At 32.4% G+C, this 54,310-nt stretch overlaps 9 protein-coding genes and 1 long non-coding RNA gene across 13 annotated transcripts; 5 read left to right on the forward strand and 5 right to left on the reverse strand.

The window, feature by feature from the left end:
- Nucleotides 1–1,374: 1,374 nt before the first annotated feature.
- Nucleotides 1,375–5,104, reverse strand: LOC118063150 (RNA demethylase ALKBH9B). Its single transcript, XM_073410537.1, has 7 exons — nucleotides 4,832–5,104; nucleotides 4,082–4,681; nucleotides 3,068–3,153; nucleotides 2,640–2,950; nucleotides 2,429–2,500; nucleotides 2,055–2,335; nucleotides 1,375–2,003 (listed from the first exon to the last, which is right to left on the reverse strand). The coding sequence occupies exons 1-7, from the start codon at nucleotides 4,998–5,000 to the stop codon at nucleotides 1,987–1,989; spliced, it is 1,536 nt and encodes a 511-aa protein (XP_073266638.1). The 5' UTR covers nucleotides 5,001–5,104; the 3' UTR covers nucleotides 1,375–1,986.
- A 1,891-nt stretch (nucleotides 5,105–6,995) lies between these two features.
- Nucleotides 6,996–7,539, reverse strand: LOC118063358 (uncharacterized). Its single transcript, XR_012170263.1, has 2 exons — nucleotides 7,421–7,539; nucleotides 6,996–7,205 (listed from the first exon to the last, which is right to left on the reverse strand). It is a non-coding gene; the product is annotated as an uncharacterized lncRNA (long non-coding RNA).
- Nucleotides 7,540–11,346: 3,807 nt separating this feature from the next.
- On the forward strand, nucleotides 11,347–13,491 carry LOC118063149 (AAA-ATPase At3g50940). Its single transcript, XM_035077088.2, has 3 exons — nucleotides 11,347–12,321; nucleotides 12,539–12,889; nucleotides 13,071–13,491. The coding sequence occupies exons 1-3, from the start codon at nucleotides 11,401–11,403 to the stop codon at nucleotides 13,143–13,145; spliced, it is 1,347 nt and encodes a 448-aa protein (XP_034932979.1). The 5' UTR covers nucleotides 11,347–11,400; the 3' UTR covers nucleotides 13,146–13,491.
- Nucleotides 13,492–15,977: 2,486 nt separating this feature from the next.
- LOC118063148 (histone H4) lies at nucleotides 15,978–16,522 on the forward strand. Its single transcript, XM_035077087.2, has one exon. The coding sequence runs from the start codon at nucleotides 16,068–16,070 to the stop codon at nucleotides 16,377–16,379; it is 312 nt and encodes a 103-aa protein (XP_034932978.1). The 5' UTR covers nucleotides 15,978–16,067; the 3' UTR covers nucleotides 16,380–16,522.
- Nucleotides 16,523–20,275: 3,753 nt separating this feature from the next.
- LOC118063141 (uncharacterized) lies at nucleotides 20,276–23,064 on the forward strand. Of its 2 annotated transcripts, XM_035077077.2 has the most exons (4): nucleotides 20,276–20,435; nucleotides 20,626–20,679; nucleotides 21,022–21,879; nucleotides 22,600–23,064. In XM_035077077.2, the coding sequence occupies exons 3-4, from the start codon at nucleotides 21,029–21,031 to the stop codon at nucleotides 22,772–22,774; spliced, it is 1,026 nt and encodes a 341-aa protein (XP_034932968.1). In that variant the 5' UTR covers nucleotides 20,276–20,435; nucleotides 20,626–20,679; nucleotides 21,022–21,028; the 3' UTR covers nucleotides 22,775–23,064. The 2 variants fall into 2 exon arrangements, with proteins under 2 accessions (XP_034932968.1, XP_034932969.1); XM_035077078.2 differs by lacking the exon at nucleotides 20,626–20,679 and having other exon boundaries at nucleotides 20,277–20,435.
- A 2,055-nt stretch (nucleotides 23,065–25,119) lies between these two features.
- On the forward strand, nucleotides 25,120–29,865 carry LOC118063142 (transcription initiation factor TFIID subunit 14b). 3 transcript variants are annotated; one of them, XM_035077082.2, is made up of 6 exons: nucleotides 25,120–25,323; nucleotides 25,763–25,851; nucleotides 25,942–26,163; nucleotides 26,253–26,440; nucleotides 26,517–26,638; nucleotides 29,439–29,865. In XM_035077082.2, exons 1-6 carry the CDS (start codon nucleotides 25,204–25,206, stop codon nucleotides 29,457–29,459), a joined length of 762 nt encoding a protein of 253 aa, XP_034932973.1. In that variant the 5' UTR covers nucleotides 25,120–25,203; the 3' UTR covers nucleotides 29,460–29,865. The 3 variants fall into 3 exon arrangements, with proteins under 3 accessions (XP_034932973.1, XP_034932971.1, XP_034932972.1); XM_035077080.2 differs by lacking the exon at nucleotides 29,439–29,865 and adding an exon at nucleotides 27,068–27,402; XM_035077081.2 differs by lacking the exon at nucleotides 29,439–29,865 and adding an exon at nucleotides 27,003–27,140.
- A 348-nt stretch (nucleotides 29,866–30,213) lies between these two features.
- On the forward strand, nucleotides 30,214–31,572 carry LOC118063146 (protein SMALL AUXIN UP-REGULATED RNA 12). The gene has a single exon (XM_035077085.2). It carries the CDS (start codon nucleotides 30,985–30,987, stop codon nucleotides 31,300–31,302), a length of 318 nt encoding a protein of 105 aa, XP_034932976.1. The 5' UTR covers nucleotides 30,214–30,984; the 3' UTR covers nucleotides 31,303–31,572.
- Nucleotides 31,573–36,324: 4,752 nt separating this feature from the next.
- On the reverse strand, nucleotides 36,325–38,985 carry LOC118063145 (peptide methionine sulfoxide reductase A5). Its single transcript, XM_035077084.1, has 4 exons — nucleotides 38,584–38,985; nucleotides 37,896–38,008; nucleotides 37,662–37,806; nucleotides 36,325–36,983 (listed from the first exon to the last, which is right to left on the reverse strand). The coding sequence occupies exons 1-4, from the start codon at nucleotides 38,884–38,886 to the stop codon at nucleotides 36,786–36,788; spliced, it is 759 nt and encodes a 252-aa protein (XP_034932975.1). The 5' UTR covers nucleotides 38,887–38,985; the 3' UTR covers nucleotides 36,325–36,785.
- A 1,445-nt stretch (nucleotides 38,986–40,430) lies between these two features.
- Nucleotides 40,431–43,318, reverse strand: LOC118063143 (large ribosomal subunit protein uL2z). Its single transcript, XM_035077083.2, has 3 exons — nucleotides 43,170–43,318; nucleotides 41,554–42,021; nucleotides 40,431–40,936 (listed from the first exon to the last, which is right to left on the reverse strand). Exons 2-3 carry the CDS (start codon nucleotides 41,991–41,993, stop codon nucleotides 40,594–40,596), a joined length of 783 nt encoding a protein of 260 aa, XP_034932974.1. The 5' UTR covers nucleotides 41,994–42,021; nucleotides 43,170–43,318; the 3' UTR covers nucleotides 40,431–40,593.
- A 6,088-nt stretch (nucleotides 43,319–49,406) lies between these two features.
- LOC118063140 (aminotransferase ALD1, chloroplastic) lies at nucleotides 49,407–50,765 on the reverse strand. The gene has a single exon (XM_035077076.2). It carries the CDS (start codon nucleotides 50,727–50,729, stop codon nucleotides 49,407–49,409), a length of 1,323 nt encoding a protein of 440 aa, XP_034932967.2. The 5' UTR covers nucleotides 50,730–50,765.
- Between the last annotated feature and the right edge of the window lie 3,545 nt (nucleotides 50,766–54,310).

A 54,310-nucleotide genomic window follows, 5' to 3' on the forward strand; every position in this document is an offset into this window, starting at 1 on the left:
AAAAATATTATTTTAATATATTTATAATTAAAAAATTCTTTTAAAAAATACATCATAATATTAAACACAAAAGAAATTCCATTGTTATAATCTTGGATCTACTGAAAAAAAAAAAAAAAAAAAAAAAACAGTGCCATTTGACACTCGTACCACCATCTCCCGCTTCGACCTAATTGTTTCCAGGGCAATTATAATAGTAAATTAATGTTTTTTTGAACTGGTCTTGAAGAGTAATTAACAATGTCCATAGGCGCCGCGTTAGCGTGTTCGTGCAAGTGAGCCACCACGTCATCTTTGAACAGCACGTGTAGTTGCTCACTAAGGTGAAAAATGGGCTTTGTTTTCCGGTCCATCACGACAGATATTATTTTTTTTTGTTTTTCTTCTTCTTTTTTTTCCTCTTTTTCATGGTTTTATGTTTAGCCTTTCTTCGTTACCCTTTATCATTTAATTTAATTAAAGATTAAACTCTATAGTTTTCTTTAGATTTTTATAGGATTTTTTTACTAATTTAAAAAATAACTTGAGTTATTTAGAATTTTTTTATTTTTTATTTTTTGCTAATTTCTTTAATCATATTATTAAATTAACATAATTTAATAAATTCAGTCGGGTTAATAACCCGAGTCTTAGATTTATTTAAAAAAAAAACATTGTCATCACTTAAACATCTTTTTTTTTGCGTTAAAACCAATTTGGTTTGGACGCAACATAGCACGAGCTGCCGATCCAGGTTTGCTTGAGTAATTTTTTATTATTTTCTTTTTATTTGATTTTTTTTCATTTTAGGCCTTTAATATCTGGTTAATTAGAATCAACTTTTTTGATTTTGTTTTGATTTGGATTCCATGAGATTATCACATGCTTATGTTTTGGATCACATATTAAACATAGCAGGCTTAGATCAATTTATTCTATCGTAGCCTCAATGTTTTCAAGTAAAAATATATGAAGTATGTCACCACCTTAGTATTTTAAAAATATTTTGTGCATAATACATGATACTCTTGACTTTATAATATCTTTATGCTTTTTTTTAAGGTTATAAAAAAAAACCCGATCCGTGACGTAGCATTACTCGGGTAAAAAACTAGTGCTGATTTTTGTAGGTTTTCATGGATATTGTGAAAGAAAAGGATGGATAATAATGGCATTTAATAAGATTTCACTATCAATACAATTAAAATTAGGAGTTATTACGTCATAATAACTTCTTAGACGCTTCAAGGTTGAGATTAAGACATTTGAAATAGTAAGGGTTGAAATAGAATGATTATCTAGCCAAAGAAATTCATATAGCTTAGACCCGGACTTGACTAACAAGTTAAACCCAGCATGTAACCCGACGGGGTATAAAAAAAATTCAACTCAGAATTCACCAAAGCTAATATTAATAAACTTGCAAATCAATAATATGTTGACACCAATCAGGTCAAGGGAAAACAATTATAATACAATTCTCAAGACTTCCAGTGTAGAAAATGAAAACAATATAATGCCATCTCGCGCTAAGACGCGGTGGGGTATTTCTGTAACCAATCACCTCAACAAAGCAGCAATCCATCACAATTCACAAACAAGCAGCATCAAGCTAGCTGATCCAATTGATCAAAAAACGAGCCATGCTTCGAGATACGGAGAATCCGATCAGGGATGGAACCAAAACCAGACCTTCAAAGGATTCCGGCTACACAATTGTTATAGTAATGTCTAAAACCTTAGGATTCACACTACCAGACAACAGACTCAATATTGCTCTCTATTCCACCGTAAGCACCCATGTAAATATTTGCTTTGATCAGAATCAAATGAAGAATGCATTAGGTATTGCTACGTATACATAAATATATTCAGCTGAACTCTCTGACACTGAAATAAACCTCAACCTCCATATCCGCTTTCCACAGAATACTCAAACATGCCAGCAATTAAATCTCAGATGTCCAAATCTGAAGGGTACAATTCAGGCAACAGAAGGGTTGGACCTCATCCATCAGCTCTACCTATATTTTCCTTGATCCTCTGCTGATATGCAGCTCATCCATCAGCTCTACCGATATTTTCCTTGATCCTCCGCTGATGTGCAGCCGGTCGTCGACTCTGACTTGAGTAATAAGGTTCTGATTGGGAACCATTCTCTGCAAATCTCCTTCCTTCCATCTTACCCTCTTTATCAAATGGCCGCCTTTTCATGTAGGGCTCAGATTTAGGAGAATTTAACCTCCTTGTTTCATCTGGTTCGGATGGCAATGGCTGAATTCCCTGCAAACCAGGATCTGGAATAAAACCTATAGGTCGTTTTGCTTCATCCATTTTTCTAAATGTGATTGATACCCTATAACAAATACAAGGTGGGAAAGGGATCAAATTAAATAAACACCATACAATAAGAACAGCTCAAGAAGATTCAAAAAGATTCAATCGCTACCTCCTTTTATGAACTGGAGGCACACAATGCTTAGCAACGTCTGCTACATTTCCATTCAAGACAAGAGCAGATCTGAAAACAAAAATGAGTAAGATTTTGGTTCCATGACAACAAAGGTGGAGTATAAACAAATATCAGGACAATAATTACATGATCATGCACAAGATATAAAAGCAAGAAATTGATGTCAAGGATTGCACGTTAGACATACCCCACAGGAAGAGGGATTGCGATTGGACCATCAACGTCACCCGCACCCACCATCTTTAAGTGTGACCCAAATAGTATATTGCACTCGCTAAGAAAAGAGACAGTACAGAAAGGTCGAACAAAATCATGGTTATCAATGTGAGGAGGTATACAGTCCCCTTCTTCATAAATGTTAACAATACAACTGTCCGGCACACAATTCGGCGGGATAACATGCCATCTGACCAGTCTTCTGATGATCACTTTAAAAAGGACAGGTATAGGATCTACCATTCCATCCTGGATGATGCCTGGCGGATTTCCATTTTTATCCTGCCACCATGGTGTTAATATTTCAAGTTTTAATGTCTGTGCAGTTTTGATATTCAAATTTTTGAATTGCCATAATTCAGAACGTTGATGATATGTAGCAAAGGGATCAGAACTTACTGTTGCGTAATTGTAACAACAACCAAACTGGAGAGTCACACGCCCTTTGCCCCTCACCCACTTCGGTGGAGCTGAATACGTTTGTTCTGCAAGAAAATTTCAGAAATTCCCTCCCAATTATGACAATGATATATCAAATAATTGAACATTTTCCAGGAAAAGTTTTACCTAGTTCAACTCACAAATGATGCAAAGAGAAAATCTTGGACATAAATTCATACCTCTACCGATGAAATCATGAAAGCACATCTAACAGATCAATACACTGCATGTGAAAAACAGCTAAGGCACTATTCAAAGCTAATGAGTCTACTATGGATGTGCTCAGATCCATAGAATTAGAAGAGGAATATAAAATTCCAAAAAATGACCAATCAACACTCAAGGTGAGTTTTGACATCAGTCTGCAAATCACCATGAGTACTGAGTTGAAAGTGCAAAACCATGTGAACAACAATGTTCGACCAATTTATATCATGCACGGGAAGATAATATAGAATGGTCAAATAGATAATACCGAATAGGTTGACATCTACTTTCATAACTTCAATGTTTTATTCTTTAAGGAACAGGACAGTCAATTGTTTTAGGGACCAACAAGTGTCAAATTAATGACGAAAGCTTAGATTTATTGGCATATGAAGCTACAAAGCACAAAAGGAAGATGCTTTAAACAGTCAAAATCTCTCAGTCAATTGTCACCATGGAAAATGTAGAATTTAATGATTGGTGCTAGTGTGCTATATAGTGTTCTTTGACAGTGATGAAAAACATGAACACCACTAGTTTGAACTGTACTTTTACTAGCACAAATTGACATGTATGGCATAAATATGAGTGTGCATACATCCTAGGAACCGCAGCTATTTTAGCACATAAAACCAGTGGCCAGAGCAATTAAGCAAAAAATGTAACATAGCACATAGAAAAGAATTTCTGATTGGCTTAAGCGGAAAACTTATTAGCAGATCAAATAGAATAGCCTGAGAAAGATAAAAGCTTTATGAAACCAACCTTTCAACTCTCCCCTTTTCCCTTTCTCTTTAAGAGCATACACATGATCAACAATCCTCTTCTGCTCCGCGGTACTGAAAATGTCCATGTGAAGTTCGAGACCCTGGAGAATATTAGTAAGCTTCCCATTAACCTTCTCAAAACACATAAACTCCTTCTTCCTCTTCACATTCATAAACCGATTGTATTCGCTTTGCTCACACGCCAACGTAGTAGGCTTCCCAACAACCTTTGTTATCCTCAAATCACCCGCTGAATCATTCACATTAACTTCCCGTTTATTCAACTCCTGCTGTTCCAGCTCCTTCTCTTCTTTTGCAAGTTCATCATCCTGTGTCATATCCGCCCAAGACATCCCCAAGTGCTTCTCACTATGAAATCCACTAGTGGAAGCCTCCAACATGGGTGGTGTTTCAGAACACCCAGGTGTTCCATCTTTCCAACTAACTATCGAATTCGTGTCATCCTCCTCTTTCAAACTTCCCACGGAATTATTTTCACAATTACCATCAGAACAACAATTCCCGTTGGACAGTTCCACTTTATCATTCAATTTCGGAAAATCCCCACTCTTATCTTCGCCTTTGAGCTCTACAATAACTACCAAACATACCACAACAAAAGACTCCAAATCAGTTAAAAATTCAAACAACAACAAACCTTAGTATATTTATTATTTTAAAAAAACTAGTGTTAAGATAATAAACAAAAACAAAAAGGTTAATTCGGGAAGAAAAAAGTTATTGTAACCTGAGAGAGAGCGAATGCGATCGGAGAGAGTTTTTGCGCAGTCACGGCAGAGATCCCGAGAGAGGAAAGGGAGCCAGGTGGAAAGAAATTCCGAAGCGATTTTAAGTTCAGACGGTTGATATTGAACAAGGAAGGGGTCATCGTTATCGGGATTATTGAGTTCAGTCATGCCTGACTGAGTTGGTGACTCGGAGAGTAAAAAATATGGAGAGGGAGAGAGACAGACAGAGAGAGAGAGATGACTTGAAACACAAGGATTGTGGGGGAGGTGGTAATAAAAGGTTGGTCGGTCGGGTGAGTGCTGGGTAGGAATGTTAAATTGGGAGTTTATAAGGGGTAGTTTTGGGATGAGATATATAGTTTCGATTCGGTGAAAGCATGTTCTTAAGTGTAGTTATGGTTACTTTTCAAAGTATTTTCAACTCAGAAAATATATCAATAATTTTTTTTATTTTTTAAAAATTATTTTTATGATAACACATTAAAATAATTTAAAAATATTAAAAATATATTGATTTAAAGAATTTTTTTATAATTTTTTTCAAAAATACTTTTAAAATATAGTGTCTAACAAGCTTAAATGAAGAATATTCATATGCTCATATATCAAAAAAATTAAATAAAACCATCTTGGTTTAATGATAAGAACTTGAGATTAAAAGAGTTATTTTTCTTGTGATTTCATGTTCGAGTCCTATAATTATTAAATATTAATAGTCACTGAAAATTTAATTAGTCATTAATTTTAGGTTCAGTAAGTATTAGTCAAGATATGTGTAAATTGATCTGAATAGTTTACGTGAATAAAAATAAATATTAAAATTAAAAAGTAACGTAACACATTATGAAGCAGTCATTGGATGGATGCTCTTTACTTAGATCGGATGGATTATATTTGTCACTCTTTTTGTCTTAGTTACATTAAGCTTATTTTTAATTTTATCCGATCAGAAAACTGGGTTTTAAATATTTTTTAAAAAATAATCTCGAATCACTGTTATTTTCATTTTTTTTTTTAAAACCCGGGTTTTTCCGCTATCTCTACATTAATTTGTCTGCTTGCAAACACAGATAGGATCAATGGTTTCCCCCATCTAATCTGCCTGTTTTAAAAGGATAATATTTGTGGTCAATTATTTTTTTGACTATGTTATTCCACTAGTATTTTTAATTGACTGAGATAATTAAAAAATAAAATCAATCTTACTTTTAAATTTTTTCTTACCACGTCAAAAGGGCCATTTCGGTCGTCAGATACTTTTATACACTAACTTTGTTTGATAGTGTAATTATAATTATTTTTTAAATAATTTTTTATGTTAAAATATATATTAATAATTTTTTTTTTAATTTTTAAAAATTATTTTTGATATCAACATATCAAAATAATTTAAAAATACTAAAAATATATTAATTTGAAGTTAATAAAAAAATTTAAATTTTTTTAAAAATATTTTTTAAAATAAAAAAAAACAGAAAAACAAGGGAAACGGCATCAAATAATAGGGTGCAAAAAGAGACTCGGATGCCTTGCACCAAACACCCACCAACAGTAGATAAAAGGGATAAACTTTGAAGAACTTTGCTAGCTAGCTGTAAAGGCACAAGCATCTGCTCGAAAGAAGTGGGAAGATAAGAGCCTTTCGGAAAAGATTATTGAACTTTACTTTGGAGAGAAGGTCATAATGCTGTTTTGGCTCACCGAGTTTACTTATGCTTCCATTTTCATTATGATTGGAGGTTGGATTCTTTTCCGGTTTGTAGGGCCTTCTCCTAATCTTTACCTGTAGGACACCACTCCTCTGTTCCTTCATGTCAAAGGGTTCATAGCCAAGATAGCATTTCATTAATGAAAAGAGACTGCTTTTTTTGCTCGGGTTTATGGAGATTTTGCTGCTATGAATCGAATATGTAATCAGTTGTTACATCATCAAAGCATAAATCTAGTCCGTCCAGTTTCAGCGAGGTTGCTTATGCTTCGTTTCGAAGCTTTAAGCAATGTCTCCGTCATCTTGAATACGTCAAGGTGACACTCTGTTGCTGAGTTATATCCCTTAATTCCCTCGATGAATCCCAAATGAGCAAACAGAAGGCAGGAGCAATCACTGACAAGTTACTTCTAAATAATTGCAGTCGACAGGGAAAGAATCCATAAGAACCAGTGTTCATACCAACAAATGAAACTTTATTACTCCAGTTGAGAAAAGAAAACAAGCTTTGAATATGGAATGGAACTCTCTCTCTCACACACACAAAACTGAAACAGAACCTCAAAGGAAGGGCGTTGCAAGCTAAATTACTTCTAAATCCTCTGGAAATTCACAGCTATAAGACATTGACTGGCTGAGGAACCATGTCTCTTTGCGTCTTACACCTGCAAAAAGCTTTCCGTATTCAGCCAAACACAACGATAGAGATATTAGGAATGATAAATTAAAACCAAAGTTTTAAGGTTTTGTTCAAAAACAGGATTGTTTCATGAAAACAGTGATGAAACCAGAATAAAGAAAGAGGACAACATCCATGCATTACACACAACTATGAATTGAGCAAGTTCTGTAGAGCTAAGAAAATACTTTAGTTGCTCACCTGTTGCACCATGATCGAGATGCGTAGTTATGATTGTTGCAATTTGTGCACATCCAATCTCCATTTCGCCATGGCTTGGCTCTGCTATGCAAAGCAGAAAGTATTACAATATAATTGAGGAATTCGTTTCTCAATCTCATGGTACAACATGGTGTATGCTATATGTCCATGTACAGAAACTTGGGAGTTATTATATTTATCCACACTCTGTTAGGTTAGAGAGAGTGCTAGATTTAGTCTTCATGCTCAACTTCCAATATTCCAAGTGATTCATCATTTTGCAGCACATTTCCTTCAAGCTCTTACCTTTACAACCGAATTGACTCAACAGAGTAATTTATTAGTTTTCTATTTAATTTCATTTATACAGATCCAGGGTGACTCTTACAGAATCAAGACCATGAAGGTGATATATAGATAGGTTCTAAATTCAGTATTTCATGTAATCACACACTCAAGAATAAACTTACACTTCAGCGCTTAGAATCAAAAGAGTTCTTCATTGCACCAAAGGATGGCCCTTAATTTCCCAGTTTATATATTTTCTCATTATTCTGTGTAGAAGGATCAACCCAGTCAACATTTACCCTTTTCCAAGCAGTGCAGGCATGGTTAATTGATGTGGAATTTGCACTGGTGCTTGCCAGTTTGGACCTAATTCTGTACTAAAACTGGGATAGGGAGCATAAACTCCCAAACATGTCTGCTTTACTTCCAATCATAATAGACGAACAACAAGCAGTACAGAGTTTCCCATTGCTCTTTGCTACAAAATAATAATAATAATAATTGAAGTATACCCGGTGGCGAAGAAGCAATGCACTTTTTGCACTGCAAATGCATCACGTAAGATGGTATGATCCAAAATGGAAGTGAATATCTAAGAATACACATGATCATACCTGTGCACGGGAAGAGTAATTATGGAAGCCAAGATTGCATAGCCGGTCACCATTTTGCCATCCTTTTGGAATTGGAGCAAGAGGAGGTTGATTTGGAGGGTTTGCAGAAGAAAGTCCAGAAATATGGTTTCCACCTAAAGGCCAAGAAGAATTCTGCTGAACTCCATGATCATCAACACCCCCAGCAGACCAGCTTGAATTCCAGCGTAGCGGTTGCTGAAGAGCACCATTGCCTGCTCATCCAATATTCAACCTTTGGTCGATGTATCACAAATATGTTAAATGATAAAATCAGAAAATAAATAAACAAGAAAAAGGATTTTAATCTTAATTAACTTTTTAAACTCATGATCCAAGTTATTAAATTAAAAGCATTATACATAAAAAAAAACACGAAGCCCAATCCATAAAAATCAAATGTTGAAGAATGAAATTTTAAAAAAATCAATTACATAAAATGATCCAAACCAAAAATTAATAATTAAAGAATAAGAATAAAAACCAAAATAAACGTAAATATAAGGGCAACTTTAAATTTTTAATTGGAGGGTGAAATTGAAAAGAAAAATAATTCTAATAAAAGGACAAAAAATATCAAAAGAATGAAGACCTTATTGGAAAAAAATAATATTTGATGAATTTAGATCAAATGGTGAAATTAAAAATCAATAAAATATTTTTAAAAAAAAGCAGGAAAAATACAGAAATCAAAAGAATTACAATTAGAATTGAATCGGCAAAAATAATACAAGACAAATTAAAATTGAAAAATAGAATTAAAAACAAATAAGACTTTCATAAAAAGAGCAAAAAAAAATAATAATAAGGACTGAAGTTGAAACATCAATAACAAAGAGAACTAAACTATAATTTATAAAGAGAAAAAATAAATCTCACTAGCAATAAATTGTCCACCACTACCGACATACACTGCATCAATAGGAAGAAGACATTGAGGTAATTTCAACAACACAACAAAATGATATTTTTTATAATAAGAGGTGTTGCACTTGCAGACTGAAGCTTGTGGATACTTCTTCACATACACCAACAACTTTTTTTTATTAAAATAACATTTTATCTATGTAAAAAGATCAAATTTCCATCCATGAAAAGAGTAATAACAAAAAAATATAGTGAAAAGACCAAAAGGCTCTTGGATGCATATTTTATTTTATATTTTAAGGGTACATTTATAATTTTACTGTGTTTTAAAATAAAAAAAATATATCATGTTAGTTTCAAAAATTTTGAATTTGAGGATAATTGGATAATTTTATTATGTTTTAAAAAATATAAAAATGTACATTTATTCATAGTCAATTTTTTAATGACTAATTAGTCATGTAAGAAAAATAAAATACCCTTAATATCAAGGGTTATTGGTTTTTTTAAAGGATAAAATAATAATTATATTATTTAAATAAATAGTAAAATATGTATCTATGCATAATAAATCGGCCTTCCTTTTTTTTTTTTTCCGGTTTACTTGGTTAGAACGGGGTCTAATACATGCATAATTTTGGGTTTCCTCAAGGAGAAATGAGATTTGCGATACAAGATGGAATTTTTTTTTTTAAAAAAAAGGAATTGTTTTTTTAAAAAAAGGAATTTTTGGATTAACTTTTTTATACCGACAACAGTAGTCAAATCGCAACGTGTCAGACATATACAAACTTATAGATTTATATGAGATTTGTGATACAAGATGAAATTTTTTTTTAAAAAAAGGAATTTTTGGATTAACTTTTTTACACTGACAACAAATTATTTCTCAGTTAAATAGTAAATGTGTCATACACATACAAAACTTATAGATTTATATTTTCCACGCGGCCCACCTATAAATTTTTGCGTATGTTTAAAATTGTAATTGAGGTTTTTTTTGTAAATATTTTTTATTAGGAAAAGTATTAAGAAATTTTTTTTATTTTTTTAAAAATATTTTTAATATCAGCGTATGAAAATAATATAAAAAATACTAAAAAATATTAATTTAAAGCAAAGAAAAAAATAAAAATATCTAAATTTTTAAAAAATATTTTTTAAAATACAAAAATAAATAGACATAACAATAAATAAGAAGAAACATACTTTTATTTTAGCACAATAAAAAAAAATATAAATTCAAAGTCTCTTCATAATTGTAATGTAATGGCAACAGAGTCCAGAATTTCATGCTAAGTGACACATGAATAAGTCAAGATAAAAACAGTTCACATATATAAATATATTATTTTAAATTTCATTGTTAATAAATAATTTCTTAATTATATTTTAGCTCTAGAAAAAAATAATTTTTAAAAAAACTCATTAATTTTTGGGATTTTCTGAAACTTTGGGAGTATAGTATCATAATATCTTATGGGTTAACTTAGTGATTTATTAATCTAAAATTTAGCTCGGATTAATTATTATTTTTCCCACTAAAATGTTATTGAAAAAACCTAAAATGATATTTTTATTTTTTTAAAATCATAATTGAGTTGACGCGATGATTTATAAGTCAATCCATACCTGAGCTTCGAACCTTCGAGTGTTATAACTAGGAGAGTTGGCGTGGCGCCCCGTCAATATATGCTTCCACACAATTTCTAGCACTTTGCCTCTACACTGACTCTGTTAGACTAATTCTTACAAGCAACCAGTTAGTAAGTGTTTACTGGTTCTTATTTTGGATAAGCCTCCCCTAGATCGATTAATTTATGCACTCCTTTCCTGATTTCCAGTTTAATAAGGAAAGGAATGTAGGAATTAATCAAATTTCTAGTAAATTGAAGCATCTTTTCAAACGTAATTTGTACTATCAGTTGCCACTTGATCCACCTTGCAATTCCAAGTAACCTTCTTTGCACCAGCAGCAACCGTATAATCCTTATCCACGGCGCAGAAGTTCATGGAAAACTGGTTTCTTTTTCTAGACTTAGTCTTTGCATTTACATCAACGTCTTAAACACTTTCTTTCCTGATATAAATAGGAATGCACCATCAAAGATCTTAACAACAGATACCAAAAGACACAGAAGAAGAAGAAGAAGGGCTTGGCAAGCAGTAAAAAGAAGATCAAGAAAAGAGCAAATGGGGTCAAGTCTATCCCTGATAGCTTCTGTTGCAATTCTACGTAGCTCCATCAATGACTTCGTTCCGCAAGAAATACGCAGTTGTTTGCAGGAATTAGCAAGTCGTTTTTCCTCAGAGCTCACCATGGTTATTAGCGACTCGCATGAAGGATCAAAAAACCATCTCTTTCATGCCTTGATGATGTATCTTGGCAGCAATGCTTTCTCTACATCATCTGTGCCACAACGGATCACGGTTGGCAAGAACGAAAACATCAAGGCACTGGCGTATGGCCTCGACAGGAATTGCAAGATTGTCGACGCCTTCCATGGTGTGGACATGAAGTGGTCTTACTGCAGTGAGTTCAATCCAGCACTCCAGTATGAGTTGAAATGGTATGAACTTCGTTTTCACAAGCGACACGCGAGTATGGTCAGGAACAAGTATCTGCCTTACATTGTTGAAATGGCTAAGAAAATTAAGGATCAAAACAGGGTAGTTAAGTTCTACACTACTCGCGGGGGACGCGATGGATGGAGCTGTAAGGGGATCAACTTGGATCACCCTATGACTTTCAATACGCTAGCAATGGATGGAAACCTCAAACAGAAAGTTATAGAGGATCTTGATAGATTCATCAAAGGAAAGAACTATTACAGGAAGATTGGTAAGGTATGGAAACGGGGCTATTTATTGTATGGCCCTCCAGGAACCGGGAAATCAAGCTTGATAGCAGCGATGGCCAACCATCTTAATTTTGACATCTACAGCTTGAACTTGTCTGCTGTCAGTTCTGATTCTTCCCTGGAGTTTTTGTTGCTTCACATGTCCAATCGTTCAATTCTCGTGGTTGAAGATATCGACTGCTCGATTGAGCTACAGAATCGTCAAGCCGGGGATCATCCATCGGATCATGATAAAACTCCTAGAAAGCCTCAGGTAGGATTCTTTTATATTTCCTTTTCCGATTCAACATAAAAAGTATTTTCTCAACCACTCAAGTCCAAGATATTGTTATTTATTTAGTCAAATCACGTATCAAATCTCTGGAGAGCAGTACTGTTAGACTTGTATATATTTAATTTCGCCTTGTTAAGGTTAGATACCCGAAGACATGGTACATCAGAACTGATCAAGCTATGTTTGATCTTGTCAGGAAAAGGTCGTGACACTCTCTGGACTTCTCAACGCCATTGATGGCCTATTGTCCTGCTGTGGAGACGAAAGGGTTATAGTTTTCACTACTAACTACAAAGATCGAATCGATCCTGCCTTACTAAGAGCAGGCCGAATGGACATGCACATTAATCTTTCATATTGCACATTCTCCACCTTCAAGCAGCTTGCAGCCAATTACTTGGACATATGGAACCACGATCTTTTTCCTCGCATTGAAAAGCTTATTTCAGAAGTTCAGGTTAGCCCAGCTGAAGTTGCTGGTGAACTAATGAAGATTAGAAATCCTAAAACCAGTCTCGAGGGCCTCAGCAGGTTTTTGGAAAGCAAAGTAAGTCCCTGACCTCATCAGTTTATGTTTATTACCGTAAAACAAGTTGCATTGTGTAGCAATATAATTAAATTTCTGACAAAATCTAGCAGAATCCTGAAAAGGGTACAGAGATTTTGCTCCTCTTATGCAACTTGGATCATTCATCACTATTTCTTGCTTCCTGTATTGTATTTATCAGAGAGAAGCAGCAAAATCCTCAGCTCCTTCTACTTCGGTACCTGAAGGTGTTGAGGATGAACCGGGTGGTGTGTAACCGGCCGTGGTCACCATCAATCACGGCCATGAAGGTGCAGCCCAGCTACGAAGCATACGGCGTCGTTGGGGAAAGAATAAACTGGCTAGAAGATTGCAAGAAGTGTAATCAATAAAATTGGTTAATGGGATATAGCCCAGGAGATATATTCTGTTGTGTGTAAGGAATAAATTTCAACAAGTCAAATATTAGGACAATTTGGTTGACTTGAAGGTCATGTGAACATTTTCAATAATCTAGAATTCTTTCTGGTAGGAGTTCCGGACTACCTCGAATCTGTCTCCGAATCGTTCTTATTGTAATTTTCCAATTCATAATTATAATTATTGAGTGATTTACTCTTCCATTTTTGCTTGAGACAGAATACCGACTCCCTGTATGCCAATAGATTTTACCATGCTTGCGCAGTGCATTCATTTGTTTTTCCAAGTATCATGGAATGTGTTATTTTCATAGTATCGGCTATTAATTTTAATTTGGCATTCCAACATTTTGCAATTGAAAAGCTCTACCAGAGTGCATAAACATGAATGTTCTGGTGAAGCTTTCTTTTTTTAAGGATAATTAACCAAACCTTTGTAAAACTGTGATCTGATCGAAACTCGGTTTCAACTACATTATATCACGTCACTATATAGATTTAGAATATGGTTGCGAATATTTTTTAAAAAACTTTTCGTGCTGAAATGCATTAAAATAATATTTTTTTTATTTTTTAAAAATTATTTTTGACATCAGCACATCAAAAAAATTTAAAAAACACTTAAAACATATTAATTTGAAATAAATAAAAAAAATTATTTTTTTTCAAAAATAATTTTGAAACACATAAACAAATAGACCGGTATACACCACAGCTTACTATAAAGTAATTTTATATGCAAAATATAAACCTAAATTGTATTGTTTATAGCTTTGTTTTTGTGATTAAACTTGCTTTTTAAAATATTTTTAAAATTGTTTTTAATTAAAAAACATCAAATTATTTTTTTTATATAATTTTTGATAATCCTTAAGTCATGATGTTAAATTATATATATATATATATATATATATATATATAATTAAAAAATATTATTGCAAAATTACTTTACAACCTCATCACCAAACATATAGTTATCCAATCGTTGATTAAAAGGTTGCTATTTCATACACATGAGTACATTAAGCAACTTAGATGACTTTTATGTAAGTGATCCTGTGAAGTTCGCAATCTCTTCCATGTCTCCAATAAATCATAGTTTTAGAATCTAGTCAGTTAGGATCATCAATTATGTAGTCAAGTTAAAAAAAATAAAAATTTAAGTTTACTTGATAAATTCCAGTAAAAAATCTGATTACAACTTATTAATTATTTTTTTAAAATAAAAACAACATAATTTTATTTTATAAAAAAATCAAAAATAATTTGAAATGATTTAATAACTTGATCAAATATTTTGACCTCAACTTTGAATTAGGTGATCCGATCGAGTTTAAAAATTATACAATAAATTATACCAATTACTCAAATCTGGGAAATTAAACAAGTTTCGAGGAATATTCAATATTGTAAATTCTAGATATATATTGGCTAAATTAACGTTCGGGCTTTATTTTTTTTTAGTATATTTCTTTTATAAATAACCAATCACAACACTATAACTATTAAAAATAGAAAGCGTTAGTTTGTCTAGCAGCATATAAAAAGAAGGAAAATCATTTATAATAAATTAAATTAAATTAAATCTTTTTATATATAGTCATGGTAGGAATGTAGTTTTTATTAACCCGGATTTAAATAAATTTTGATATCTATCACCCTCAAAATTTATCATTTCAGAATTTCACCTAAACTTGATCCAAACAATAACTATTTATAAAATATCAAATATATTAATAAATATTTAAATGGATATCCATTAAGTTGGAGTAAAATTATTATCCTCTTGTAAATGTAATGTTTCATTATCACTAATCATGAGTGATAATTTAATTAGTTAGATTTTAGATTTGTTTTTTAAAAATTATAATTTCAAATTTTATCATGATTATTTGAAATTTATGTGATTGTTAAATTCAAGGTTCATAAAACTAGTCAAAACATGTATAAACTGACCCAGATATCGCTGCCATTATATTATGCATTACAAATAGTAAAATAAAAGGCATCATGAAGTTAAAAAAATGAAAATTAGGATGTAGTTTTTATTTTTATTCCTTTTCCTTTCATTGTATAATTTTAAAACCAGAATCAGTAAAACAAGTTAACTCAAAAACAAAATTGATATGAATTAAAAAAAATAAAATTGATATGATTTAATTCGGTTAAACATTTAAATTCACTTACAACTTATTTAATTTTTTTTATTAAAAACATGTTATTTATTTATAAAAATAATAGTATTTTAATTTTTGTTTAAATTATATTTTAGATATCTAAATTAACTATCTTAATTCATAACTCAAACCTTATCTTAAACGATCCTCGGTGAGTTTTAAAATTGTTCTTCGTTAAAGAGTAGAAACAGCGTAATTACACAAGTAGGTGCTTGAATAAATAATCTAAGGAGGCAAAACTCCACGCTGGCAATCCTATATCCTGTTTATCTTCGTATCCGTTAGATCGATTTAACAAACGGTTATTACAAAAGCACCCGCTTGACGCGGATTAAAGCTTGAAGGAAGCCATGCTGGCAATCTCAGGCATCCTTTAAACCTCGTTAAAACATCCGTCAGATGATAACCAACCAACGGTGGATATTAAACCACCAAAAACACAAATCTGCTCTACCGCCAAAACAACTGCCTTTTATGAAGAGCTCTGCCTCGTATAAATACCCAGCCAAACCTCTCTATGCAAATCATCATTCAAGCACATAAAAAAAAGAGAAGAAGCTATCTACTGTTAGATTTTTCGAGAAAACAGGAAAGTTTGCGAAGATGTCGGGAAGAGGAAAGGGCGGAAAGGGGCTGGGAAAGGGAGGTGCAAAGAGGCACAGGAAGGTGTTGAGAGATAACATCCAAGGAATCACAAAGCCAGCAATTAGAAGGCTAGCAAGAAGAGGAGGTGTGAAGAGAATTAGTGGGCTGATTTACGAGGAAACTAGAGGGGTTTTGAAGATCTTCCTTGAGAATGTGATTCGTGATGCTGTTACTTACACAGAGCATGCTAGGAGAAAGACTGTCACTGCCATGGATGTTGTCTATGCTCTTAAGAGGCAAGGTCGTACTTTGTATGGGTTTGGGGGTTAGGATTTATCGGTTCTTCTATTTTGCTTGTATTGATTTCCTTTGCTTAGGAATTTAGATCTTCTATGGGCTAGAATTGAAAAATTGGATCTGTAATTGAAACAATTTTTTAATCCTGATTCAGCTGTTGCCAATTTAGGCCAAAATTGCTTGCTTCATTTTATTTGTTTTTGGACTTGATGCTACAAAACGCTCCGATAAGTGGTTTCTTGTGAGATTTGAGAAACTGGGCTACGAGGGTTTATGAGAAAGAATCGACAATTTCTGGGTCTGACATGAAAGAGTAATTGGTGTGATGTAGTCAAGCTGTTTGATGTTTGGTCTGTGAAGGGTTTTGATCGATGAAACTGTGCTGTCTGTTTATTTTCTTCGTTACCTTGGTGAAGGACCACTGCAGTTACCTTATGTGATATTAGAGCAAAAGGGCACTAGTCTTTGTCAATTAAGCCTTGTCTTGTATTTCTGCAGCGAGTTTTCATGAAGATCTGCAGAAGCTATGTGTAATGTTTTTAGCCAGAGTAGTTTGTTTTATGGAAGGGCTAGAATCTGTGAAATGGAATGGCATGGAGGGAAAAATATAAGTAATTGCATTGATATTAATTAAGAAACAAGCTTGAGAGTAATGCCTCCAACGTATAGTTAAGGGAAAATCACCACCGTTAATTTTGAAATCCATTGTTTGAATACCTCCATCTGCTAGTTTTTCTTTTTTTTTTAAAAATAAACAAAACAGATCATTCATAACAAATGAAAATGAAAATCCAACAATTGCTGGTTTAATTTCATAAACAGAATAGCGGTCTCTTTATCAATACAATTATCCCTTTTTTTTTTAGTTTTAATTTTTATAAATCTTTCTAGTCAATTTTCACAAAAAATAATTTTCTCTTACTCCTTTGATTTAAATGCGCGATAATAGAATATTAAGAAAATTTATTTGCCCTCTAAATCAAGATACCAACACCCGTGGATTTTTTTGTTTCTGGAAAATAAATTTATTTTATTTTTATATTTAATAGTGTTATAAAAAATATTTTTCAGTATTTTATTATTTTATAAAAAAATAAATTGAAAAGTAATTTTTTTATATAATTTATAAAAAGAATAGGAACCAATCTATAAATAAAAATGTTATTGGAGAATAAAACTAAAAAAAAATTATAGTTTCATAAATTATTTCAAATAAATCAAGTAGAAATTAAAAGAATAAAAATCAAATTTTATATTTAAAAAAAATCAAAATATAATGAAATTTAAAATAATAATTAAATCTCATAAATTATTTTAAATAAAAAAATATGAATCAAATTTGATAAATAAAAAATTTAATAAATAAAAAGATAATAAAAAAAATAAGATTAAAAAAAAAAAAAAAGTTGATATAAAAACCAAATTAAATCAAATTTTAAATAACATAATTAAAAAAATATATAACACAATATATAATAATCAAAAAATTAATGGTTAAATTTGATATAATCAAACAAATAATAATATATATATTTTTATTTTTATTGCAAGTTCTTAAAGTTGTATTATACTAAAAAAAACTAAATTTTTTTAAACTAAAAAGTAATTTTTATTAACCAGATTTTTTTAAATAGTAAATAAATATGAAAAAGATTAAAAAACAGTTCTTACTTCCCACGAAACAAACATGGCCTCGACAAAATTACGTTGGAAAGTGACAGAAAGCCAAGTGCACGTGTCTAACTTTCACCCGCTGTAGTCTTTCCACCCAGATCGATAAGATCTCACCCGAGACCGAGATCGAGACCGAGACCGATTCCAAAGCCGAGATCCGGAATGGAATGGTTGATTTGACCTCGCAACCCCTACCACCTTTCTTTCTATACTCCGGTGCTAGTGGCTGACAAAAAGAAAGAGATAACACAATTTGTCGATTCTACACCCACTAATAACTATGAGAGAGAAATTACACAACTTTTTTCAACAAAATACTTTGAATACTTTTTTTAAGATGTAATATCCTATAAGCTTTAATTTAAGATGTGTATTACATTTTTTTTTTATTTAACATTGAACAAGAAAAATAATTATAACATCGGAAAAATTCAGTTTAAGGTCTCTTAAATTATTTTAATCTATAAGTTGAGTTCCCTTTCATTTACATTTTTATTATTTTTTCAAATAAGGCCTAAATAAAAATACAATTTATGTGGTATTGTTTTTTAAATGTGGAGTATGATTAAGATTTTAAAATAAATATGCAGCAAATATATAGAATATCATACATATACACATTGTTTTTATGATTTTTCTTAATTTATAATACTAGCATTCTTTTTTAATCAATTCTTGCAATGTGAATGCAGACGGCTAGGTCTCTAGTAATAATAATTTCTTCAATTATTATGTATATTTTCCAATGTAATTTTTTGAAATAGCTTATACATTTATCCAAAATTATTGTTCTTCACAAGTCATAGATTTTTTATTGATAATTAACTTCATAGGTCTTTTAGTGTAAAGTTAGTACCTAGTGCAATGTTCAAAGTTGCGTACAAGGATCTTTATAAAAGTAATTTAAAATGTATAAAGGTTTATATGATATTTAAAGCATTCTAAAATATTAGTCGACCTCTATAGCATGGATCACGATGAACAATATAAAAGTAAAGCGATAATAATTTACAATTACTATGTAAGCAACTGAAACGATTATTAGCTAATTATATGATCCCTTATGCCATCCGTTTGTATAAAAAAAATGAAACAGGAGAAAAAATTTAAATCGAAAAATTTAGATCATAATTTTCTATGATGTGTACATATCTTTTGTTTTTGTTTAAACCAAATAAAAGCTCTTATTATAAGCTTTAATGTAAGAGATACATTTAATATTTTTTTTCATTAAAAAAGAGAAATAAAAAAAATAGGGAAATTGTCTCAATGCTTGACCGATCATTTTTGAAGTTGCTTAAGAGTTTAGTAATGGTATAATATTTGAATTATGTGTCGTTTATATCTTTTTTTTTTTTTTCAATCAAGCCTTTTAGCAACAAAATTATGAACTTGACTAGTACAAATTTGTAATATTACTTTAAAATTGAATGTTGATTAATAATGTGGAATATACAAATCCTAGATTGATTTTTTTTTCATCTTATTATAGTATTTTTTAATTAATTTTAATAAATATAATGTAAAACGCGTTTTAAGTTAATAAGAAATAATTTAGATTTTTAATACTTTAATATACAAATCTTATATTTGAGTGGATACCCTTCTTTCATTGAGAAATAATTTCTTATCGTTATTGTTCAGATACAATCCAAATAGTATTTATAAAAATAATAATATAATTACCATAATATTTCAACAAAGATTATTATATAAAATAAAATATTAGGATTATTAAAATCAGACTATGTTGACAACAAGTAAGATCGAATATAAAATTAAGTGTGTATTTGTTATTATGATACATAATAATTTTTTATTTAAAAAGCTTGTACGGTCAAAAAAATTATAAAATTAAGTTTGTAAGGTTATTTGTAAGATTTTTAATATAATTACATCTAAATCATAAAAAAAATACATAAAAATATTAATTTAATATATTTTTATATAAAATTCATAAAAAACCAGAAACCACCGAGCTTTTGATCATTCACTAATAGCAAAAGATAAATTTATGAAGTTTAGAAAAGTAGAAGACGACAGAGAAAAGAAAAGTTGAAATGAAAGAAAGAAGGGAAGAAAATAAAAGCACGTCAAAGGACAGCATCGTTTTATTGATTCGGCGAGGACAAAGTGGAACGCCGTTAAAAAGCAATTTTTATTTATTTTTTTTTAATTTTTAAATAGTTTTGATATAAAATATAATTTTTAAAAAAATATTTTAATATATTTATAAATAAAAATTACTTTGAAAAAACCATTATTACACAGACATGAAACAACTTACTTTCCATTTTCCCCTTGTTTCTTGACCTCCCCTTCTCTTGTATACCTTAAACAAAAACCAAAACTACTCCTTTATCAATCAAGCTGTACGCAGTCAATCTCTCCACGAAGCAGCACCCCGAAAAAGAGGTCTCATCTTTCTCTTAATTTTTTATTTATCACTCTCTGTCTTTTGTTTCTTACACATTTTGTATTGTACCCTTTAAAAATCTCTGCTTTGTCTTTTAAAATTGTCTCTTGTTTGTCTCATTTGATGCAAGAATACCCTTTTGTGATTTTGTCGTGATTTGGGGTTTGATCTGTGAATTTTTTGTATCAGGGTCAGTGAGTGGTAACCCGTGTTCAATTGGGGTTTTGTTAATTAAGGTTCAAGGTACTGTTTTGGTTTTTTTTTTTTTTTTGGAGAATTAGGAGTGATTTTAATGTATGGTGATTTTTTAACCAGAAAAAGGCATGATCTTGCTGCTTAATATCCTTGTTACGAGCTTGAATTTGCATTGTTTTTTTTTTTTTTTTTGCATTGTTGTTCACAAAGCTTGGTGCTTGATAATTATCTTCAACGTGGTTGGTAGTTGGTACTAGAGTTTGTGGTTTATGATGTGTTCTTATGTACTAAAGCTGACGGGTTTGGTTTGTCGACTGGCATGAGGTTTATACAATCTAAAATTTGAATTTCTGTTTTTCTGTTTTTTTTTTTTTTTTTTTTGCAACTCAGGGAAGGTATGGCAGGAGAGGATGTCGACTTGTCAAGTTTGACGTTGCAAGTTGGAGAAACTCAGGAAACGTGGAAGCAGGAGATGGAAAGGCGACAGTCTCAAGTGGATGTGTTACAAGTGAAGCTTATGGAGGTGAAGGCTTGTGTACAAGGGTCGGAGGAACATGCAAAGGAGATGGAGGTTCTTTGGCGAAGAGTGAAAACAACCTCGACATTGTTGACTTATTTAAAAGCAAAAGCACGAGTCTTTGCTGTTCCTGAGTTAGCTCACACATCATGTGGAATAAAGGAATTAGAAGGAGTGGGGCTTGTTGACAGGAATGGAACTCCATTGTCCAGTTGGTCCCGGGATGTCGATCTTTCTTCATTTGGCCCGGATGAAGAATCATGTATTAGACTTAGAAAGCAACAAGGAAGCTACGATGAACATGACGAAGCTTATATTGGTGAATTACTCAAGTCTGTGGAGATGGTATCCGATGTGATGGAAGGTCTTGTTAAAAGAGTTATAATGGCAGAATCTGAAACTGCACTGGAGAAAGATAAGGTAACTTTAGGTCAGGAAGAAATTAGAAGGAAAGCAATCCAAATTGAGAACATGTCTTTGAAATTAGAGGAGATGGAGCGGTTTGCTCTGGGTACAAATGGTATTTTGAATGATATGCGGAAGAGGGTTGAGGATTTGGTTGAAGAGACATCTAGGCAGAGGCAATGTGCTGCAGAAAATGAGCAAGAGCTTTGCCGAGTGAAAAGGGACTTCGAGTCTCTAAAATCCTATGTTAGCAGTCTCATTAGTGTCAGAGAGACACTTCTTTCATCAGAGAGGCAATTTCAAACTATTGAGAGGCTCTTTGAACGGTCAGTGTACTTAGATATTCCTGAAATAAGATGACAAGCTTCACTACACATTTTCCTTATCAACAAGTGTAGTTCTAGATTTTATGATAACTATAGTGTGAGATTTGAACCTATATTCTACTAATAGTGTTAGGTATGGTGACATGGCCAACCTATACTGATATTTACCTGAATGGTTTGCTGATCACGCACATTCATTAATCACTTGTGATCAAATTTCAAAGCCTTTTCTGATTATGGTTTTGTAAATTCTTTCTTGGATAACACAAATTGTTGGCTATTGGTGATGATTCTGGTTGTTTAGAATTATAATGATGTCTATGTCAGCTCTTGCTTCATTGATGATGTTATTAGGTTACTGATTTTACAATGTACTTTTCTGGGATATTCAAGTACATTCTGGATTATGATTAGTAGTCAACCTAGTGCTTAATCTATATGGATTTTTAATCACATTTCAAATAGCCAATGACTTTTATGTTTGGTGGTACTATGCTTCACAGTCCAAGGGTTTCCAGTCTGTGAAAGTCCTCTACTTGAATTGTATGCTTACACTCTCGTATTTGTTGTCTGCACTCGATTCATAGGAAGTTAGCAGGCTAGTTCTCTCCCTCCCTCCCTGCCTCTCTCAACACTAGTTTATCCCTTTTCTTGGTCTCCTTTATGGCTTTTCTGCTGGATTACCATATTTGTCTAGGATCTCATTTTGTTGTGAAGCAGGCTAGTTGCGAAGACAACACAATTGGAGGGTGAGAAAATGCAGAAAGAGACTGAAGTTCAGAAACTTATGGAAGAGAATGTGAGGTTGAGTGCCCTTCTTGATAAGAAAGAGGCTCAACTTCTGGCCATGAATGAACAATGCAAGTTAATGGCCCTGAATGCTTCAAATATTTGATTTGGTGGTGCTATCCTGCTACACCAGATGGCCGGGGGTGAATGGTTGCTTCATACAAGCTCAATGGTCTCGGAGATTGAAGGGTTCTGTATTACGGAGCATCTCAGATTCCTTTTCCAAAATGTAACATTCTTAAGAGCTCAGTGAACTCCTTTTCTAGTACCATTCTTGTGCTTTGTAAAATCGAAGTGATAAAAGTATTGATCATAGTTGTGATTTGTCCTGCTAATCAAAATGTTGACAAGCTTTTCATCTTTTCAGTAACCATCTGGGATTTCGATTTTATTTTACGCCATTCCTACAATCATTTATTGTTTGATTTCTTCTAGTTACCACTAAAATTTTTGTTCCTCAGGTTGTTACACTCTCAATAGAGTTGATACCTCACCAGAGTTTGTCAAGTGATAATGGTTTCAGGTTTCTATCCTATTCTGTTTCCTTTCATTTTCAGATAGCACGAAGATGCGATGATGTTGCTTTCTCCCCAGTTAATTTCTCATGGCTCTTGTTGGTGGTGGTGCCCGTTGCGATGCATGTTTTTGAGTTAATAATAGGAGATTATCATAAGTCAATGGTGTGATCTAGATTACTGCGTGTTTTGATCTCTGATGACTCGGAGAGTGCTGGCTGATCATTAGCCTATACTGCTAGCCATGATAATTATATTATCATAATCATTTCTAACCCTGTTATGATATCTGGAATCCGTTTGTTTATTTGATTTGACGGCCAAGAAGCTGAGAGGAGTAGTCAATGGGTGGAAGGGGCCGTCCTCCGTTCGACAATCTTCAAATTATGGAATCGGACCTTCGCTATTAAAATAGGAATCCACAGTTTGCTCGAATCAAAATGTCGATTCTTGGCGTAAGAATCCTTCTGGGGTTTGAAAAATATGGAAGTCAAGTTCAAAACGCGTATCTCACGAGACAGCCTCCTTTGTTCCCAGGTTGACTCGTGCCTGGCTTGAGCACAATAAATAAGGGAGTTAATATAGTGAAAAACTTGGGTGGATTTACTACCCGGTCAAAAAAATTGTTTGGCTTTTTTAAAAAAATAATAATAAAATAAAGTCATTTTGAACTAAAAAAAAAAGTTTAGTTATCATATTGTTAGCTTTAAATTCTATAGTAATATATAGAAAATAAAATGATATTTTTTTAAATTAGCACTTTTTTTTTTATATCAATGAAACAACACAATTTAAAAAAATTAATGAAATAATATAGCTTATATATATCACGATTAAAAAACACGACACTCATAGTTTGTTGCTATTTAAAATCGTAACATTTAAAAAAAATTATCAAATAGGCTACACATGAGATGAGAGAGAATAAATAAAAGCTTATTGTTATTCATAATCATTGTATTTAAAAAAAATTATCAAATGAATTGCACATGAGGAGAGAGAAAAAATAAATAAGAAAAATACTTGAAAGACACACCAAATCTTTGACTATAATACCATCACTAGAATCATAAAAAATTTTAATGAAATAAATCAAGTAATACTAGGAAAGGTCAATGATGACTCGAGAGCCCTGCTTATCTTCAAAATCAAGTGAGTTACATGTTATTTTTGGATGACAAGTGAAGCATATTCGGGTCATTGTTGGTGATAATTTTTTATATTATTAGATTTGTGTTATTAATATTTTCTTGAAGGTAATAATAATGTTGTAATTAGTATTTTTGATGTGCTTTCATGATTTTTTTTGCAGGTATTTTTTTAAAAAGACTTGCTAATAAGTAAAAATAGCCAAATAAAATACCATGTTTGAAGAATTATGATAAATCGCCATTGGATGCGGTGTTCTTTTTTCTATGATTATTGGTGGGACCATTGATTATTTTTGGTTTACAAGTAATGGCCATTATTTTCTTAGTGATAGCCCCATTAGTTTTTGGTATGGATGATGACAGATAGATCTAATGATACCAGCGCTAGCGAACGACATGTCAACATACGTCTGGGAGGGAAAAAGAAGAAGTGGAAAAACTATATTTTAGACCCTTCCTCGTAACAAACAATATTTTACTTTAGTCTCTATAGTTTAAAAATTCAACTCTACAGTTTTCAAAAAAAAACTAATAAGGCTCCAACTGTTCATTGATCAACAAATTCATAGGAAATGCCCATTTTAAAGTCTTTATTTTTTAAAAAAAATTAAATATTTTTGTAGAATATTGATAAAATGAAAAAAAAGGGTCTCGTTAACTTCTATTGGCTAGAAGCCATATGAAAATTAAAATAGGGCCTCAAGTGTAGAGTTCTTCAAGATCCAAGGACTAAAAGATAGTTACTAAAACAATCCACTTCCTTTTCTTTTCAAGAAAAACAAAAACTTTATCCAAAACCCAAAAATATGGTAGTGAGTAATCCTTAAACCCTAACTCCTGGAAATTTCCATTTACAAAGTGGTAATAAAATGCCCCTCACGACAACTCCATTACCCTCGAAAACAAGCTTTCAACTAGAAGATGTCGAGTCTGCTGCAAAACCTCAACGCATCAAACCCACTGATTACACCGACAACAACATAAACCAGGTAATAATAACTCACCCATAACATAACAGCTTCTCACTTTCCATTTTTGAAATCCCATTTTTCCAAAGTCATTCCAGGTTTTATAGCTGATCATACCCATAAAAAAAATCCTTTTTTTTTTATATGAAATCCATGCAAAGAAATGTACTACTTTTATAGTTAATCAGATTTGCAAGTGTCAAATCAAAGCAGTGTGTGTGCATGGACAGTTACAGTCAGTAAGATTAACTTTTGATCACGGGCATCGTGATTTGTCAAAAATTGCTGCAGTTTGTGTAATAGATGTGCGGAGAGATTAATTTGCTGTTGATGGACCATACATTGTTGTGAGGATTATAATATCTCATTATTTATTTATTTATTTTGAATTAATAAGCGTGTTAATTATTATTTTATTCTTAGTTAAACTAGGTGTATTAATTTTGATGTTGTGATTTAGGATGAAAACAAGAGGCTTAAAGATGTTGAAATCAGTGTTCCGGTGGTATATGGAACTATGGCATTTTACCTTGGTAAAAAGGCCAATGAGTAAGTTGCATTCTTATGTTTTGCTTAAATGGTTTTTGAATATTTCTTTGGTTTTTATTTTTTTCTTTCTTTATTTTTTTTATGAATTAGGTTACAGTCTCATAAATGGACAGTGTATGTACGCGGAGCGACGAATGAGGATCTTGGTGTAGTGATAAAGCAAGTCGTGTTTCAATTGCATCCTAGTTTTGATAACCCTATAAGAGTTGTTGAATCTCCACCATTTGAGTTATCTGAATGTGGCTGGGGTGAATTTGAAATTTGTATCTCCATACTTTTTCATGACGATGTCTGTGATAAGCATGTGGACTTGTGAGTAGTTTAAGTTTTTAATTTGGTATTTTTACCTGACCAGGGAGGGAGATTATCTCGCTAATGGTGGTTTAATTTTTATTAATTAGGTTCCACTTATTGAAGTTGTATCCTGATGCTGAAAGTGGTCCACAGTCAACCAAGAAACCTGTTGTTGTGGAAACTTATAATGAGATTGTCTTTCCTGGCCCCTCAGAGACCTTTTTGGCTCGCGTGCTTAATCATCCTGCTGTATATGTGCCACGACTTCCTGCTGGATTTAACTTGCCTGCTCCTGGTAAAATTTCATGCTTTGTAAATTTTCTCAGCAGTGATTTCTACGTGGTTACATTTTAACATTTGGACTACTGCAGTTCCAAGCCCAAATATGAATGTGAAAGGGAAAGATGATACTAAAAACCATCCATTGATTCACTGGTTCATAAACTTTTCAGAGGCAGATGAGCTTTTGAAACTTGCATCTGCTCGTCAGCAGGTTAGTCTTAGCTAATTAACTTTATCAAATGATTCATAATTGATTACAGTCATTGTGTGTGGTTTTACCTGTAGTTGTGAATGTGCATTCTGTATAATTGAATAATCTGATATGTTTACTTAAGAATGTTAGCTCTGTATTCTGTTATATGCTCTTTCTTGGTTGGACTTTAAAGGCTATCGGAAAATGCTAGACCCCTCTCCATTCCAAAATGTGTCCTTGAGAAAAAAGGCAATATTGGATCTTTATCATTTTCCAAATTTTGTTTATGTATTATTGGTTTACTTTATAAGCTTTTCCTAATTGCATATGCTATTTAGTTGTTGGTGCTTTATCTTGTATGCTTGTTTCTATTGTTTCATAGACAGACTGCTCCAGTGTTTAGAACTTGCTAGGATACCTTTTCTGATGGTATATGAAATATGATAGGTGCAAGCTCATATTCTTAAGCTGAGAAGACAATTGAGCATGTTAGATGGACCACCTCAACCATCAAAACTAGCCTACGGTATGATTTCTGAATGTACATGATGGCGACACACTAACTTTGGCGTTTCATCATCGAACTTGGATGGTTGAAGACAAATTGCTAGTGGTAATTAGATGTAAAAAACGTGGACTAACCCCCATCTAGGGACTCTAGTTTTAGTTTTCTAGTTTTCTTTACTAATATTGGTAAAGACCAAAGTATTATGGGTGAATGTTATTAACAATGCATGGCTTAGTATCTTGATGACCAGAAAAGAGAAATTACTTTGTAATTCTGTTCTGATCTCATGATTTGCGACAGCAAATGGTCAGAAAGTTGCTTGATGCATGCATGTCTTAGAAAAGGATGGTTAAGTAGAAGGTATGTCATACTAGGCTGATTTTATGGGTTGGCAAATTCTCAAGCCCTCATAGTTCATAGTGCTCTAGTGTGCTGATGCCTTCACATCAGTTTAATGCTAGATACCTGTTATTTAGCTTTTGATCCAAGAATTATGCTAGATACATATGGAGGCAAACATAAACTAGTCATTTCTATTTATACTAGCAACAGGGGCCTTTGTTAGGAAAAGAATCCTTCTTTCATTAAAAAACATACTTCTCCAAACTTCTTGCGATTAAATCAACTCATTTAAGTCGGCTTTCATCTTCTCACAATGGTACTAAGATGGCCACAGTGGTACTAACATGGCCTTTTCCATGACAATAAAAGCATTCTCAATTACGGTAATCCATTATCGGTCTAGAATTTGATAAAACATACTAAATAATAATTATAATCAATATCCTTCAATTGTTCAAGTTAGTCTCTTTGAGTTGTTAGAACATCCTTCAAGGTGCTTTGCCAAAGAACAAAATTGTTTATCCCATCAAACAATTCTATCTCAAATTTCTTCGCCAGTTTGTGCCCTCGCCATCTTCAATTGTTTTGCACAAGACTTCCATCAACCTCCTCTGTTACCAGTTGTTATGCAAAACCCAAGCAAACCAAATGATTAAATAAAATAAAAGGGACACAAAATATAATGTGGTTCGGCAAAGCCTGCTCTACAAACTCCACTATCAAATATGGGATTTTCAAGAACAAATTAAACACACACAACCACCTCACTAGCCAAAACCCAGTTACATCCTAGAAATCGTTCACAAGAAAAAACTACCACATCGCTAATTCTATGTGGTTGCCACCACAAACCATCAATACGGGAGGCACCCAAACTAGTAACTACACATTCTATTTATACTAGCAACAAAGTCCTTCATTAGAAAAAGAAGTTTTTTTTATTATTATTATTATTTCAAGGAAAAATGCTTCAAGTCCAACTCCAAGGAGGAAAGTCTCTTTTCCTAAACAAAATATATCAATACATTCCATTCTTGTTGAGGACACTACATCATGCAATTATCAATCCAACCTAAATCAACTCATCAAGTTAAGCCCCAACTCAACAAGGCTAACTTGTCAAATGGTTCAATAGGAATTTGTTCTCGGATGATTTTCAGTGGAAAGTTGCAGATGGCTGAAGGTGTCGTAGGCAATTGGGATGGTGTTGCATCACCTTAGTCCTTACTGATTTGTCTGTATTAAGTGCTCTGAAGACAGGAGTAGCACACTAACATTCGAGGTCAAAAAAAATAAATTCAAAAGACAAGAGTAACATGACCTTCACATGGTAATCATTGGACAAGGTTGCCATTCACATAAAGAAAAATGTCCTCTTTTGATCACAATGATGGTTTCTGCCCTTGAGTAACTAGGATGGGCCATTCTCTATTTTGTATTTCTCGCATCCCAACTTATTTTCAGTCACAAGAGGTTGACAGTTTACTCTGTTTAATCCAACATTCTAATATCTTTCATCTTCCTTTTGTATAAAGAAGTTTTGGCAACAGTAGCTTCCCTGCTTGATTTCAGAAGATTAAGAAGTAGTGCCTCTTAAATTAGTTTTTCGATGTTGGTGATGCACTTAGCACAAGTTTCTGTTTTGGGTGTTGCTTGCCGTCGTTGCCCTTAAGATGATCCTCAGAACCTGGGAGAGTATCTGGTGTCGGGTGTTTTTGCTTTGTTTAAAATTTGATTTCTTTTAGTATTTTTGGATGTTTTAATGTACTTATGTTAAAAATAAATTTTAAAAAGTATTATTTAATACATGAAAAACACTTTAAAAGATAATCTTTAGTATGCCATCTTAAATAGTCACACAATCCCAACGAAGTAGTGGTGCTCAAAGTTTGGGAGGAATATAATGCCTGCTTGCTCCATTTCATATATGTGGCTGTGTGCTTATTATTAGGGTTTTGAGTTTGGCAGGACACACATGGGCTGTCCTAAAATTGTGAGAAATTTGTGGTACCTGGCAAGAGAAAGAGCCCATCATGCTGCACATGTCTACAATTTGGCAAATTTTGAAAAGCTGAGAATGCCTTTAAATTCTCTTGGAAGGCTTGTGCATGCCATGGAAAGGCACTTCCAGAAAAGAAACAATCTTGTCTTGGCAAAAGGATATCATTAGCTTGCGGGCACTGATGAGACTCGTTTCTCACTGGACTGAGCATGCATTCTGAGGTAATTTGGATGGAAATTTGTGGTTCAAGTAATTATCCGAACCATCCAACAAGAAAGCTTACCTCTTGTTCCTCGTATTAGTTCAGTCACTTTCTCAAATGCTTTTAAGGAAATCAGTAAGGTTTCGAACATAAAATATCCTTTTCAATATATATAGAAAAACTCTTCGAAATGGTTTTGGAATTTTGTATATGCATGCACGCGAAAATCTATAGTGGATGACTAGATGTTCGAAACATCATGTTCCATAAATTCTAGTTATAAGACCTACACCTGGTAGGTCACCTACCGATCCGGAATTTATCTCGAGTTAGGTTTTGGATTTATCTTGAATTTTTTAAAAAAAATTGTTTATTTTTATTAAAATAATTTATTAAATTTATTTTTTTAATTATGGTTGACTCAAATGAGAGTACACTCTTGAATTTGTTTAAAATATGAGATTATTTGGAAGGGGGTGTTTGAGAGTGTGGTAATGATTATTTTTTAAAATATAATTTTTTGAAAAATGTATTAAAAGAATATATAGAGGCATTGTCTTTACTTTTAACAGAAGGTCATAAAAAAGCCACTGGTTTTAGTGTTGAACTTGGAGCAACATTTGGGCACCAGGTAAAAGAACATAAAAAAACTGGGGAAAAGTTCATCCCTTTAATTCAATGTGTGGGGCTTTACTTGATCTGCTTGAAGGGACTCATGATCCCTTTGAGGGGGGCTCACTGGGTCAGTCGGCGTAATTCAAGCCCAGCCAAGTTAGATACTTGACACCATGAAATTCGAAATAGTGGACAAGAATGCAAGCCATGCCTCGTAGGATTCGCAGGCTTTAAAGGTTAACTCTTCTGCACATGGCTCAACAAAGAAAATTATCCCCAAGAGGCTAGCATGTGTCAAAAAGAAAGAAAGAGAAAGGTTTTGCAATCTTCGAATAGCGTCCAAGGAGAGAAGACTTGAAAACCTTGGAGGGGAAGATGGTCCCTTGATGTCCTTAGAAGAGGCTACAATGTAGGGTATACCACAATGGTTTGGATACTGCATGGCCTTTTTATACAGTATTCTGAAACACCTTCGGTCTGTTCTTCGTCCCCACATCACATGACATTGTTACTAAAAAAACAGGAAACAGCCATCTCTGCTTGTAATCTCTCCATAAATACCTCTCCTTTCCTTCAGTCCTTCTCCACCACCCTCCACACTTCTCTTCTCTTTAGCCCCTCTGTCCATCCTCACCGCCTGAATTTCTTCTCGTCGCCCAAAGAGTTGTCAAGCACAAGCTATCTGAACTCACCAGATGGCTATAAGAAAATCAAACAAGTCTCCTCAAACATCAGCTCTCAAACAAATTGTCAAAAGATGCTCAAGTTTTGGAAAGAGAAATGGCTATGAGTACCAAGATGGCCTGCCTGATGATGTACCGAAAGGCCATTTTGCGGTTTATGTAGGAGAGAACAGAAGCAGATACATTATCCCAATATCATGGTTGGATCGTCCTGAGTTTCAAAGCTTACTCCAAAGAGCTGAAGAGGAGTTTGGCTTTAAACATGGCATGGGCCTCACTATTCCTTGTGAAGAAGTAGTCTTTCGGTCTCTAACAGAGATGATAAGATAAAAGGAATCAAAATATTTGTGATTATCACAAGACCTGTGGGAAACATACTCCAGTTAAACATGTTGCCTTCTGGCTTCTGTCAGAGTTATGTTTAACCTCCAGCTGCTATAACCCTGACTAAGAGACATTATTTGACATAGTTAGGTGTCCATATTTGTTTTCATATTGTATGGAGTTTTTCCTTTCAGAACAGTTTGTGTTGTGTTATAACTCTGTAATATAATGAATGCCTTCTTGGTGGGGGGGCTAACCCTAGCTACCTTTCACATCTATCTCCCTCCCGCTCTGTTGATTTATCTTCTGCTAGCTCCAAGTTAATTTCAGCTTTATGAATTTTGTTGCTTGATCACATGGAACAATCAAGCTTGCAATTAGAGCAGCTGATCGTGGTATGCCTCAAATCTGCCATAAAAGCATAGTCATTGAGCAAAGACATAGGATGAGGTTTGAGCTTACTATAGCATGACATGAAAAAACATTTTCTAGAAATTATTATTGTAAAATCTTCTTTGTGCTAGCATCAATCATTGAAGCACTGAAGTTGACTATATACTATAGGGTGGTAAAGTAGTTTACAATATTCACCAGCAATAGCCAATAAGAGATGAAAAAAAAAATAGATTGATTGTTTCCTTTGTCATGAGGGCATCGAGCGTGCATAGTGCCTAAAAGTCTGATCATAAGTATGGTGCCAATGGTCTTGTTGATTGAAAAGCAGCAAGAAAGGCTGCCCTGTGTAGACAATTATATATATATATATATATATATATATATATATATATATATATATATATATATATATATCATTTGGAAATGAGGGCAGTCTTTGGAGAGAGATTCAATATTATTAAATCTAGTATGGCCTAGTGAGTTAATCCAAAAATTTTCATGAGCTGATTTTTAAAAAAATAAATAAAAGTTGAACTGATAGTCTGATGACTTGACAAATTATTCATCGATTTAGTTAATAAGATAAAAACCTTATTTGATTTTATTTAAAAAAATTCAAAACAATATCATTTTAATTTTTAAAAAATAAAAAATATTATTATTTTAATTAATGTAATTCAACTTAAATTATCCCTTCAATCCATAATTTAAGTTTTGAGCCGAATCATCAATCAGGTTTAATATCTTTGTTCCGAGCATGGAATTTCATCTATTGTTGACATGCATGTGTTTTATCAACTTGTGACAAGTAGTTATCAAAATTTTAGGGAAGATAAAAGTATACGAGTCAGTGAAAATTTATCACCACTGACTGCGCATATGATGCGATACTGTACATTATTTCTGCATGCATATATTTACCATATAATAAAAATAAAATAAAAAACTATTAAAAGATATGGTTTTGCATGTCATAAACACTTGAATTTCCGTAATTCCACACAACTATATGTCCAAAATCAAATAGATTACAAAATGAAAAATAAAAGAAAAGAAAAAAGTTGCTTGTTCGAGGTCAAAAAAATAGGAAAAGCAAGCTAATAATTGAGGACACCAGCCAATGGATTGTTGTCGTTTTGATGACTTATAGGGGCTTGTTGTTCATATTTGACTTGAATTAGTTTCAATTTAATCAAAATAAAAACATTTTGGAATGGATTGGTTGTGATGTCTATCTTAATGCATAAAATTGATGCACATGCATGTGGGACTCGAGTGTCCTCCTCCTCCTCCTCCTCCTCCTCCTCCTGCTGCTGCTGCTTGTTCCAAGCCATTCCTAATTTCTTGTCTTCTTAAATCACCAGTATTTGATTGCCTAACCCACCTAGCTAGAAACTAAAACTTTATTTTGTTTTTGATTGATGGGCACGATCTGAATCAGAGAATCTGGACATTTCTGCTCAAAGTAATTGCTCGTAATTAGATCGTCCAAACAATTTCTATGGTCTAAATAGCTTGGCAAGTAAATCACTCAAAAACGACAGCAAAAAATGATTGATATGTTTAAGAATAATTTTGGTTGTCTATCATCAACAGGACTAGGAGAAAAGGATTAATAACAAACTAGATTCCATTTGTTTTAAGTAAAATATTTTATGAAAATAATTTTTAAAACTTTTTTATATTTGTTTTCCTTGAAATATTTTACAAAAAAAACTAGTTAATGAAAAATATCTTATAGTTAATCTTTAAACTTAATTTATTTATTAAAAAATATTTTTAACTCATAAAATTTCATAAAATATTTTACAGATAATAATCTATTTACAATATCATCCAACCATTTTATCCACTATCTTCTCTTTCAAGCACTATCATCTCTTCCTCTAAAACCACCATCTCCTTCTCCACCGTCACCATTTCTTTCATAATCACTACTACTATCTCTTCCTCTAACACCACCATCTCCTTCTTCACCATTACCTTTTCTTTTATCATCACTACAACCATTTCATTATCATCATCATCTTACCACCACCACCATCATATCCTCTACCACTACCATTAAAATGTATTTTATGTAAAACTAATGGAACATAAAATTATGGATGGCATTGAATGGATAATGCAATTGAAAACGAAGTGATTAACACCACAAAAAGCCATACTATTTCACATCATCCTCTCTTGAAGAATGTGATTGGATTGATATTGATAAGGGATAAATTAAAACTATTCATGATAAGCCCCAAAATATTCTAACTTGGAAATAAGATTAATTATGTGTTGGATAATCAGTTAATCTCTTAATTCAAGCAATTTAATTCATTCTCTTTAACCAAGATGTATGCATGGTAGCTTGATATAAAAAGCCTAGGTGATTGGTAGATGATAGCTAGTAGCTAGTGGTGCATAGTAAGCCAAGATGACTGGTAGCTTAAAATATCTTCTTTTGTAGATTTAAGAACTCTCAAATGCTTAAGTGTTTTTTTAAAGAGAAAATACAATTATATTTTATAGAGATGGACTCTGAAAATATGTATACTAAAAATTTTGAAAATGAAAAGATTGTGAACATAGAGTTTAAAGGATTCATTATTTATTTATAATCCATGAGTTTTGTCCTTTTATGGAGAAAAGGGGCTAAAGTGTAATTTTATCCTTGTGATATTTTAAGTTGTATTCTACCCAAATAATACATATTAAATTAGTATAAAATATTGAAATACCAGCGTAGAATCCTAAAAAAATTATCAAATAAGAGTTGGGTTCTGGCAAGTTACATGAGCCCATTAAAGATGAAAAATAAGCTCAGACGTGCTACTGAGAGCGAGCCCATAGAGTTGAGCTCCTTCCTAAAGTGAGACCATGGAGTGGGGCTTCTCGTCATAGACAAAACCAATTGATCTTATTTAAAAATTTGATGTGTTTTGGAATAAGATTTTTCAATGGTTGAATTGTGGATTGATTAAATGTCAATTCAAATAACTTTTTTTCTATAAAGTAAAGGAAAATATCTCTTGATAAATGTTTTTAGATACCTCCAAATCATTCAGTTTTATTTTATATTGGATAAACAAAGATCAAAAGTATATTTGATTGATTCCCATTTATTAATGTTCATTTACATTATGAGCAAATGATAAGTCGTATTCAATTGTTATGTTGTTATTAATGCCATCAATTCAAAAGTTTCAAGCATTTTCAATGTTATATCGTTATCAATACCATTGATTTAAAAATTTACAGCATTTTCAATTAAATTTAATAATGTCATTTAATTTGTCTTTGGAAATTAGAAGAGTAGATTTCTTATCTAAATATAACTTCATTTTGATTTACAAAAACTAGTTGAAGATAACCTAACATATAACCAAATAAACAGCTTATGGAGATTTGTGGCTTAGGTCTTGCTTGCTTAAGTAAGACAAGTATAACTTCAAAAGGCAAAATACTAACAAATAAAATCCCGACATGAGTGAGAACAGAACAGCTGTTATCTACAGCAGATTCATTCTTTGATGTTGCAGTTATCTTTCAAGGTTGTTCTCTGCCATTAATTGGTTTGACTTAAGTTCATGTAGAGAATCACCATGTTGGAAAGTGGGCATGCTGACTATAGTTGTAGGACAAGCATGTTTGGTTTATGTACTTAAAGAGTACTGTTCTCGACAATCCTTAGGGCTTCCCACATCACACAAGTATTCCAACCTAACTCAGCATCTCAGCAAATTTCCAAGAAAACTGCCATAAGTGTCTCCCAGAACTCGATCTATGATATGGTCTTGGCTTGGTTCTAGTTCTTCGCTTGTTTGGTAACATTTACGCCATGCTGGGTTCACATTTTGTTCATGTTTTTTTAAGCGTTTTTTGTCTCGCATTTTATTTCTTGTTGGGTTCCTTCCTTAGCCTCCATGTGAGGTGTCTTGTAGCTGTAATCTTGACTTCGAGTCAGTTCTTTTATGGCATTTTCGAGCTTAACCTCCTAGACCAACCGACCATCAATAAATTTATTAGATACATTTCTGACTTCCATTATCTGAAATAATGAATTGTGCTTCTTCTTGTTCCGGGAAGAAAAATGCTGGCTGTTTCGTTGTGATTTCTTGCATCAGTGCAGTGAAGGACACGATGAGATTGGACTCCTGCCTGTCCAGAGAACCTAAATCGGAGAGACTGTGACCAGGAAATAGCAACTGATTGAGTGGGTGGCAGCAGGTTTAATGGTTCGTGATGAATAGCAACTGAAATTATCCAAGGGGCTCGTTTAGGGGGTCAAATCTGGCTCACAAGAGATAAGAGGAGCTTAGAGCTTTTGGCAGTGGGATTTCCTCCCACACCAGGCACCAGCAGTTTAGTTGCTTTACAGTGTGCAACATCAAAGTTGAGCAAAACAAAACTACTGAAAAAAATAAAAAATGGAGAAACGAGTGTTCTTTAACGACTGGCTAGATGGGAGTCGGTTTCTTTATTACGGAGATAGGGGTTCAGAGACCAGAGGCCAAAGTTCTAGGGGCTTGTACGATATGAATCTGCATGCTAAAAACATTTCCTCCCAAAGAGAAATATGAGTTCTACAACATTTAGCTCATTCTACTATCAGAAAGAAATCTAATATGATGGCTCTCTCTATGAAATAAACAAACATGAACGCATCCATAGCTGGAAAAAAGGTAAACAGATCACATCAAGATCTAAGACTCTGATGACATGATTTGACCAAATGCATATAGCAGTATTTCATATTCTGGCCAAATTCTCGACTTTTTTTTTTTGTTTTGTTTCTCAACTATCCAAATGTGAAGAATAAATGTGAAACAGTATGACTTCAATCATAGGCAGCATATAAGATAATTCCTATTGAACAACAGAATATGCCCAGAGCTATTTGGGAATGGAACATTGATATTGTTTTAGTGTACCAAGAACAGGCCGTATGTAGAATTACCCTGTCTATTTGCTTGTGCCATCCACAGCTCTGGATTCTCTATGCCCTGGCATGAACCAACCCCGCAAAAAGAATGCAATAGTGCATTGAGTACAGGAGCTTGTCAGCTGAAGCATACTGACTTGAAATCTACTCCAAAAGCCAGCTATACTTCTCTCAGAACAGGCCAACCTTTTCTAAGAATGTCATTGATCTTTGCATTGATCTGCTTTTGCATGCGTGGAGGGCAGAGCTCTGCTGCATAGCCATTTAATTTTGCTGCCAAACTTGAATTCTCAAGGTCCGCTTCAGGCAAGTTTCCCATCAGCTGACGAAGAAATGGATTTTGCTTGAGCTCAAATTTCTGCACATATCCAAACCTTTAACGTTAATGGATCAACACACTAACTTGGATGGAATGTTTTTCAAAACAACATAAGAATTACAAAACAGAAGTTACAACTAAGAATCAAATATGAGTGTCTTTTCTTTCTCAATATATACTCTTGAATCTTGATTTTACAATGTCAGTTGAGGCTATAGAACATGTGCTCAGTATAGACCAGGAATAGGAGTTTTCTCAAGCTTGTGTCATATCTTCTGCCCCTGAAAACAGACATACTGAAGCCTTCTGCTTCTGCATCTTACAAGTTCTTATGTAAGAGTTATAGGTACCCTGTTGAACTGCATGCTTAAGCACACTATACAAAGGTTATACACTAACCATTAGCAAATGCAATTTTAGACTGTTGATTAATTGCATCCTTCTATTATGCAGCAGGCAGATATCCCTGCAGTGAGCAACAAATTCATGGCCACAATTGTGGCTCTAGCACAACAACAACCATGACACAAACCAACACTATATTGTTTATTATGTGCTGCCACTGTCCAAAAATCTTATAGTAAGCTTCAAACTTTCTGCCACAAATCTTTCTAGCATTTTCTAGAACTTCAACTACTACTGTGTATATCTAAACTAACAAATGCTTCAAAACTGTCAGGGAAACCCACACATTTCACCATTAAAATAATACAAAACCTGATGTTCTGGCTCTGCAGGATAAAATGTTCCAAGCTGTTGAATTTGAGTAACCACAACACTGCTCCTCAACTTCAACTGCTCTCTTTCTTTGCTAACACCAGCCAATCTACGCTCTTCAGTTCCATTAGTGAAAATAACAGACCTGCACGTTTATGTTCACAACAATTAACCAGTAAAACAGTACTAATCACATTAAACAAGAAAATGCTAGAGATAATCATGACCTTTTACCTATATTGATTACCCACATCAGGACCTTGCCCAAACACTTGCCTTGAATCATGACTAGCCCAAAATACCTCCAAGAGTTGACTGTAACTAATCACCTTCGGGTCATACTCTACCTATGTAACACATTAACAAAAACCCACATCAAACAAATCGAGAAAACACAAAATTTCTTACACAGACTTGTTCCGTGCAAACCAAACTAATCACATTCGGACCTATTATGCTATCCAATCATAACAATGCGGTCCACAACACCAACCAACTAAATGCTTTATTTTACACAGAATGACTGTATATAACAATTTTTCACTTCACATAAAATTAATCAAATTATAACAAACAAACAAAATACATAGTTCCAAATAGCCCAATAAAGAGATTCGCGAAAAAACATAGTCAAATTGCATTGTTCTACAGAGACCGAGTCTAAAATCTATATAAGCATTTTTCAAAAAATTGTACTCCACAGAATCAAATCAAATTCAAAAAAAAACCCACGATTCTATTTGCCCAAATGAAAACATTTCAACAAGAAATTCTCTCATTATCAATATATACATATCAACACATAACAAAACTGCATTAGTCTACACAGGCTGAGTTAATAAAGCATTGTTTTCAAAAGAAATTGACTGACAAAAAAATAAATACAATCAAAAGCAGATTTCCAACGTTTTTTTAAAGAGACCTGTACGGACTCTGCATGATCACCTAAGCTTCTGTATACGGGGTTCAATTTGGATCCGCCACAATAACCAACAGTGGTCCGTACAACACCATTCAAGCAACCAAACACGGCTTCAGATCTCCAAAAACAACCGAGGGCGAAAACTGCTGTTTTTAATGGGTAATCGGGTGGCGGGTTTCTAATGGCGGTGGAAACATGATCCGGTATTCGAATGGACATCGATTTATAGGGCAGTGAAATTGTTAGTAATAGAAGGGTTAGGAGATGGAGAAGGGTGGCACTATTGCTCTCTGCGCAAGCCATTTTTGGCGGTTTGTCTCAGGTGGAATTGGAAAGATGGTGTTTTTCGGGTCGGTCAAGACGGGTTATACCTCCGAGTTCTTGAACTTCTGGTTTTGGATGCGTGCACCCTTGTTTTTTGTTAGCAGACCATGTGGGCTCGATTGAATGTTTGGGCTTATTGTGGAGCCCATTACATAATCAATTAAAAAAACTAAAAAGTTTGGGGATTGACAATGCATAATGTATCCTCTCATACGCGTGTAGATGTATTGCTTATTTTGTTTATTTATTTATTTATTCTTATTAGACAAAATTATAAGTTAATTTGTTAGAGAAGGATGAGATCGAAAAACGAGAGATCAAAATAAAAAAAACACGTGGAGAATAAATATTTTTGTAAAGCTTGGGCAAAATATTTATTGTAATCATAAATATTTTTTGACTGCAAAAATTAACACACTTAAAGAGAATAACATTAATCTTACATTATAATCATATTTATTTATAATGAAGTAGAAAGTCAAGTTTATGCCAATAATTATCATTGTTTCTATCTTATTTTTTTTAGTAATTATATAAAACAATCATAAACAAATCTTGACATGGTGTCTCGTGTTTAGATAAAAATTTATAACTTGATAGCCCATGTTATCAATTTGAGAAAAAAAAATTAAAAATTACCAAGCTAATCAAAAGGTAAGGTTGTTGTTGTATATTTAGTCTTTTACTCAAATAAATATAAACACTAATTAATGGTGTGGAAAATTATAAAAAGAAGCACATTAAAGAGCGGGAATAATGATAAAAGCGGAGGTAGCATCATTCTATAGTTTTAGTCAGCAGAAAGATTAAAAAAGGATTCCTTTACTGCTAAGAGGGGGGAAATAGCTTAGGCATGACTCTTTTTTCTATGTTGCAGGAGCAACAAGAAGCTACGATCCCATCCACAAACATATTTGGAGATTAATTACACGGTGACCCAGTTCTTATCGATTCAAGATTTTAGAAGGATTGTTGCCTGTTAAACGTCTAGGCGTTCCTTCGGTTACGGCCAAACTTTCTGCAGAATTTCAAGCCTTCAAGCAGAATATTGATGCTAGAATTCATCAACATGCCCATGTTTGCACAAGTCATTTAACAAAATCGTGCAAGTAAACAAATTTGAAAGAAAGGCATGAGAAAACATATGCTCGAAAGGACCTTAAAACCAAAAAAGGAAGAAGAGGCCTTCTCTTTTTCCTGCCTTCGTTCAAAGAACTTCTCTACACCAGGTATGGCTGTGTTAGGGGTTGAAGACCATCGTTACAGGGTTAGAGTTACCATGCCACCTCCACCGCCACCAACAGATTTCGTTACTATACAGTTTTCCCTCGCAAAGGAAACAATGTCACAGGACAATTGCCACCATCGAACATTTACCCCATCGAGATTGAACATGCACAGACCTCAAGAAAATATTGTAAACAACCTGCTTGAGTTGCAGAGTAAAACTCTAGCCATATAGATGAGATACTACAGATTTGGAATGCATTCCCGCAAGGCAGAGAGAATTGAAAATCCAACTAGAGCACGAATTCAGAATATCTATTATCTTAAAAAAGTACAAAACAAAAGACGTCGGATACTTGAATATCCAAACAAAACTTTTGTTAGAAACATCCCAGGAAGCGCTGAAATAATCTAACAGGCAGTGACAATAACCAAAAACAATGACGCAAATGAAAATCATTAAACCTTGTCAGCCTTGGCGGCAGAGGCAGCAGCCTGTCCTCTAAGACGACCAGTTCTCCTGGCAGCAATGAGACCAACCTTTTGACCAGGAGGAGCATCACGCCTGACTGTGCTAGCATGACCGATATGTTGATGGTTACCACCACCATGAGGATGCTCAACTGGATTCATAGCCACACCACGCACCTTAGGCCAGCAGTTCCTCTTCACTCTGAACTTGTGGTAAGCATTACCAGCCTTCAGCATGGGCTTCTCGGTCCTTCCTCCACCGGCAACCTGTCCAATCATTCCACGGCAGCCACTTGGAACGATCTTCTTGGAGCCAGATGGGAGCTTGATCCTGCAAGGAATAATCCCAACATATAATTAGCAAAACTATCTACATACAGAGATGCAAATATGCAAAACAATTCGACAACTGGCATGGTGGCGTACATCTGTCACCGATCTTGTCAAAATAACAAGATAATCAAAATCATAAAAATCTACCAGCATGAAAACAAAAACATGTGCTTTGCAAGATGCAAGATTATAATCAAAATCATTAAAATCTACCAGCATGAATTATTTAACTCGGACTACTGCAGAGAAATGAAACATAGGCTACCAAGAAGCAATAAAACCGAGGCAATTAATCAAAACACAACCATTCCACTCGAACCATACTTCTCAACCCTAGTTATAACTTTTACACAAACAGCTTCTCAATTCATTACAACAAAAATAACAAAAGCACACTTCAGATCCAAAACATATTTATTATAAAACACTCCCAACTACCTTTACACAAACAGTTTCTCAATTCATTACAACAAAAAAACCAAAAACCCATTTCAGATCCAAAGCATATTTATTATAAAACATTGTCAAACATCGAACCCGGCAATAAAATCACAAAATGAAACAAACCCTAAAATTAATTTTAAAAAACTACTAAAGTAAAGGGTTGGGTAATACCTGGTGGTATCATTATCAGGATTGTGGCTGATAACAATAGCATAATCCCCAGAAGCTCTAGCAAAAGCACCACGGTCTCCAACATGATGCTCCACGTTACAAACAACAGCCCCTTCAGGAACAGATCTCAGAGGCAAGACATTCCCAACCATCAAGTTAGCCTTCTTTCCACAGTATACAAACTGCCCAGTATACATACCCTCGGCAGCCACAAAAAGCTCCTTCTGCTTCTTATACCTAAAGGGATGTCTGAACGTAACTCGGGCTAATGGGGCACCACGGCCCGGGTCATGAATGATTTCGGTGACAACACCTTTCAAGTAACCATTTCTTTCACCAAAGTCCAGAGACCTGAACCTTGCCGGACCCTTGCGATGGTGGGTGTGGGATTTGAAAACAGAGCCAGCTCCCTTGCGCTGTGCACGAATTACACGACCCATTTTTGGTGGTTGTGTGTGAAGCAAGTAACTGAAAATAGCCAGCAAAGAGTAAGCATGAGAAGAATATATAGGATTATTTAATGACCAATAAGTAAAGTAGTCTTTCACAACAAGTCATAAAATGATTTATCTATTTATAATATAAGCTTGATACCTCTTCATACCCCATCATTGGAGACCAGTTGAGTTAAAAATAATTCATATTGCCAAATTAAATTCTTTAAGTTTAAGAAATAAATTAATTCTGGTTTTACAATGGAGATTAATTTTAATTAAGATAAAAGATTTAATTTTACAGAATTGAAAACAAAAGTATGATTTCATCAAATGAGCATGCCTAATTAACGATACTAATTTAATTCCAAATGTGACAAACCCTCTTAATACCTACCTTAGCAATCATATTTACAATAAAACTTCAGATTTTTACAAGAAAGAAACCATATAAACCCACAGATTATGTTTTTTCTTGACATGCAACAGCCAGCAGAAGCAGGAAAAAATTGTCAAAAAAGAGGAAACAGAGTAGAGGATCAAGATTCCTGCTTGTTTAATTTAAAATCATATTAAATTTGTAAAATTCTTCACAAATTAGCTGGTTTACAAAGAATGAATCACGTAAACATATTGATCAACAAAAATAATAAGAATAAAGAAGACCATAAATTATCCCAAGTCAAGAATCTCCGCCAACAGTGGATGTCAATTATAGTTACTAGGAGCACCAACCCAACAGAACCATAAAAATACCATAAAATGACTAGGACTCCTTCTGGTCCCCATTCAAGTCTCAGTTTTTCTTTCTTTCTTGCTCTGCTCTCTCTTCGACATACTGTATTATGTCGACCCAACCAGTTTTAACCATTCTTCGCAGAATCTTTTACCCAATCAGTTCATCCATTTTTTTCAAACAAAACATTAGCTTTGCCAAGAGATGTAAAAAAAGCTAAATTGGGATATTTCAGCGTAGTTGTTGTATTTCTGGAATTTTAATTCATGCAGACATATGCATTGGAATTTTGAGTTCAAACTACATTTCGGTAGGTTTTACGTGGACAATAATGGGGATCTAAAATCCTAAAATATCTGGTCTCGGGTTAGCTAGGCACGGTGAAGAGATCTGTGGCACCAGAACATGCACTGTGGGTTTAATTGACAGACAACGCGGATGTTTACCTGAATGGTGGTGGCAAGAGCAAGCTGCCGGACGGGAAAGAGCAGGATGGCAATGACAAGAGAAAGCCGCCGGAGAGGACAGAGCAGGATGGCAGAGAAGAGAATAAAGAGTGTTACGTTTAGAAAACCTAAATTTTTAATATATATTGGTATAAATATAATATTTTCAGCCATGAATATAAATAAAAAAGGATTAAGATAAATACGAGAGTTGTTGAGATAGGAAAAGTGTATGTTCTTTAAAGTATTTTTTATTTAAAAATATATAAAATTAATATAAAATTAGTATATTAAAATAACATAAAAACAATTATTTTCATAAAATTGTATTTATAATGCTAAAGGGCTACTTATAAAACTTGAAAAACTCACTATTGGGTTTACATATATTCTAAAAATATTTAACATGTTTTATGAAATTATTTTTTTAATTTATATCTTGGATCAATTTATGAATCAATTAAGATTATTTTTTTTAATGGTTTTAAAGACATATTTTTTATATTGCGAAATGCATTTTATTTTGTGGTATAGTCAGCCTGTATTTGCAAGTAATTAAATGCAAATTGTTATTTGCCTTTTATTGTTCTAATTTTTTTTAGAGGGTCAGACTCTACACAATTATTATTAGTTTTTTAAAATAAAACGCATTTCTCCTCCTCTCCGTGAAACACCTTCTCTTTATAGTGTGTTTGGTATTGCGGTAGCTGTTGTGGTTGTGGTTTAAAAAAAATTGTTTTATAAAAAGTACTTTTAGTTGAGGTTGGTTTGAAAAAAATAGGTGTTTGGTTAAAACTGTGGTTGAAATTGAGGTTGAAGAAAAAGTAATTAATTGTGTTTGGTTATAATGCTTTTGAAATTGAGGTTATAAAATAATTTTTTAAAAAATATATTAATATTGATGGTTTTAAATTTAAATATTGTAAAATTAATTACTCCTATTACATCATGGAAAAAATAATCCTTTATATAAAATATTTTTTTATTATTCCATTAAACTATTTATAATTCTATTACGTACAAAATTCATCCGATAAGAACTACAGTTTTCATAATTTTTTGAGCGTGTAATAAAATTAGATAAAATATTATCAGATATAAAATTGATATTATTGTGCGAGTGAATTTAATTCACTCTATACTAGTTTTTCAAAAACAAATACTGTTCACATCGCAAATGAATTTAATTCTTTAAACTAGTTTTTTTTTTAAAAAAAAATTAATACAATTAAAAAAAAAAAAAAGACAGTGCAAGTGAATTGCACTGTTCACGTGAACAGTGCAATTCACGCATGAACAGTGCAGTAAATTGCACTGTTCGTTAATTTTTATCAGCTACAGTGGTTATAAAGCATGTTTTTATAGCTTTTCTTTTCCTGCGTTTGAAACGTAAAAAACATGTGGTCCCATGCACAATAAATTGTTTTTTTGTTATCAAACGGCTGCGGACTGCGTTTTAAATAAAACGCAGCAGCAGCCGCGTAGACAAACACTCTCTTAGTCTAAAGTGTGTTTGATATTGTGGTTGTGGTTTGAAAAAAGTTGTTTTATAAAAAGTACTTTTAGTTGAGATTCGTTTGGAAAAATATATGTTTGGTTAAAACTGTAGTTGAAATTGAGGTTGAACAAAAAATAGTTTAATGTGTTTGGTTAAAAAAATGCTTTTGAAATTGAGGTTATAAAATAATTAAAAATATATTTTTAATTTAAACATTGTAGATTTAACTACTATTATTACATCATGAAATAAATAATATTGATATCAAATATTTAAAAATTATTCCATTAAACTAAATGCAATGTCATTACATACAAAATCTATCCAACAATGACTATATTTTTCATGGTTTCTTAAGCATGCAATAACAAAAAATGAATTTTTTATCACGTCATCAAGCGATATCCTTCTAATTTTTTGAATAAAACACAATTAAAATAAAAATAAAAACTGAATTTTTTAACTGGGTCGGACCCGATAAGAACATAATTGGAATTGCGATCAAATTTCACAAATGTTGTGTCATCATGCGATATCCTTCTAATTTATGTAGTATTATAAATAATATTAAATACTAGTTTTTGGAGTAAAACTCAATTTTTTTAAGAAAAAATTTACAATTTCATTACATACAGAAATCATTCGACAAGAACTATAGTTGTCATGTTTTTTTGAGTGTTTAATAAAATTAGGTAAAATATTATCAGGAATAAAATTGAGATTACAGTACGAGTAAATTTAATTCATTTTAAACTATTTTTTTAACAAGCAAAAAAAATATTGTTCATATTCACATGAATAATGCGAGTGAAATCAATTAATTGCACTGGTTTTTTAGGGGAAAAAAAGCTTTCATGTGAACAGTGCAAGTGAATTTTACTTGCACTGTTTTTTAAAAAAAAAATTAATGTGAACAGTGCTACAGTGGAGCCATGCTCCAGTGTTTGTGCTGATGTCTATACGAGAAGCAGCATTTTGCTGCTTCTCAAAAACCTGTGGCACACAATAGCTATAAGTGGGTCCCATGAAAAAAAATTGTTGTTTTGATTTTACCAAACGTTAAATGTTGTGGCTGCGGGTGAACCTCACCCGCATCCACAATAACAAACACCCATTTAATTTGGAATACCGATGTCAACTCATTTATTATTAATATTTTATTGTTTTTATTATTATAAATGAGATTTTTTTTCATCCTTCTCTTTTTAATTGAAATGTTTCTATCAATGGGATAGTAGATATTTTAAATAAAGGATCATTTGTAAGGGATTGGCAACAATGGGTAATGTTAGGAAACTAAAATCTCTCATGAATGGAATTTGTAATGCGATATGTTCTCTCCAATTTATAGCAAGTGAAGTGTTTTGTATTTCTGATTTTAATGTAATTGTTTGAAAAAAGATTTTTTTTAAAAAAAATATAGAATATTTATACGAAAAAACTTCAAATCCCACATTAAAAAGATACTATGTTATTCTTTTAAGTTGAAGTATTTAAATAAAAAGTTTTTTATCTCACATTGAAAAAACATAACTTTTTTCTAGAAAACATAGAATATATATATGAAAGAGCTTGAAATCTTATATTTGAAAGAAAGAAGGAAAGAAAAAATCGGGTTCGCCCGGGTTGTTGCCCTGGCCGGTCTTTTGTTAAACCCGAACCGGTCCAGCCACCGGATTAACCGAGTCCCGGGTCGAGTCAGGCCAGGCCGGATTTAATAACCAGGATAAATATAATATTTTCAGCCACGAATATAATTAAAAAGGGATAAAGATAAATAGTGATTGTTTTTAAAATTAATTTTTATTTTAAAATATATCAAATAATATTTTTTTATTTTTTAAAATTAACACATTAAAAAAACAAAAAAAAAAGTAATTTTCAGAAAATCCACCTTATAAAACTTGAAAAACTTCCTATTGGGTTTATATATATTTTAAAAATATATAAGACATGTTTTATGAAATTATTTTTTTACTCTATATCTTGGATGAATTTATGAATCAATTAAAATTAATTTTTTTAAAAATGGTTTTAAAGACAGTTTTTATATTGCCAATGCATTTAATTATATACAAATATAAGCTTACTATACCACAAAATGAATCTATTTTTCTAAATGCATTGATGTACTATTTTTTTTTTTATACGTGAGTGTCTCTACAACGTGAAATTTAAAAATTTATAATAAAATGCATCTATTATATTTCCTAATCAAATATATATTTTTTCATTAAATGGGCATGTGAGATCTAATATATACAATAAGCATGCATGATTATTTTTTATTTTATTTAAAATCTAGTTTTTGTATTTTTATTTTTCAATTTGAGAGTACGTGATTTTATTTTTTATTTGAGGATTTGTATTTTTTAAAAATTTTCCAATTGAATATTTATAATTATAAAAATTAACATCTATATAATTTACTGTCTCTACATCCTCTGTGGGTTATACTTGATTAATTTTTTAAAAATAAAACTAAAATAACTAGTTAATTAATGATATTTTCATTAAATGTCCAATTGACATTATTGTGGGAGCATAATTGAATTGGTGAGAAAATCAGAATAAAAAAAGAGGAAAACCTATATGGTCATGACGACACTTGATATGGATTTAAATCACTTTTTTTTTTCAATAAATGAGATTAGGACTCAACGGAGAAGTCAATACATCTATATCCATGCGAGTTTATTTGAAAGTGTAATTATAATTATTTTTAAAAATATTTTTTATGTTAAAATACATTAAAATGATATTTTTTTTATTTTTTAAAATTATTTTTGAGATAAGCGTATTAAAACGATCCAAAATATATAAAAAATTTATTTTCAGTAAAAACAAAACTGAATTCTTATAGAACATGGTTTTCATCTTGTTTCCAAACGATTTCACATGAAGAAGAGGTGTAAAAATAAGGAAAAAAACATAGCTTTGTTGTGTAATAAATTCTTCTTCTGTAAAAATAATTAATTATGTTATTTTTTAAAAGGTTAGAGGTGGAGATTTGTTTGGATTGTGAGAAAACGAGGAAATTAATTTAATTTTAACTTTTTTCTTGGACAAGTTGCTTTTATTTTACTCAATTTTAATCTAAATAAATTATTATTCTGCCTTTTTTATTTTTGACTTGGTTGGATATGACCTTCACAAGGATAGGAAGTCTACACCTGTTACCTTTTAAAATTAGAAGCATTCAATTGATAAAGTTTTGAAAGTTCAAGCACTCGAACAGGAAGAAAAAAAACCTATGCACATTCAAATAGAAGAAAATAAAAATACAAGCTCTTATCTAGAAATAAAGGGAAAGTTCGTGCACATTGGTCACACGTGTTGGAAATAATCTGCAAGTTCACGCACTGACGATGTTTATATTGAAATAATTAATCTTTATTTGAAAAGTCAAATTAAATCAATCACTTTATTATCGATGTTTTTATTATATAAGTGCTCAATTGACATTATTCTGTGGGCCACAGTCAAGTAGGTAGGAAAATTAAAATTAATAATAAAAAAATAAAAACAAAAGAAAGGAAAAACCACGAGCTTTGAAATTGTATCTATAAGCAATTAAATCCAAATTGTTATTAATCCAATTTTGTTCTCTGGCCCGATTGCCTTAAAGACAAAAATCAAGTTGTTGTTTGATTTATAAATATATATATATATATATATTTTTTTTTATTGAAAAAATAAATAAAAATTATATTTACCAAACAGACCAAAATATATAAACAATGATCTAAGACCGACAAAAAAACACCCAAAAATAAAATAAAATATATTTATCAATTATACTTTAAAAAATAAAAATTATCTTCACTTAATAAAAGATCTCAAATATAAAGAATGCTCACCACTTTATTTGTTAAATACACATAAAAAAATATTTTAAAAAATTTATTTATAATCTTGCCAATATTTTTATTCAGCTTAGATCGGCTGTGCATTTTTATTCAAGATATTAAAAAATATATTTTATTAAAAAAATAAATAAAAATTATATTTACGAAATAAGCCAGAATATATATACTATGGTCTAAGACGGACAAAAAACACCCAAGAATAAATAAAATATATTTATCAATTATACTTTAAAAAATAAAAATTATCTTCACTTAATAAAAGATCTCAAACATAAAGAATGCTCACCACTTTATTTGTTAAATATACATAAAAAAATGTTTTTAAATATTTTAAAAAATCTATTTATAATTTTACCAATATTCCTATTCAGCTTAGATCGGCTGTGCATTTTTATTCGAGATATTAACCAAACGTTTAGCCAAGAATTTTCACAATTCACTGAAATAAAATTAAAAAATTAAAAAAGAAGAAGAAGAAGTAAGAAGAACAAGACGACAGGAGTAGATGCCTCCTAAATAACGATAGGAAACTGATAGCGGAGTACTTTTCATTTCATCAAGAACAAGGCAGTACAGCAAAGATACAAAATCACTGCAAATCCTCTAAAACAAAGGATGATTATTCAAGAACGAAACTAAATTTGTATCTCTATCCACCTGCGGAGCCATGAAATGAGCTGTCTTATTCCCAGTTCTACAAACAAGGTGAAAAACAAGAACATTAACCAGCTGCCTGCATGATATAAAAGACTATAGAGTCTCTATATCCCATGCAAATGGAGGATTTCCGAGCCAGTACTATGGTAAACTGAAAAAAAAGTGCTTTGATATTATAGATAGACGAGGCAGAAACCATCGAGTTTTTCCTTTCTACAAATAAAGGTTTTCCAGCCTCCTCGCGGCTTCCAGGATACTCTCTCTGTGTCCAAAAGCACAAACTCTCATGAACTCTTCACCTGCTGGACCAAAACCAGAACCTGGAACAGTTATTATATGAGTCCTCTCCAGAATCTCAGTAAATACATCCCAAGATTTTGAACCAGGAAAATGAACCCAGAGGTAAGGAGCATTTTTACCACCATATACTTTTAGACCAAGAGAAGCGAAGGTGTTGAGCAGTATTTTTGCGTTCTCCTTGTAGTAGTCAGTAATGGAACACACAGCTGCGAAACCCTCCGGGGAAAGACATGCCAGTCCACCAACCTGAGCTATGCTTGACGCTCCATTGAAGCAGGTGCATACAATGCGATTGAAGTCATTTATTACGGGAAAACCATTTGAGAAGGACAGTTCTTCAGGAACAACTGTCCAGCCAAGACGAATGCCCGTGAACCCTGCGAATTTAGAGAAAGATGAAACTTCAATCGCAACCTCTCTTGCCCCGGGAATTTCAAAGATCGACCGAGGAGAATCATCAGTGATATATGCTGCGTAGGCAGAGTCAAAAACTATGATCGATCCATTCTTCTTAGCAAACTTCACAAGTTGCTCCAACTGCTGTCGCGTTGCTGCATGTCCGGTGGGATTGTTCGGAGAGCAGAAGAAAATTATATCAGATCGTGAAGTTGTAGCCAAGTCAGGAAAAAAGTTAGTCTGGGGAACACATTTCATGTACTCAATGTTCCCATACATCCGAGATTTATCTTCAAAATCACCAGCTTGACCGATTATGACACTTGAATCTACATAGGCTGGGAAGGATGGATCCTGCACGGCTATGGACACATTGGAACCGAGGAGCAGCTGAAGGCGAATAATATCACACTGTGCTCCATCTGACACGAAAACTTCTGTTTCCTTTATCTGAACATCTTTGTAAAATGTTTCTGCAATAGTTTTCCTCAAGGCTTTGTTGCCCTGTTCAGCTCCGTACCCTCTGTAACCTTCCGCCGTTGAGAGTGAAAGTGCATAATCTGCCATGCTTGAAGCTATGATTTCCGGCAGGGGCTCGGTGGTATCCCCGATTCCAAGGCTTATCAATTTTGCATCGGGATACCTCTCAGTGTGTTGAACCTCACGCTTTGAGATCTCAGGAAACAGATAGCCACTACGTAACTTCTCCATGTTGACATTGCGGGGTACCTTTGTATTGCCATCAATTCCCTCCTTTTGGGTTCTCAAACTGGCCTGGATGATCCTAGGCCGCAAGAAATCTCTACATAACATAGAATTTCCAGATGAAGAAATGTACATTTTGGATTTGGATTTTTTCCTCAGTGCCAACTCTTTCAAAGTTTTCTCTCAGATGCGAAACAAGCAGTAGCATGAATACCACCCCTGCACATCGAGAAATATATAGACGCAAGCTGCTGTCATTCAGCACTAAAAAAATACGTCATAATCATGTCACACCAGACCTCAATTATTTTCTAGGTGGCCAATGCAGAAATTTCCGCAACATTTAGTAACTTAGAGTGTGTTTGTTTGTTTTTTGTTTTTTTTTTATTATTATGTTTTTGAAAAAAATAAAATTAAAAAAATATGGTTAGTTGTGGTAGTTGGATTTAGATACGTATATGGTAAAAATTATGGTTAGAGTTTATATGTAGTAAAAAACAAGTATAAAATGTTTGGTGGAAGTGCGGTTGCGGTTGCTTTTCAAAGTACTTTTTACTTGGAAATATATTAAAATATTTTTTTTATTATTTTAAAAAAATTATTTTTGATATCAGTGCATCAAAATGATCTGAAAATACCAAAAATATATTAATTTGAAACAAATAAAAAAACAAAAAAATTTAATTTTTTTCAAAAGTGATTTTAAAACGCAAAAACAAATAGGGTTTTACGAAACTTAGTTAAAAAATCATGTAAAAAATGCTGCACAAAAACTGCATTTCAAACTCAATTTTTTAGTGGGCTTCGCAATACAAAACGTAATTTGATTTGTTATCAAACACCTTGCTGCATTTGTTTCACTGCAAACACAAAAGCTGATGAAAAACAAACATAGCCTTAATACTTCGAAGCAAAAACACATGAAACCGTTCTGTTAATTCTTTTAAAGAATAATATAAGTTATAACTTAAGATTTTATCTAATAACTCAAATTTATGAATTGAAACGATTCTTCAATATAATATCATAGTCTTGTGACCAATCAGTTATATCATGTCTATTATATTTGATAAGATTTAGTATAGGATAATTTGGATTTATGCAAGTTTTAAACCTAAATATTTTTATTTAAATTTTAAATGAAAATGTTTATTTAACATGATATCAAAGTCAAATGATTCCATAAAAAACAAATGTTGAGCTAATCCATGCATTTAATCCATAATTGTATATTATCATCATATGACTCGTCTAGGTTCCACTTATGCACCTAATTTCCTCCCCGTTTCCTTTTCACACCTTTCCATTTGTGTCATCATCTTGACTTGTGTAGCGCACGGACAATTAACCAAGTTTCAGTGGTATTTCCTTTGATCATAAAGTCTCTTCAATAAGGACAAGAACACTACCAGTTCGAAACAAGTGTTTTTAATGATATTCAAGTTTTCTGCTTTGTGAATCAGCTGGGTGTCCCTTGTGCTTGCTTCTCAATCAAGCTTGGATCCTTTAGAGTGTGTTTGGCAGTGTGGTAGCGGTTATTTTTTAAATAGCTTTTCGTGCTGAAAAGCATGCCAATGATATTTTTTTATTTTTTAAAAATCATTTTTAACATCATCACATCAAAACGATACAAAAAGTACAAACCGATTTCAATTTAAAAAAAAAATTCAAATTTAGGCAAAACACAAGTGCAAACGCAGCACCTGCTCGACTTGTAACAGAAGATTCAGCCCTTGATCTCCACAATCGTGGACACAACTTATTACCATTAGGGCCAGTGGTCTTGAGGTATCAAAGAGCTACTCGACCTAGAAGGTGAAGCTGGCAAGAGAACTCTTGGAAATGGTTTTATATTGTACTCTCTAGCAATAAGTGCATGAAAACACATATTGACAAATCAATGTTCAAGTACCTTCCAAGCAATTAATCATAGTATGCTTAAAATTGACTAAAAGCTTGTCAAAATGTTTTCAAATAGAGCTAAAACTTAGAAAGCACACTCACCCAAAAGAAAATGACGGGAAAGTTGAGCACCCAGAAGCTGCAAAACAAACTTCAGTGAAAATGACTTATGCTGGTATGAAAGATTGAAGAAACTGAGTAAACATTACATGTTCATCTTTATTGGGAAATAAACTAAGTAAACACCTAACACTAGCAGATAAAGAACAAAACTTCAACGTCAACAAACAAAATTAGTACTTAAATTTTACAAAATCTGAAGTCTTTCGGTGAGAAGACCTCGAGCTTAAAATATAAATATTATTAGAACATGACAAAATCTATTATATAAAACGTGGAAAAATGTAAAGTCGATGCAGACCCATTACCAGAAGTTCCATGCAGCGATCGACGTGTTTTAGACTCCACTAGAGGCCATGCCCGCGCGCTATCACGGGCTTGTATTATACATGTGCGCTATCATGAATTTATAAAAAAAAATCAAAATAAAAAAATTATACGGAGAAAGACTGTTGCAATCTATAATATGTTCAAGAAAAAACTACAAAAATCATTTTAGAAAAAAAAATAAAAGGAAAAAAAAAACCATATATGAAAACACTGTAATAATCTATAGTGTTTTGTGAGGAAATATACAGTTGTAATTCTCAACCAACTTAATATTAAAAAAATAAAATTAAAAAAGATAATTTAAAAAAAATTCATAGGAAAAAATAATACGTGTGAATGATTATAGCAATCCAAAGTCTTTTAAGAAAAAAAAATAAAAAGCTAAATTATCAATTAGCTTGATATTAAAAAAATAGAAGCAAAAAAGATAATTTTGAAAAAAAATCATATAAAAAATAAAAATCATTAAAAAAAGAAAAAAAGACCCAGGTTGAGAAACATTATAGCAATCTATAATGTTTTGTGAGGAAAACTACAATTGTAATTCTCAATCAACTCAATATTAAACAAATAAAATCAACAAAGATAACTTTGGAGAAAATCATAAAAAAGAGAGCAAAAAACAATACGTGGAAACACCATAGCAATCTAAAATATTTTAAAGAAAAAAAACTGCAAAGCTAAATTTTTAATCATCTCAATTTTAAAAAAATAAGTTCAACAAATATAATTTTAGAAAAAAAACATGTGGAAAAACATTGTAGCAAAGCAAAAACTATATGGAGAAACACTGTAACAATTGATAAATTGATAATGTTTTAAAGAAAAAAACTATAAATCTAAATTCTCAACCAGTTTAATAGTAAAAAAATAAAATTAACAAAGATAATTTTTTAAAAAACATAAAAAAGTAAAAAAATATTTTTTTATGATATTAAAAATATCATCTAAAAATAAATATTTTTTTATTTTCAAAAACATAGTTTAGTTATATAAAAGATAAAAACAAAATTCATAAATGAACCAGAAAAACATCTCCAAAAATTAAACGCTTAACGAACAAATTTAAAAGAGGTTATCTGAACAAAATTAAAAATATGAGGTTTTGTCTATTTTTTCAGTTTTTAGTTTTTTAGCCTGAAAATCATCATGAGCTCAAATCTGAAACTAAAAATCAACCCGAGCTTATATCTATTTTTTCACGAACTTTTAAAGTACAATAACACCTAATATGAACTTCTTGCATCAAATGGAACAATTTGACAAAAAAATCTTTTATTTCAATGGCCTAAATCGGTGCCACCAACATGTTTCTCCCTCTACAATTGGAATTCGGTGACCCCTCTCTCTTCTCTGTCATTTGA

The sequence above is a fragment of the Populus alba genome, chromosome 7 (assembly GCF_005239225.2).
Source record: "Populus alba chromosome 7, ASM523922v2, whole genome shotgun sequence".
Taxonomy (NCBI): domain Eukaryota; kingdom Viridiplantae; phylum Streptophyta; class Magnoliopsida; order Malpighiales; family Salicaceae; genus Populus; species Populus alba.

Bases quoted from the DNA above. Each gene is read 5' to 3' on its own strand.
- LOC118063150 (XM_073410537.1), bottom strand. From the start codon at position 5,000: ATGACTGAACTCAATAATCCCGATAACGATGACCCCTTCCTTGTTCAA. The intron at 4,682-4,831 runs GTTACAATAACT...TATGTTTGGTAG, and splicing joins TCGCATTCGCTCTCTCTCAG to TTATTGTAGAGCTCAAAGGC. The intron at 2,951-3,067 runs GTAAGTTCTGAT...CCATGGTGGCAG, and splicing joins GTTGTTACAATTACGCAACA to GATAAAAATGGAAATCCGCC.
- LOC118063149 (XM_035077088.2), top strand. From the start codon at position 11,401: ATGGGGTCAAGTCTATCCCTGATAGCTTCTGTTGCAATTCTACGTAGC. The intron at 12,322-12,538 runs GTAGGATTCTTT...TGATCTTGTCAG, and splicing joins AAACTCCTAGAAAGCCTCAG to GAAAAGGTCGTGACACTCTC. The intron at 12,890-13,070 runs GTAAGTCCCTGA...TGTATTTATCAG, and splicing joins GCAGGTTTTTGGAAAGCAAA to AGAGAAGCAGCAAAATCCTC.
- LOC118063148 (XM_035077087.2), top strand. From the start codon at position 16,068: ATGTCGGGAAGAGGAAAGGGCGGAAAGGGGCTGGGAAAGGGAGGTGCA.
- LOC118063141 (XM_035077077.2), top strand. From the start codon at position 21,029: ATGGCAGGAGAGGATGTCGACTTGTCAAGTTTGACGTTGCAAGTTGGA. The intron at 21,880-22,599 runs GTCAGTGTACTT...GTTGTGAAGCAG, and splicing joins ATTGAGAGGCTCTTTGAACG to GCTAGTTGCGAAGACAACAC.
- LOC118063142 (XM_035077080.2), top strand. From the start codon at position 25,204: ATGCCCCTCACGACAACTCCATTACCCTCGAAAACAAGCTTTCAACTA. The intron at 25,852-25,941 runs GTAAGTTGCATT...TTTATGAATTAG, and splicing joins CTTGGTAAAAAGGCCAATGA to GTTACAGTCTCATAAATGGA. The intron at 26,164-26,252 runs GTGAGTAGTTTA...TTTATTAATTAG, and splicing joins TGTGATAAGCATGTGGACTT to GTTCCACTTATTGAAGTTGT.
- LOC118063146 (XM_035077085.2), top strand. From the start codon at position 30,985: ATGGCTATAAGAAAATCAAACAAGTCTCCTCAAACATCAGCTCTCAAA.
- LOC118063145 (XM_035077084.1), bottom strand. From the start codon at position 38,886: ATGGCTTGCGCAGAGAGCAATAGTGCCACCCTTCTCCATCTCCTAACC. The intron at 38,009-38,583 runs GTCTCTTTAAAA...TGTGTTACATAG, and splicing joins ATCATGCAGAGTCCGTACAG to GTAGAGTATGACCCGAAGGT. The intron at 37,807-37,895 runs GTAAAAGGTCAT...ATAAACGTGCAG, and splicing joins GATGTGGGTAATCAATATAG to GTCTGTTATTTTCACTAATG.
- LOC118063143 (XM_035077083.2), bottom strand. From the start codon at position 41,993: ATGGGTCGTGTAATTCGTGCACAGCGCAAGGGAGCTGGCTCTGTTTTC. The intron at 40,937-41,553 runs GTATTACCCAAC...TATTCCTTGCAG, and splicing joins CCTGATAATGATACCACCAG to GATCAAGCTCCCATCTGGCT.
- LOC118063140 (XM_035077076.2), bottom strand. From the start codon at position 50,729: ATGTACATTTCTTCATCTGGAAATTCTATGTTATGTAGAGATTTCTTG.